This window comes from Dreissena polymorpha, chromosome 4 (assembly GCF_020536995.1).
Source record: "Dreissena polymorpha isolate Duluth1 chromosome 4, UMN_Dpol_1.0, whole genome shotgun sequence".
Lineage (NCBI taxonomy): Eukaryota > Metazoa > Mollusca > Bivalvia > Myida > Dreissenidae > Dreissena > Dreissena polymorpha.
In genome coordinates, this window is record NC_068358.1 from 3071702 (window position 1) to 3143790 (window position 72089).

The 72089-nt window shown below is 35.8% G+C and overlaps 2 protein-coding genes and 1 long non-coding RNA gene across 8 annotated transcripts; 2 read left to right on the top strand and 1 right to left on the bottom strand.

Moving 5' to 3' along the window:
• The first annotated feature begins 14609 nt into the window (after window positions 1-14609).
• Window positions 14610-23286, top strand: LOC127877293 (uncharacterized). Of its 4 annotated transcripts, none has more exons than XR_008048346.1 (5): window positions 14610-14651; window positions 17748-18057; window positions 18176-18953; window positions 19332-19580; window positions 23160-23274. It is a non-coding gene; the product is annotated as an uncharacterized LOC127877293 (long non-coding RNA). The 4 variants fall into 4 exon arrangements; XR_008048347.1 differs by having other exon boundaries at window positions 14612-14674; XR_008048348.1 differs by lacking the exon at window positions 14610-14651 and adding an exon at window positions 15471-16569.
• Window positions 23287-28098: 4812 nt separating this feature from the next.
• LOC127877294 (uncharacterized) lies at window positions 28099-37031 on the bottom strand. Of its 3 annotated transcripts, none has more exons than XM_052422982.1 (9): window positions 36520-37031; window positions 34619-34751; window positions 33196-33427; window positions 32398-32607; window positions 32074-32160; window positions 31536-31595; window positions 31219-31241; window positions 29153-29230; window positions 28599-28721 (listed from the first exon to the last, which is right to left on the bottom strand). In XM_052422982.1, the coding sequence occupies exons 1-8, from the start codon at window positions 36677-36679 to the stop codon at window positions 29173-29175; spliced, it is 963 nt and encodes a 320-aa protein (XP_052278942.1). In that variant the 5' UTR covers window positions 36680-37031; the 3' UTR covers window positions 28599-28721; window positions 29153-29172. The 3 variants fall into 3 exon arrangements, 1 of the variants encoding a protein (XP_052278942.1); XR_008048350.1 differs by lacking the exon at window positions 31219-31241 and adding an exon at window positions 29659-29746 and having other exon boundaries at window positions 28651-28721; XR_008048351.1 differs by lacking the exons at window positions 28599-28721; window positions 29153-29230; window positions 31219-31241 and adding exons at window positions 28099-28202; window positions 29659-29746.
• A 9158-nt stretch (window positions 37032-46189) lies between these two features.
• LOC127880311 (uncharacterized) lies at window positions 46190-48091 on the top strand. The gene is made up of 2 exons (XM_052427674.1): window positions 46190-46291; window positions 46847-48091. Exon 2 carries the CDS (start codon window positions 46864-46866, stop codon window positions 47770-47772), a length of 909 nt encoding a protein of 302 aa, XP_052283634.1. The 5' UTR covers window positions 46190-46291; window positions 46847-46863; the 3' UTR covers window positions 47773-48091.
• Window positions 48092-72089: the final 23998 nt, after the last annotated feature.

Genomic DNA, 72089 nt, shown 5'->3' on the forward strand with positions numbered 1-72089 from the left:
TTAATTGTATCCACTTGTAGCAGAATTGTCATTGTTATGGTGTGTAACAGAAAACTTACCAATAACACTAATAATTTATGAATAATGAATGAATATTAGTTCAAATTTATTATGTCAATTCTTATGTTTTAGTGAACATATACATATAAGCATGTAGCATCAGCAGGATTCAAAGCAGGGTGATTCCAAAAACTTGATACTTGAAATTATTTTCAACCAGACAAACCCTTTATAAAGTACTGTTCCTGAATTACAACCATTACAATATAACTCACGACAGATCATTAACTCCCAGTTGACGTTCAACAGGTATGATTGTTGTCTAGAGTGATAGAGGTATTATGTTGTCTAGAGTAATAGAGGTATGATATTTATAAAGTTTTAGAGGTATGATTGTTGTCTAGATTGATATAGGTATGTCTAGAGTAAAAGAGATATGATTGTTGCATGTGATGATATAGGTATGATTGTTGTCTAGAGTTATAGTGGTATGATTGTTGTCTAGAGTGATCTAGGTATGATATTTTCTAGATTGATAGAGGTTTCATTTTTTTCTAAAGTGATCGAAGTATGATTGTTGTCTAGAGTGATCGAGGTATGATTGTTATCTAGAGTGATAGAGGTATGATTGTTAGTTTAAACCTATTTATTTTAGCTCGATTGCATCGAAAGCCGTAGGCTTATATAAACGCTCTCGAGTCCGTTTCCTGGGACTATAACCAGTACTTGGTGTCTTTGAGGGAGATCAGAGGAACGCTCCCAGTGGGGTTCGAACCCATGACCTCCTGATCGCTAGGCGGACACCATATCCACTACGCCATGGCGATCTTAAGGTATGATTGTTGTCTAGAGTGAGTGATCGAAGTATGATTGTTGGCTAGAGTGATAGATGTATGATTGTTCTATTGCGTGATCAAGATATGATTGTTGTCTAGAGTAAAACAGGAATGATTGTTCTCTTGAGTTATCAAGGTATGATTGTTTCGAGAGTAATAGAGGTATGATTGTTGTTTAGAGTGATAGATGTATTATGTTGTCTATATTTATAGTGGTATTATATTGCCTAGAGTGATAGAGGTATGATTGTTGTCTAGAGTGATAGATGTATGATATTGTCTAGAGTGATAGAGGTATGATAGTCTAGAGTGATCTAGGCATGAGTGTTGTATAAAGTGAGAGAGGTATGATTTTTGTCTAGAGTGAAAGAGGTATGATTGTTGTCTAGAGCGATACAGGTATTATATTGTCTAGAGTTATAGAGGTATGATATTGTCCAGAGTGCTAGAGGTATGATATTGTCTATAGTGATAGAGGTATGATTGATGTCTAGAGTTATCGAGGTATAATTGTTTTCTAGAGTGATTTAGGTATGTTTGTTGTTTACATAAACATTAAGGTAAATGGTATTATATTGATAAGATGGTTGTTGATCGCAGGCATGATGGTTATGATACTAAAGATTGGTGATGATAATAATGACATAAAGGCTTATATGATTGTGTTGGTTATAAGATGATGATGGTTTTAATTAAATGTGACTGATAACTGTGATGATAACTATTATGATAATAAAAAGCTGGTGGTAGGGTAATGGTGATAATGACGATAATGATTACGACGACGACGATGATGATGATGATGATGATAATGATGATGACGATATTGCTGCTGCTGGTGATGATGATGATGATGACTTCGACGACGACGAGGACGATGACGACGACAACGATGATGACGGTTATGATGACGATGATGGTTAAATGATGGTGATGATAGGGTTGATGGTGAGTATAATGATGATCTGTTATTGACAGCTGACGTTGGAAAACAAGAAGCTCAGAGCGAAAACTAGTAGACTGATAAGTAACAAGGACAGCATCCTTGACGATGACAGTGTACTAGAGAGCCTAGAGGCAAGCTTTTAACAGTTCCATGAGTTCTTGAATCTGCTCTGAGATGTTGATTAAGTTAACTGGGGCACATGCACTTTAAAAGATATGGCAGACACAGTGGTAGAATAATGGGCATACGTCTAATGTTCAGCATTAGGAGACTGCGTGTTGCATGTAACACGTGTCTCCCTACCTCAAAGGTTACGGTCACACTTAGAGGTCAAAGATTTAATAAGGGCATAACACGGCTTGTCCGGACTATAACTTTTTCATTCATCATGCAAAGTTTAATGATTTAATAAAATAACTTATCAGAAATGTTCTCCATGTGTGGACAGTGTGTGCCGCATAACACCTGTCATTTTAGATCGAAGGTCAAAGTCTCACGTAAGAGGTTAAAGGTCAGATGTAGCCATAATACAGTCTGTCTGGACTGTAAATTAATCACGCAATTGTGAAATAATTTACCAAAAATGTCCACCGTATGCAGAAGGCATGTCACATGCAAGTCATGTGGGACAATTCAAATGTCAAGGTCATACTTAGAGGTTAAAGGACAAACATGCGCATGGTACAGCTGATGATTACAGGTATTCTTGACAATGGGCACCACATGTTACCGAAAGGCATTAATGAATACCACATTTCCTTCTGAAAATTGATTTTGAGATACAGACAAGTTTTATTTTAAATCTCTGTACGATCTCAGATTTTTTCGAAAATAAAAAAGTTCATCAAGGAAGCATGTTCATAGAGATGGTCGCTCCCCCCTTGGAGCATGTTCATAGAGCCTCAGTTACACCAGGGATAATGTTTATTGAGAATGTCAGGTCCGACAGGGAACATATTCATATATATTGCTGGTTCGATCAGGGATCATATTCATAGATAATGCTAGTTCCATTAGGGAGCAGGTAAATAGAGAATGTCTGTTCCACCAGGAAGCATGTAAATAGAGAATGTCAGTTCCATCAGGGAGCATGTTCATAGAGAATGTCAGTTCCATCAGGGAGCATGTTCAAAGAGAATGTCTGTTCCACCAGGGAGCATATTCATAGAGAATGTCTGATCCATGGGGGAGCATGTAAATAGAGAATGTCTGTTTCCCCAGGGAGCTTGTTCATAGAAAATGTCTGTTCCATCAGGAAGCATGTTCATATAGAATGTTTGTTCCACTAGGGAGCATGTAAATCGAAAATATCTGTTCCACCAGGGAGCATGTAAATAGAGAATGCCTTTTACACCGGGGAGCATGTTCATAGAGAATGTATGTTCCATCAGGGAGCATGTTCATAGAGAATGTCAGTTCCATTAGGGAGCATGTTCAAAGAGAATGTCAGTTTCACCAGTGAGCATGTTCATAGAGAATGTATGTTCCACCAGGCAGCATGTAAATAGAGAATGTAAGTACCATCAGGGAGCATGTTCAAAGAGAATGTCAGCTCGACCAAGGAGCATGTTCATAGATAATGCGGGTTCCATCAGGGTGCATGTAAATAGAGAATGTCTGTTCCACCAGGGTGCATGTACATAGAGAATGTCTGTTCCACCAGGGAGCATGTTCATAGAGAATGTCAGTTCCGTCAGGGAGCAATTTCCTACAGAATTTCAGTTTAACCAGGGAGCATTTTCCTAGAGAATATCTGTTCCATCAGGGAGCATGTAAATAGAGAACGTTGGTTCCACCAGGGAGCATGTTCATAGATAATGCTGGTTCCATCAGGGTGCATGTTAATAGAGAATGTCTGTTCCACCAGAAAGCATGTTCATAGAGAATGTCTGTTCCACCAGGGAGCATGTTCATAGAGAAGGTCAATTCCACCAGGGAGCATGTTCATCAAGAATGTCAGTTCCATCAGGGAGCATGTAAATAGAGAATGTCAGTCCCACCAGGGAGCATTTTCATAGAGAATATATGTTCCACTAGGGAGCATGTTCATCGAGAATGTCTGTTCCACCAGGGAGCATGTTCATATAGAATGTTGGTTACGTCAGGGATCATGCTCATAGAGAATGTCGGTTCCAACAAGGAGCATGTTTATAGAGATTGTCAGTTCCATCAGGGAACACGTTCATAGAGAATGTCAGATCCATCATGGAGCATGTAAACAGAGAATGTCAGTTCCACATAAGAGCATGTTCATATAGATTGTTTGTTCCACCAGGGAGCATTATCATAGAGATTGTTGGGTCCACCCGGGAGCATGTTCATATAGAATGTTTGTTCCACCAAGGAGCATGTTCATAAAGTTTGTCGGTTCCACCACGAAACATGTTTATGAAGCTTGGTGATGACGTTTGTGTGCACCATATCTCAGCAAAGCAGCTTTATCGCATGAAAACTTCTACAAAATGACATTTGAATTAAAACTAAATGCAAATTTACCTTCTCTGCTCTTTAACACAAATAGTTTAAGTTGGATCATAATGTTACTTAGAGGTAATGTTGGTTTTTTAAATATCACAAACATCATGCTTAACATGTCACGGTCTAAACTTGGTCACATAAGGGGAGAGATTGTGTGGCGGCCCGGTTAGCTCAGTCGAGAGAGCACTCTCCCTTACAGCGAGGTGTCCCGGGTTCAAGCCCCGGACTGGCCGCACAATGTTCTCGCCCTGTGCATTTGGCGCCCAACGGTCGACCGTGACGTAACCTGGATATGCTTTCAGGGGCACAAGGTATATTATGCAACACCCCGAATCCATGTGTTCGAGGACGAAAACATATATTCGAGTGGGGGCGTATGTCACGGTATGGACTTGGTCACGAAAGGGGAGAGGGTATGTGACGGCCCGATTAGCTCAGTCGGGAGAGCACTCGCCCTGACAGCGAGGTGTCCCGGATTCGGATCCCGGACTTGCCGCACAATTTTCTCACCCTGTGACAATAGTATGAAATTTGCTAATTTAAAGTTGTCCATTCTCTCACTCAAATAGTTTAAATCTTAAAATCATCAAACTTAATCAGCGTTATCCAGACCTTTAATCAGGCGTATTGTATGACAATATTGTATCAATATTCAAAACGTGTTCAAAGTCCGTACAACCGAATGTCGCGCACGCTTTTCCCGCCTGTTCAGGGCCTGTCTGAGTGTGAAGAGTGGTCTTGAGTTGTCTTGAGTTGTCTTGAGTGTTTGAATACTGTACACAGGCTGTCCACAGACTGTCTAGAGTGTTCACAGTCCGTTCACAGACTGTCCGTCAATATTCAAAACGTATTCAAAGTCCGTACAACCGACTGTTGCGCACGCTTTTTCCGCGTGTTCAGGGCCTGTCTGAATGAAAAAGAGTGGTCTTGAGTGGTCTTGAGTGTTTAACTGTTCACATGCTGTCCACAGACTGTCTGGAGTGTTCACAGACCATTCACAGACTTTCCGTCAATATTCAAAACGTGTTCAAAGTCCGTACAACCGACTGTCGCGCACGCTTTGTCCGCGTATTCAGGGCCTGTCTGAGTGTGAAAAAAGTGGTATTGAGTGTTCTTGAGTGATCTTGATTGTTTGAATACTGTTCACAGACTGTCCACAGACTGTCTGGAGTGTTCACAGACCGTTCACAGACTTTCCGTCAATACTCAAAACGTATTCAAAGTCCGTTCAACCGACTATTGCGCACGCTTTTTCAGCGTGTTCAGTGCCTGTCTGAGTGTCAAACGAGTGGTCGTGAGTGATTGAATACTGTTCACAGACTTTCTACAGACTGTCTGGAGTGTTCACAGATCGTTCACAAACTGTCCGTCAATATTCAAAACGTGTTCAAAGTCCGTACAACCGACTGTCGCGCACGCTATTTTTCGCGTGTTCAGGGCCTGTCTGAGTGTGAAAAGAGTGGTCATGAGTGTATGAATACTGTTCACAGGCTATTCACAGACTGTCTGGAGTGTTTACAGACCGTTCACAGACTGTCCGTCAATATTCAAAACGTGTTCAAAGTCTGTACAACCGACTGTCGCGCACGCTTTTCCCGCGTGTTCAGGGTCTGTCTTGTGTGTAAAAAGAGTGGTCTTGAGTGTTTGAATACTGTTCACAGGCTGTCCACAGACTGTCTGGAGTGTTCACAGACCGTTCACAGACTACCCGTCAATATTCAAAACGTGTCCGGATAAACGCGGGGTCACTGTACTCTGAATTACTCTCAGTATTTTTCATTTTTTTTTTGAAATGCTTCTTTGGGATAATACGTCATGACCATTGACAACATCACATATTTGATTGCTACAGAGTTGTTTCCCTTTGTCTTTCAGCAACAAATAGTAAGGCGTCGACCTCAATTGTTATCATTGTTTTATGTATTGTGTTTATGCATCGCTCTGCCTTAAATAAATGACTTCTGATGTATTATAAGCCCTACTGGGGCGACACTTCACACATATAAATTTTGACCAGTGTTCTCACACCGAGGCTTATAAGTCAGTTTTCTCCAATTATGCTTACTGTATAAAGTGTTAGACATCTTGATCTTTATGAATACAATAAATCTCACTCAAAGATAATGTCTGTTTAAGAAAAACTGTATCAATGCTTGGTTGTCGTTAAAGCATGACAAATCAAAGGCGCTTACTCGCAAAACATTGACGCAAGGACGAGACATCTATGTATCGTGTTATCGTTCGAGCGGGTACAAACTTTTCGTCGTGGCGCTTTAAATTTGTGGTTCTGGCGTACTAGTGGGTTTGATAGTCGCAAACGACAAGTGCATTAATCTGTCGTATCGGCGCGTCAATGTAGATGTCGCCCTGGCGTGTTTTCGTGTTGGCGCCCTTCAAACCGATATGGCAAAAATTTGCCACCATGCAAATAACGCTGTTGCGCCTTACATTTTAAGGATTGCGGCTTTAAAAGCTATGTGGGAAATGTGATCCTGTCTACATGTATGCATGTATGTATGTATGTATGTATGTATGTATGTATGTATGTATGTATGTATGTATGTATGTATGTATGTATGTATGTATGTATGTATGTATGTATGTATGTATGTATGTATGTATGTATGTATGTATGTATGTATGTATGTATGTATGTATGTATGTATGTATGTATGTATGTATGTATGTATGTATGTATGTATGTATGTATGTATGTATGTATGTATGTATGTATGTATGTATGTATGTATGTATGTATGTATGTATGTATGTATGTATGTATGTATGTATGTATGGATGGATGGATGGATGGATGGATGGATGGATGGATGGATGGATGGATGGATGGATGGATGGATGGATGGATGGATGGATGGATGGATGGATGGATGGATGGATGGATGGATGGATGGATGGATGGATGGATGGATGGATGGATGGATGGATGGATGGATGGATGGATGGATGGATGGATGGATGGATGGATGGATGGATGGATGGATGGATGGATGGATGGATGGATGGATGGATGGATGGATGGATGGATGGATGGATGGATGGATGGATGGATGGATGGATGGATGGATGCATGCATGGATGCATGCATGGATGCATGCATGGATGCATGCATGGATGCATGCATGTATGTATGTATGTATACACTATAAAAAAACATTATGGATCAGCTGCGCGTTAATAGATGCAACTCTATCCCCAATATCATTACCTCCGGTATGGTTTTAGCCAGAATACAAAAAGAGTCGGTGTAGGAGGGCATAAAAGCGGCACGGTGACCTCTTTTTTAAAAAAATCATCGGGTGGTCAATTGTTTTATACATAAAGTGACTTAACTTTGTTGTTTCGACGTAAAAACTTACACCCAATTATCCATTCAGCATATTTCATGAGGTATATAATGTATTAAATATATTCATATAAATATATAGACATCAAGTGTTACTGTATGCTACTATTAAAAATTGTCAATGGCAAATAAAACACATTAGATGTTGACAAATAAAACAAGAAAAAGAGGTGAGATCTATTTTAGAAAGTGTTGTGCCTACAAATGGAAGGGGCTTCATATTTTGAAATGGTAAGGCACATTAAATGAAAGCCGCCCCCCCCCCCCTCTTCTCTCTCTTCCCCAGCTCAACCCATACGGTCGTCATTTCAAACAAGTCATGAAAATTACCTCGTCATGAAAAACTGCTCTTTGCCAAGAAAACTGCATAAAGTGCGCAGAACACGCAGAATACGTGCCTGCTTGAAATCAGCTGTCATTAACTCATTGGCATACCCAGTGTGTTTGCACTGCAGAGACACGAGGCTCATAAAAAGAAAACAAATAGAAGCAAACATAAATATTTAATGCGATGGGGTTCTGAACACGATTGTTTATGTGATCTTGGATATCTTGCTGACTGTGCCTTTAATATAAATAATGATAAATTTGGATAGCAGCGGGTGCAAAAACGCGAATGATTAAAATTTATTTAAATTGGCATGCAACATTATTGCATTTAAGTTCATAATGAGTTCGACATTTTTGGTTTGGTTTCTTGGGAAGAACCTGTAGTTGGTAAATTTGGGCGAAGATCTTAAAAACTCTCCCATTGTGGAGATCGACCCTGTGACCTCCCGGTCGATTGGTTTTGAACTCATTTGCTCTTCAAGCCTTATGTTCCAGGGTAACTCTTGTTAAGTGTTCTAAAAAGGTTCATACCCAGAGCTTAAAATAATGTTCTTCTATCATCCTTTGAAAAAATGATCTTGGATGCAGCGTTGTATCGGAATATAGTGCAGAGTGGCGGATATAGCTGGCCCTGACTATCACTTTGGCCATGATTTTTGGACTTTAAAGTAATGGCAGAAGTGCCAAGCGTGTTAAAACTGCGTGGGCGCTCGAAATACACAGGTCCCTCGGTATAACCTCAATGTAATACGGCTATACGGTGAAATCTGGAGATAAAATCTATCTTGAGCACTTTTTACGGACCATTACTATGTCTTGCATGGCTTCTTTTAGCTTGCGGGTGACTATATCGAGATCAAGGTCAAGGTTAAAACACTAAATATTTAAACTGTGTATGCAGCATTAATGGTATATCCAATAAGTGGAGAGTATTCAAAATCACGGTCTGCAATAAAACAAGGTCAAAAGGGCAATTGTCCATGTCTGAATTCACGGTTTAATACGCCTTGTATTTTAGTTCTGAGCAGTCTAGCCTCTGTCTACCCTGGTCGTTTTTCCAAACTTCTTGGCAGAAGCTATGACCATTGGGAGCCAGAGTTCCGTGAAACATCATGCCCATTGGATCCGAGGTCAAGGTCACTAGTTTAAGTCAAACATGTAATGCACGTCAATAATCAAGGATTGTTCATCAATTCGTAAGACGGAGGATATCTTCGAATGCGTTTTCATACATATGAGCCTCGTTACGGGAAAACTGGGTTTGATGCATGTGCGTATAGTGTCGTCCCAGATTAGCCTATGCAGTTCGCAGAGGCTGACCATAACACTTCCCACCTAAACTGGATTTCGCTAAGAAAAAACTTATTTTAACGAAAAATTCCATAAAAGCGGAAAGTGTCGCCATAATTAGCCTGTGCGGGTTGCACCTGCTAATATGGAAAGACATTTAACGCAGATGCAGTCAGCCCAGTTTTCCCAGAACGAGGTTCAAATGCAGATTATGATAAAGCAGCTGATTTATAAGATAAATATGCATACCATTTTGCTGACGATTATTTGCATGCTGTTTTTGTTGCTGCTGCTGTTGCTTCAGATGATGATGATGATAGTGGTGGTGAATAAAGCTGTTGATAAAGATGATGATGATGGTGGTGGTGATTGATGATAACACAATGAAAAAAATACAAAATATTTCGCAAACATTGAAAAACGTAGAAGTGAACAAAAAACTGTACACAAATTAGTAGTCAATGACAAAGATATAACAAACAGAACTCAAATACTAGAAGAACAACGTTTATTTTTCGAAACCCTCTATAAACGAAAAAAAAGTTGAAAATAACACCCTTTTTAAAAATACACATTACGCTTTAAACCAGGAGGAAAAACAACTGTGCGACGGATTGCTTAATGAATATGAATGTGGATTAGCCCTAAAAGAAATGCAAAATAACAAAAGCCCAGGATCTGATGGCATCACAATCGAATTTTATAAAATATTCTGGAATGATATAAAAACACATCTAATTAATTCACTTAACTATTCATTTAACAACGAAAACTTAACTACGCTACAAAAACAAGGTATTATATCACTTATTCCAAAACCTGGAAAAAACTTAGAATCCTTATCAAACTGGCGCCCGATTAGTTTACTAAACAATGCTTATAAAATTGCAACTAAAAGTATAGCAAACAGAATTAAAAAAATATTACCATCAATCATATCAAAATCTCAATCTGGTTTCATAAAAGGACGTTACATTGGTGAAAACGTTCGTCTTATCCAAGAATGCATAAACTATTTCAACAATTCAAATAATCCTGGTCTAATATTCTTTGCAGACTTTGAAAAGGCATTCGATTCGCTTATCATTCATTTATGTTCTCTTGCTTAGAAAATATGAACTTTGGTGAAAGTCTCATTCAATGGGTCAAACTATTCTATACCGATATTAACAGTATAATCATCAACAATGGCTTCTTTTCAAACAGTTTTAACATCGAACGAGGGGTTCGACAAGGATGTCCACTCTCATCATCGCTATTTATTATTTGCATCGAGTATCTATCACATCACATCCAATCAAATAAACACATAAAAGGCATATCACTAGAACCTGACGAAAAAATCAAACAATCCCTATTTGCTGACGATGCAACTTATTTTTTTTAAATAACAATTACGATTCTTTCCATAACCTAATAGAGTCGCTAACCCTTTACGGAATGACATCGGGTCTTAAACTAAACAAAAGTAAATGTACTGTGCTACGAGTAGGTAAATTAAAACAAAGTAATGTTCAATATAAAAAAGAAATGAAATTTAATTGGACATCCGATGAAGCCACAACGTTAGGAATTACATTCACAAATAATGAAAAGGATACAGTTCTTAAAAACATACTACCTAAATTACAGAATTTTAAAAGCTGCTTAAAATCATGGCATCATCGTAAACTTACACTAATCGAAAAAAACACAGTATTGAAAACGTTTGCACTTCCTAAATTAATATATGTATTAACAAATCTCCCAAATCCAATAAATGATGTTATTAACGATATAAAATCAGCAATATTTAATTTCATATGGGACGGTGAGCCTGATAAAAAAAAAGAACTCAGTAAATTCAATCTGTAGAAAATGGAGGTATCCAATTAACGAAAATTGACTCATTCTTGAATGTAGTCAAATGCAGCTGGGTTAAACGATACCTAGATAATACCAATACGAGTAAATGGAAATTATTCTACCAGAAAATCCTAAAAAAATATGGTGACTCCGTACTCTTTGAATGTAACATCAGCAATACTATCTTACATGAAATTGCAAACGAAAACATATTTCTGTCTGATGTTCTATCAGCGTGGAGTGATGTCACTCATAACTTAGATACCCAAACCAGCAGTTAAACAATTTTATGGAATGATAAAGACATAACTTCAAACAATAAGACGTTTTTCTATAAAGACTGGTTTGAACGAAGCATTAAATATGTCGACCAATTATATGACTACAGAATTAAGGATTTCTACTCTTTTGATAATATATGCTACATATACGGAATACCTTCAAATAATTTTCTGAAGTACTACACACTAATCAAAAGCATACCCATACATATTAAATCTGAAATCAATACAAATAATACACCATGTACTCAAACACCATTTGTAGAAAACATACTTGGAAGAAAAAACAAAACAACTAAAATATTTTACACACTAAAAATTAAAAACCCTACAGAAAACTCCAAAATCCAAAATAAATGGCAAGTCCTTTTTGGAGAAAATGAACTTAATTGGAAACACATATTCACCATGCCATATAAAGCAACTATTGAAAGCACACTGAGAAATTTTCAATATAAATACATCTATAGAATTATAGCTACAAATAAATATCTCTTTCAATGCAAATTATCTAACTCAAATCTGTGTGACTTCTGCAGTGAAAACATTGAAACTATAGAACATCTTTTTGGGAGTGCAAACACATCCAGCCTATTTGGAATCAGTTAATATCTTTTCTTGAACAACATCAACTAAACGTTAAACTATCTTTCTTAAATGTAAGTTTTGGAATTAACTCATTGAAATCAATAGACTGTAATAATATTGTGAATTTTATGGTTATATTAATGAAATATTTTATCTTAAACATGAAGTACAAAAAACAAGTACCAAATTTTAATTGTTTTGTCCATAGTCTTAAACTAAAAATCCAGATTGAAATAGCCCTCAGTAATGACACATTGCAAATCTTTGAACAAAAATGGAATCGGATTAAATTCTCATAGTGTTTTGTCCACTTATATATATTTCACTCTAATGTTAGTTTATCTCTCTAAAATGGTTTTGTTTATTTTTATTTTTATTTTTCAATCTTGTGAATATACAACAAAACACACAAGTCCAGTATGCTTTCTTCCGACTTTATACAACTCATCATTTTTCATAACTATTCCTCTGTTGTTCTTTTCTTTTCTCTCCAAAATAACATATATATATATATATATGTATATATATATATATATATATATATATATATATATATATATATATATATATATATATATATATTAGCATACCTTGTATAACCTGTCTGAACTTTATTGCCTTGTACAATCACTATGTTGTATAATCATATACATGTTTACATTATATGTATGATATTGAATAAAAAAAAATCTTCGGGTGGTCAACGTTTTTCATATAAGGCGACTTAATTATACTGTTTCCACTTAAGTACGTAAATCCAATTAACTCTTCAGCAAACATTCAAGTAATATATTCAAGTAATATATTCTTTATCAAATATTATTTTCTTGAAATATAAATAAATACTGTATGATATTCTGGAAAAAAATGCCAATAGCCAATACAAACACATTGGTTGTTTATGTAATTAACAGAGTATTAGCGAATAATGAGACCTGTTTTAGAAAAAGTTGAATATAAAACATTGAAGGGTTGGGTCTCATATTGTAACACGGTGGGGCATAAAAATGGAAGCCCCCTCTTCTGCTATTCGGCTTTGGCTCAATTCATACTTCCTGTCAGTCAATACATACAAGTAAAAAATACCTGCAACGCGAGTGCGTGTTATCATTGTCTGCACTTCCAGGACAAACAGGTCTTCGCCGGGGAAAATGCACAAAACGCCCGTCTGTTCGAAATCATGTCATTCAATCATTGGCAAACCCATTTTGTTGGTACTGCAGAAACCCGAAGTTCATAAAAAGACAAAGAAATATTCTTTGTTAAAAATCATTAATAGTCCCATGAATGCGATAAGTTTACATTTAATCATACGATCTATGGTTATGATTTCTTGTAACGCAAGCCTGGAGAAAATATTCTACCGAAGAACGTATTTTGATTCGGTATTTTGGTACACATGTTTGAATTGATGTGAGAACTATATTGCACATGTTTGAGACTTCCATTTGCGCAATTCATGTGTACTTTAACAACAATATTTAAACATATTAATTGTTGATGAAAACTATGTTCATCAGAGATGATATCACAAAATCTTAGATATGTTCAATAATGATCAATCAAATAGTCTTTGCAGTTGTTTTAATGACACATAGACACACATTTGGTTTCGCCAATAAATTAAACGTGTCTTAATCTGCGCAGCAATTGCAATACATGTGATCTTTAATCATAATGTCTACCAGGTCAATACTTCTGATCTTGTTTGAGTGTGATACCAATACCATATTGCGACGATGGGAAATATTAAAAACTAACTGTAATTAAAAAGAACAGGGAATAAGCAATACAGTCCGTTCGTATTATACCTAAGACGTTAAGGCGCATTTTGTTCATGAACAAGACCACTGTTATGATATTAAAAGTCGATAAAAAAAATTAATATAAATGTCAAAACTTGATTTGATTTGAACGATTTTGCGTGCGATAATCGTTAAATTGTTTCCCTTCACTGATGTTCAGCGCAACGATGTGCACTGCTAAAATATCCAGTATAATGTCTAACAATCGAGATGTTTCCTTGGTTTGTTCAACCACACATTTTATTAATCTGCCATTACCTTTGTGTATAATTCATGTACGGGAAAATATCCATGATATTTTAACGAGAGTCCTTATTCCATGCAAAGTTGAGTTACCTATTTTGATTAGAATTGCCGTTTTCCCCGTCAATAGATGCAACAGATAATAATAAGCTCAGTCTTGTGACACGGGTAATGATACTGGTATATCAGTTTCTCAGAGCGTAAATCTTTACATTGAAATCATCAACTGCTTTTTATACAGTAATTAATTGGCAAACACAATGATACACGGTCATCTGGTTTGATTGGTAATTACATTGTATTTACAGACAATTATGGCTATTAAAGTTTGACGAAATATTTAATATCGTACAACGTATTTAATATAAATAAGATATTCAACATAAATATGTAATCACATGCTATTTCAGATATTTTGAGAAAAATAATTAATATTAATTTTGGACTTAATGTTAAAGAAATTGTTTTAATATAATTGATAAAAAAATGTAATTGGTAATGACATGCTCATATGGACGATGGTCCACCGTCGCCCAACTAAAAATAGCATGTAAAACCAAGTATGCGCATGCTCAGTGGCGGGCGCAGTAAATGGTTAAAGCGAAAGTAGATGTCGCCGCCATTTTGTGTGGTTGGTAAACTGTGGTTTGTGTCCAAATAATTAGACGGTATCTTTTGTATAATGACCCCATACTTATGTTGTCATTGCATATATTTTTATTTATGGGTTTCGGCCCGTAGCCTTGTGTTCGCCCTATATCATGTTCGCCTTGGGTACTGTTAACCCTTCGATTCAGTGAAAGTAATGAACGGAGAAAAAACACATTTTTTTTTTAAATTGTATAATGTATTATTCATAACAGTAACACAATTGTATTGGTTGTGTCTTGTCTATATTTGATATCTGATACGCAACATATTCTTGAAGTGTCAGAAATATTTTGCCAGCAATAGTTCTTCCCCATAGTAAATACTGGAAACCATACACTATTGCATACATGCATCTAGTCCAAATTTTTTACGCTCTTAAATATTAATTTAAGCTGTCCTACCGTAACCCAAATTCGACGACACCTAAATTCGACGATGTTCTATTTGTATTGATTAAATGGATGATTATTGTATTGGAATCATTTCAAAGTAATACATCGGAGTCTAAAATTATTATTTTGTGCTATTAAACATTTCATTATTTCTTTAATTATTTGCTAAATATTGCTTCATGTAATCGTTACATTGTCGAATTTGGGTCACAGTTTGCAAATAGATGCCCCTAATGTTATTGTAAGCCAATAATAAGTTTCATTAACACCTCGTTGTAGGTATACCACCTCTATAAAAACCAATTTACCGAAACCTCCACGGCAACCTTGGACCACTTCTCTTTCTTATATATATAAACCAACTCCCTTCTTCCGTCACTAAATCCAAGGTTCGTCTTTTTGCAGACGATACAGCTATTTACCTCACTGTAAACTCTCTCTCAGGTTGTGCATCTCTGCAACAAGACCTAGACAAGCTTCAGGAATGGGAACAAGAGTGGGACATGGAATTTAACCCATCCAAATGCCAGGTCCTACACATCACAAGGAACCGCAACGTCATTGAACACGGTTACTTTCTCCATGGCCAAGCTCTTGAGTCCGTCTCTGATGCTAAATATCTTGGACTCGATCTCTCTTCTGACCTCAGCTATAATACACACATTGACAGAATCACCAACAATACAAACAAATCACTAGGCTTCATTAAAAGGAACATCACAACACATAATTAAAAGGTACGAGAACTCGCATACAAGTCTCTGGTCTGACTACAAGTTGAATACGCTTCCACTGTCTGGAGCCCATAGACCAAAACTGCCATCAATAAAGTGGAAAGAGTGCAGAACCGGGCTGCACGCTGGGTGCAGCGAGATTACTCTCCCTTTTCCAGTGTCTCGGCCATGGTACAAGATCTAGGCTGGAGATCGCTCGCAGATCGTAGAAATGACAGCAAACTCATCATGTTCTACAAAATCTATCACAACCTTGTTGCCATACCTCTCCCTCAATATATAAAAGCAACAATCCGCTTCACTAGACACATGCACCCACTGTATCTACAAAAGATACAGACAGGATCACTCTACCACTATTACTCCTTTTTCCCACACAGCATCACACTATGGGACAAGCTCTCAGCTGATATCGCTACCCTATCCGATCTTGAAAAGTTCAAGAGGGCAGTGGTAAATGTGCGGTACTAGTCTGTTAAATGATGTTTTTAACCCTCACTTGTATCTTTCACCTTCACTAGACTCTTTTAACCACTTGACTTCTCTCCATTCTCCTGGAGATTTCAAGCTTTTAGTCTCACTACCCAACAATATCCTTTGCTGGGTCCTTTTTACCTTTCACACTCACTAATGTTCCTGACGTGCACCTTTTCCCTGCCTATAATACTCGAAAGAGCGGTTTGCAGTATACAGAGGTAGATAGATAGCATTTACTATATAAATCAATTTACGGAACTTGTCATTTACCGAAACCTCCATAACCCCACTGGGATACTTTTTATATAGGTAAAGTATCTCTAAATTCTTTGCGCGTCTTATAAATAAGACTAACATGCATCATGCAGAGATCTCCCTCTGGTTTAGTTCAAACCTGTATATTTTAGTTTGATTGCATAGGGCTTATTTGAAAAAGCTGTAAATTTTGTTTCCTGTGCCTAGAACCAGTACTTAGTGTCTATAGGGAAGATCTAAAGAACGCTTCCACAGTGGGGATCGAACCCGTGACCTCCTGGTCGCTAGGCGGACACCATATCCTTTACGCCACGGCTACCTCAGGGTTTGTGGTAACGGTACAGTTTGTCAAGGTATTCCGAATCATTAAGCATTCTGAATCAACATTTTCATTTAAACATCTTAACGTTTGGTATGCAATTCGAAAGGTTATTGTTGTTTCTAAAAATTTATTACCCCAGCCTGTAAAGAATGAAGAATCATTGTTTTTTATGAAAATGTTGATTCAGAATGCCTTATGATACCTGTATCCTGAGGCGGGGGAAATAGGGCATCATTAAAAAAAAAATTTGGACTTTTGAACCAAACATAAGAAACAATATAATATGTTTTTTTAATCACTTGATAAGTCTATATTACCGCCAAATTAAATACATAACAATTGTATTTAGTTTTAAACATTTTAAACTTGACAATTCTGGGTCTAGGGCAATCAATTTGCTTGAGTGTCGGGGTGAATTTTTATCTGGGGAAAAAATTAAAAAAAATTGTTGAGGGAATGGGGCCTTATTTTGGCCAAGTCTTGAATCGTTATAAGACGGTATAATATTATATTTACCTGTCAATAATATCTGCAAGGGGAGTAAGACAGTATAGATTGATATATACATGTACATGGTCACTGTTAATGTCACTCAAATAGATAAAGTAATCAGTATTGGTATTTAATGGTATGTTTTTTCATGAGAATAAACTTAAGGTTAATAGTGATTACATTGTATAATAAAACAAAGCATGTGCAAATATTGCAATAAAATATTCATTTTTAACACCATTGAAAAAAAGTTAACAATATCTATACACATTTCTTGCTATTTTACCATACCATAACTGCTTCAATCACATAATCATTATTTCAATCAATTAACTAGGTCCGTTATCTCATCATCTCTAAATAAATCATATATATTGATAGCCACCTGTTTCGTACACATTTCAAACTAATATTTCAGACACCAAACGCAAAGCCTATCCCAAGGCAATGCCCCATTTGCGTGGTAAAGAGCAAGACGACTATGTACCTCCAGGTAGCAGACCACGTTCGCTGGGTGCAAGCACTGACGGCAGACCCAATGAAGCCGTTAATGTCCGAGGCACGTGCTAAGACCGGGCGGAAAGTGAAGAAGACAAAGCCGAGGAATTACTACTCTTGCTGGCTGTGCGACCGGTCGGTGATTGACCGGCTGCGTCATCTAGAACAGGAGCACAAAATGGAGGCTGGGACATTCAATTTCGTTTACACAAGAGGGCCGTTTCCGGAAGGTAAGTGTTGAATTGTGTTTGTGTGTTTTTTGTATTTAATTTCTCATATTTCTATCAATGTCTAATACAAAACCATACCAAACGATTTGTAACTTTTACATTTAAACGTCATTTACAGGTCACAAAAACTTAAGGAAAGGTGACCAGCAGACTCGCCACTCATGATGACTCGGCATAGGAGGATGAGAAGGTGGTGGATGAGGAGGAGGAGGAAGAGGACTTTTCGTTCCTAACGCGGAAATACTGCCTGAGCCTGGAACCCAATGCAAGGGTGATGCATGGTCGGAGAAGCTGCAAGTAACAATATGGATTGCTTATATAGTGTAAAGTCTCGAGTCCGTTTACGGGGTAGAACCAGTACTTGGTGCATTAAGCCCTGTTTTCCCAGATTTTTTTAAATTATATACATTTCAATTGATAGTCATTATTATTGCAACATGTATATATCTTAAAAACCGTGAGGAAATATATATAAGTACATTAAAATTTAAGATAAATATTATTTATTTATAATACTTTGGAATTACTGGTTGTGAGTTAATTATATGCGATTTCACCATCTAGCATAGAATATCATCCAATAATACTTGTTGCAGTTTCAATCGTTGACTCATATGTAGGCTACATGTTCCTGCTGAGCAGGCCAGGTGGGTTGACAAACGAGTCGAAAACACAAGAGGTCAACATGAAGATCAACCGGTTCCTGGCCCTGTCTGGCTACTTGGAAGGAGTGGTGTTGAGTGACGTGCTGTTGTGGAAGGGCCATATGGAGGTCCACGACAGTTCCTTAACACCACTCACCAGCTGAAGACGGTGCAGACTGCACTAACGGCAATCAAGAACTTCCTGAAGTGGTGCGAGGGAACGGTCTAGCGGACGCCCGCGCATTGAACAATGTAAGCGTAAACATAGGATTTGATTTATGTAAATTATTCATTCTTCTTGGACATCTACTTATTAATGTTTTGGCGTTGTCTGTCTTTCTGTCTGTTCTTCCGTCCATCTTTCCGTCCGTCCAGCACTTTTGTGTCCAGAGCCATATCTTGGAAGTGCTTTGGCCGATTTCATTGAAACTTGGTATGAGTATATATATGGATAAGAGGATGATGCACGCCAAATGGCATTGTACACAGTTTGTTAATAACGGAGTTTTGGCCCTTTGTATCTTGAAAAAATGCTTTTTTGAGTGTCAAATATAACACTTTTGTGTCCAAAAGCATATTGGCGGGGATATCAATTCAACAAATTTGCTTGTTTAGCTTTATTTTTTTCAGTCCGATCTCCTTCTCACAGGCTGCCTGACCTCAACCCGCCTGGATATGAGCCGTCGCGAGGTTATTCGGAGGGTAGAGGAGAGTGCGGCCATCCTGACGGACGCAAACCTGGAGCGCCACTTCACTGAGAGTGAGCATGTAGTGAAAACGATCAAGGTGATCCAGGAGCCCCCAGCTGGCACACCTGACAGATATTCGGGGAATAATCATTAAACTGATAGCGCTCTATAACGCCTCCTGAACTGGCAAGTATACAAACCTGAGGGTATGTAATATAAATAAGCCTAGTATTGATTCGAAAAGATAACCCTAAATTACTTTTCAGACCAGAGTTGTTTTTAGTAGCAATTGCATAGAATTGAATGAAACTTGAAGTTAATAGGCGTTAAAATTGGGTTTATTTAAGTATACAACAAAGCTGTTCGCCTGTTAATTGACCGACTTGTCTTATGTATAATATTTTTACCAGATTGTTACCTTGAAGACAGATAAACTATAATGCAAAAGTTCGTTTTGACATTCCAAATTGGGGAAAGGCCTTGAAGCCATTGTAAAATTAAACTGTTATGGCCCCTTAATTGATTGAAAATGTCAAATTTCTGTCTGCATATGTTGGTGTATGAATTTAGTGAAATTCAAATTGAATCAAATTTGTTATCATTTTTCAGTGGTTCTTGCTTAAATGTCATCAGGATGATTTGGTCATTTCAGAGATGTACCCTTTATAGCTCAACTTGAGTTATTGTTGCTGGTCTTTGTCTGTTTTGCGATGTGTGTCTATATGTCAACATTTTTACTTTAACAATATCTCCTACTTAACCTTTGGGCAAAGCTTGATGAAACTGGCAGGAATATTCCTGGCATGAAGCTCCTTCAATGTTGCTCCAAGAATTGTATTCCATGAAATCCTTGTTGCCGTGGAAACCAAAAGGAAAAACTTTAAAAATCTACTCTGAAACTGCAAGGCCTTGGGCTGAGATATTTAGCATGAAACATTGTGTGGTGGACCTTTACCCGTGGGCAAGTCGATTTTTTGTCGAGCCCACTTATGGAGAACTCGACATATTTGTCACAGTTGGCGGTTTGGTGTATGTGGATCAGTCCGTCAGTATGAAAGTCCGGGTTAGGCTTGTCTGGAGCGTAAGTCTTTTATTGAATGGAGAAATTTCAAATAACTTACAATAAATGTTCACAATCATGACACCGCCGATCACTGCTCAAGAAAACGTCAATTTCTCAAAGGTCAAGGTCACACTTTGAGTTTAAATGTCAAAAATGGCCATAAATGACCTTGTCTGGGCCATTATTAAGTCATTCATTGTCAGAATTAAATTCAATTGAAAATCATGTGTTCACCATAATTTGACGGTGTTGCATGGGAAGGAATAATGTCGAAATCTCGAAGGTCAAGGTCACACTTTTAGTTCAAAGGTAAAAATGGCCATAAATGAGCATGTCCGGGCCATAAATGTGTCATTCATTGTAAGATTTTAAAATCATTAAGCACATTTGTTCACCATCACTCGACGGTGTGTCATAAGAAAGAATTACGTCAAAATCTCCAAACTCAAGATTACACTTAAGAGTTCAAAGGTTAATTGGTAGGACTTGTACCATGATTGTTCAAACTATGTTCCTGGGGTCAAAATTGCCCTACTGGGGAGGGAAATGTAATTTCCTTATTAGTATATTGTAAAAACTTCAAAAACAAAAATCTTCTCATAAACCACAAGGCCTAGAGCAAAGATATTTGGCATGAAACTTCATCTTGTGGACCTTCACCAAGATTGTTCAAGTATCATTGGATCATATTTGCCCCACCCTCGGATCAAATTTGTTTTCCTTATATAATATATATTATAATGAACACTTTAAAATATTCTTCTCAAAAACTGCAGTGCGAACATACATATTTTGCATAAAACATCATATGGTGAACTTCTATACAGATTTTTAAAATTATCGGCTGGGGGTACCAATGATAAATTCATTGAATTTACCTGCTAAGATTCATTTGCTTTGTGGATATGCAATAACTTGCAATGTTTTTAAAGTGATTGAATGGTTCAACATTAACATAAAATTAAAAAGAAAAAAACTATTTCATACATCATATTATGCTTATAAAAAGCCATAATTGTAATGCTTTCATGGAAAAAATGAATGTTTGCTTAATTTTCAAAAATATTAATAAATCTTTAATGTTAAGGATTCCTCATAAAGGTTTTACGTGTGCACAGAATGTTATGGTAATCTCCAAAGCATTCACATTACAAAATACATCAGATGTCTATGGATAAGTTATTTTTATGCCCCCTTTCGAAGAAAAGGGGGTATATAGTTTTCGCACTGTCCGTCTGTCTGTCAGTCTGTCACACTTTTCGTGTCCGCTTTCTAATTCAAATAATTTTCATTCGATCTTTACCAAACTTGGTTAGAAGTTGTGTCTAGACAATATCTAGGTCAAGTTCGAATATGGGTCATGCCGGGTCAAAAACTAGGTCACGGGGTCACTTAGTGCATTTCAAGGATTTAGCATGGTGTCTGCTCTCTAATTGAAGTAGTTTGCATCAACATTCATGCGCCTGTCAAGTATCGGGCATTTACGCAGCAAAACACCCTCTCACACATCCAAATCTCATGCTCTCCTTTTTTTATACGCCCGTTTTTAAAAACGGGACGTATTATAGTTTCACCCTTGGCGGGCGGCGTTCACAGCAGTGTCCGCTCTCTAATTCAAATAGTTTTCATCCGATCTTCACCAAACTTGGTCAGAAGTTGTGTCTAGACATTATCTAGGTCAAGTTCGAATATGGGTCATGCCGGGTCAAAAACTAGGTCACGAGGTCACGTAGTGCATTTCAAGGATTTAGCATGGTGTCTGCTTTCTAATTGAAGTAGATTTCACCCGATCTTCACCAAATTTGGTCAGAAGTTGTGTATAGATGATATGTAGGTCAAGTTCAAATATGGGTCATGCCGGATCAAAAACTAGGTCATGTGGTCACTTAGTGCATTTCAAGCATTGAGCATGGTGTCCGCTCTCTAATTGAAGTAGTTTTCATCTGATCTTCACCTAATTTGGCCAGAAGTTGTGTCTAGATGATATGTAGGTCAAGTTGGAATATGGGTCATTCAGGGTCAAAAACGAGGTCACAAGGTCACATAGTGCATTTCAAGTATTTAGCATGGTGTCCGCTCTCTTATTGAAGTAGTTTTTATATGATCTTCACCAAATTTAGTCAGATGTTATACTAAATGATATCTAGGTCAAGTTTAAATATGGGTCATGCCGGGTCATCAACTAGGTCTCGAGGTCACTTAGTGCATTTCAAGCATTGAGCATGGTGTTCAAAACCTTCGAACGGGCGTATCTTGTGACAGTTTGGCACTCTTGTTTAAAACTGACGATGCATGAAACTATTTTCACTTATATTTTTTATGTAATTTAAATGCCAAAATTTAGAAAATGCATATGAATGGGAAACGAAACTGTAAGTAAGTAAATAGTGTAACAGTTACTGTACAAACAACCCATTTTTCAAAAGAAGCGTTTTTTTTGTAAACTGTACTGATGGTTTTGCTAGTTATTCCATAGGTTGTTGATAACTCGCGTTTGTTCAGCTAATTTCATTATTTCTTTTATAGCCATTATTGTGTTATCATGGTCATTGATGTGAACAAAAGCAAACTGTTATTTTTACAGCATCCAGTAAAAATACCCATATTGTAAATCTCACGGGTACTACTGCTCTAATGTTTGATCAAGAATGCATCTAATGGATTATCAAACTAGTGGTGTCACTCAATTGATTTTTGCATGTATAGGTAGGAGTACCTAAAGATTGAGCTGGAGACAGTGAAGGTGCTGACCTCTGTGTGGAACACTTAGCAGCTGGCAAGTTTTCATATTGAAGGGCATGGTTCCCAACCGCCCATCACACACAGAATGCAGCTTGTCGTCTTCTGCAGTAAAAACTGGTTAGTGCTCCACAATGCGATATGTTCATATGTATGTTGCTGGAGTATTAATTATTATTATCAAGATTATCTTGTTTTATATTTCTTGATTATTTGCTATTATATCCCCAAAAACGAAGTATAGTGGGGTATATAGGAGTGACCTTGTCTGTCTGTCCATGGCTCTGTATTAAGTGTCCCCTCTCTAATTCAAGGTGTTTATCGGATCTTCACCAAACTTGGTCAGAAGTTGTATGTAGATGATGTCTAGGTCAAGTTTGAATATGGGTCATGCCGGGTCAAAAACTAGGTCACGGGGTCACTTAGTGCGTTTAAAACATTCATCATGCTGTCCGCTCTCTAATTTAAGTAGTTTTCATCCAATCTTCACCAAACTTGGTCAGATTTTTATCTAGATGATCTCTAGGCCAAGTTTTAACATGGGCAATGCCGGGCCAAAAACTAGGTCACAGGGTCACTTTGTGCGTTTTTTAGCATTCAGTATGGTATCTGCTCTCTAATTCAAGTAGTTTTCATCCGATCTTCTCCAAACTTGGTCAGAAGTTTAATCTAGATGATCTCTAGGCCAACTTCAAACGTGGGCCATGCCGGGCCGAAAATTAAGTCACATGGATTTTGACTTTAGGTCCTATAACACTGGCTTTGGACACCTGTCGACAGGCTTTCAACACAAATTTTTGGAATAAATAGTGGACTGAATATCTATCTAAGTTTGGTTGTGAGCTTATCTGGGCCATAACTATGTCATTCATTGTGAGATTAAACAAAAAAATTGCACATTTGTTTACCATCATTGGACGGTGTGTCATGCCAAAGAATTGTCGATATCTCTGAGGTCAAGGTCACAATTGCATAACAACTCTTAAAATCGCCAAACATGTAAATATGTTTTTCTTATTTTGTGAAGACAGCATGCAAAATATTCTGTGTCAATGTGGTATGTGGGGTTATTCCTGGTATATTGGAGTCTGTATGTTGGTTGGTCTGTTGTGGCTTTGTCTTTTCATTCAAACTTGTAAATATGTGATCAGCATGAAAAGAAGATTTTCAAAACACAATTTTTATTTGCATTGATTTCACATCCAAGAGTAATGGTCTTGATTCCTTGATCCTCGCTCATAAACATTCACAGGGACAGCAGGGGTATTTTATTATTGTTTATGACCAAGTTTGTATTATATTTGTTTTGAAAGTGTGAACTTTTTAATGGATAAATTGATAGATTGAACAAAATTAATTTATTTTGCCCTCCTTCGAAGAAGAGGGGGTTTATTGTTTTGCACATGTCGGTTAGACCGTCCATCAAATGGTTTCCGGATGATAACTCAAGAACGCATAGGTACATTAATCATGACTGGCAAATGACCCCTTCAATTTTCAGTTCACTAGGTCAAAGGTCAAGGTCACAGTGACTCGAAACGGTAAAATGGTTTGCAGATGATAACTCAAGAAAGTTTAAGCCTAGGATCATGAAACTTCATAGGTATATTGATCATGACTGGTAGAAGACCCCTTTTGATTTCCAGGTCTCTAGGTCAAAGGTCAAGGTCACAGTGACCTGAAGCAGTAAAATGGTTTTCGGATGATATATATATATAATTAGCTATAAAGTGAGAGTGATTACATGAGTATTCACACAATGGCTGCCACTACAACTGACAGCCCATTTGGGGGGTGGGGGCATGCATGTTTTACAAACAGTCCTTGTTAACATTAAGTTATCTGTATCCAGTACCATTTTAAAACGGAGGGGATGGTGTTGGAGATGCTACGGAGACTAAAGGGCAACATGGAAAATAAGTTAACATAATCCTTTTTCAAAAAGAGCTGAATCGTTTTGTTTCTTAATGATGTACCCAAAGAAATGTTGCCTGATTCAACAAAATTAGATTCATAACGTGCTGATTTAACAAATAAATCTGGCTTTGCTTTGATGTTTCCAGACAAGCAATTCAAAACAAATGACTGATGTAGGAGAGTACCATTCACAACTGCTGGTACTGTTATTATATCTTTTGAACAACGACTTTTGGTCACAAGTTGATTTATTTTAAAGTCATAAACTAGTTTCAGTAAACTTTCATGCAAATCCTGCGGTTTCATTTTAAAAAACATCTTTTCAGGCTTGTCTACAGATGCTTTTGATTTGAATGGCGAAAAAAGTACTACGTAAGACAGTAGTTGAACACTATCACAATTTTCATTGTCATTCAGTTCATTTACATATGATGGCAAAATTTTATCAACACAATGACTAAATATTTTATCTGGGCGATTCCTTTTTATATTATGTTTATTTTCATCGATTTTCATTTGATTTATATCTTCCAATGTAATAACTTGATGCAACAAAACATTATCATCTGCAACATTAAAATGCTCCTTAAGGAAATATAAGTACTTCTGTTCCATGAATCCACTGTAAACTCCAGATTCAACATACCTTACATAATAAAATTCATTGTCTTCAATTTTATTTTTAAAAACTGAACATACAAAGGTTCCAGTTGTACAGTTGTTATGTGCAGATAATCTACAAGCTTCTTGTTCTAATTTAAAAAAAGATTGCTTCTTTGATGTAACAAAACCCTTTTCTGCTAAAGTTTTTAATACAAGATTTTGCAATTTTAAAGCATTTGAACAGTTTGTTAAATTTTCAATCAATATATCTGACCACAATTTATTGTCAACATTAAATTGAACATTCTCATTTGATTTTCTTCTTTTCCGCATTCCTTTGTTTAAAGTTGTTCCTGAGAAGTATGTATTGCACAACTCTGGTCTAGATGTAGAGACAAACACATTATTTTCATTATAACTAGCTACAGTATATATATCTTTAGGAGTAGGACTATAGTCAGCAGCAGTATTAAACTGTACAGTTGGACACTTTCCCTCATCATTTTCCCAGTTTTCACCTAAATATTTTCTTTTAAGTAAGAAGTTATTTTTAATTTTTTCATAATCAGAAGGAAGACGTATACTTAGCAATTCCAGGTATTTGTAGTGTTCCTCTATTGTGTAATAACCCGTTGGAATGGAGAAATCTTCATCAAATAAGAGCAGCATCAGTTTGGACCTCTGAAATTTTTAATTCAATAATGACAAATAATTTTGTCTTTTTCAAATAAGGCATATAAGTGATTTTCATATACGATCTTTAAAAGTATTCAACTGAATCCTCTTATCTTCAAATGAGCGGGATCGCCAGACAAACTTCAAAATTGCGACATATTTGAAACCAATTGAGAAACAATTTCATGGCCATATCTTGATTTGTTCATTTAGTATCAGCAGTATGTTCTAATCGAACAAAAGTGTTGACACTTAGAGATAAACAAACAATTGAACATCTGTAATAATGGTAGGAAATGAAAAACACATTGACTTGTTAGATATTAAATAAAATTTCGAGATAAATGAAAATGCTTTATATAACATGAACAAGACAATTTACCAGATGAAGTGGACACATATGCAGATCTGTTGTCTGTTCATTGATCTTCCCATCAGTTAGCGTGTTTTTCCATTCATCGATTGTTTTGAATATCTCGCTGTTCTGTGGGCACAAATATGTGAGCAGTGCAATCAAAAGTACTAAAACCTTAAAGGAATATCTCTTTGGAATGAATATGTTTTACATAAAAATGCATTTAAAAATGTACAATCGACAACTTTACAACACATTGCCAATTCTTTTCTCGTAACAGTTAAAAAAACACCAATTAACAATGATTAACACATCTGTACAGTTTATACTGAAAATATACAAATGATTACCTACATCATACAAATGTCTCAAAAGATGCAGCTCAAATCTTCTTACAGCTGAAAAACATTCATGGCAGTCTTCCCATTGGCATCTATTTGTTCCCTCTATGTGACATACTATATGGGCACTAAGTTCACCATAATTAATAAATTTCTTGAAGCATGATGTCCACTTGCAACTGAAAGTCTGTGGAAGTAAACATTTGTATTGTTATTAAATTGCTTAGTGAATATATAAGATATATACGAGTATAAAAACAAGCAATCATATGTTTTTTATTTTTAAATATACTACTATGGTAGTAGTATTTGAGAAAATGAAAACAACTATCAAAATGGATTAACATCATTTTTTTACATTAATTGACTTCCTAAATTACAGAGGAAACAGAATGGATTAACATCATTTTTTACATTAATTGACTACCTAAATTACAGAGGAAACAAGAGATGTGTTTGTGAAACCCAATGCCCCCTACTGCGCTTTTATGCCGCACAGCAGCTATTTTAGAAAAAAAGACCTTTGACCTTGAAGGATGACCCTGACCTTTCAAAACTCAAAATGTGCAGCTCCATGAGATACACATACATGCCAAATATCAAGTGGCTATCTTCACTATTACAAAAGTTATGACCAAGGTTTAAGTTTTGGGACAGACAGACACACACAATGCCAACCAGACAGGCCAAAAACAATATACTTCGATCATTTGATCTTTGGGCATACAAATAGAAAATGGTCAATATATGAGATAATAATTTCAAACAAGCACCTTCCTCAAATTACCCTAACCACACATATAATATATATATATATATATATATAGAACATTAACAAGGTTAAAATTCCTCTGCTTAAGGAACTTGCCCACTAATATTGTTTATTATAAGGCAGGAATATCTCACCGGTCCAGGGTTAAGTTCAACGTCATTTGAAAGAATAAGAAGAAGCTGTGAAGTGTCTACATCTTGTTGGGGCGTCTCGTCAGTGTCTCGTTGGAAAAAGAAGTGGGATGGCACATTGACTTGATCTTCATTTGCGGCATTGTCATCTTGTTGGGGCGTCTCTTCAGTGTCTCGGTGGCAATGGATGTTGGATGGCACGTTGATTTCATCTTCCTATAATAGAATAACCCTTCCTTTAATACAATACTTACTAGAAAAACAAGACTATTGCTAAGCAATGTATGTCCCCTACAGGCTCCACCATTATCAGATTTTTTTTCATTATATATATTTGTTGCCATAGCAACCAGAAATTTTGACGTAGGAACAAAATGAAATGACGTACATAATGTCCATATTGCCATATATCCATGTTTCAAGAAAAAATATGAAGAACTTTTAAAGCTATCGCAGGATCCAGAAAAAGTGACAGACTCACAGAGCGCAAACCATAAGTTCCCTCAGGTTAAACTGTTAGGGGAGAAAAAGTATTATATTTTTTCATTCAAAAACATAGAGTATATTTACATAACATAAAGCTATACAACAATATGTGTTCCATTTAAAAACCTGATTGTAAAGTGTGTCAGGCCTATCAACTTTCCACGATGAATGCTTCCTTATAAAATGGTCGAGCATGGCATCTTCCGATGAACAGCACACCCTGCAGTTTGGGCAATTGTAGCAAGGGACCTAAAAAATACCACTCAGCCTGAGGATTCTAAAATCGCATCTAAGTAATATTTGTGAAAAACTCATGGAAATTGAAACAAAACAAAAACATGTACCACAATTGGTTCATACTTTAGAACATCTTTACATTATAATGAATTCAATACAGGCCCAGGACTGGTCCTGAAAAGCTTGCACATGGAAGACTTAAATACACCAAAACCCCGCTTAACAGGTTATTGGTGATAATCAATTATACCTGAATTGTAAGAATACCAACTATTTAGACTAATTTTATAAGGTCCTTTGTGTCGTCTTTAAAGCTTGGTTTTACTGTATTTGTAGAACATCTAAATGACCATACATGAAAGGATGAATGTGTGTTTTAAAGGATCTTCTTGAACAAGTTTTGTTTATCTGACAAGAAAGAATACTTTCTGTCATTGATTTACCTGTTTGTTCTTCTTTTTCGTCATGGTAGGTTTCTCCCTTTTAACCTTACCAGTCTTGACTTCCATCTTCTTGCGTTTCTGAAAAGTTATTATGCTATCAGTCCATATTACCAGTACAAATGCTACAAATTACTACCGGTTATATAATTTGAAAAGCGTATACCTTTGGAGATGATTTGAAATAATGTGAATACATCCCTTTCATTAAATTCATTCTTTTAATGAAAACATAAAATTTGTTTATAGCATTGTGCCATGCTATCAGATCAATTGGCATGCTACATATATATAGTGTCATATAAGCAGGGCAATCATTGTCTTTCATGCTTGAACCAATTATTACTATATTATGATACATAAAAATAGGACACAGATGAATCAAACACACATTCTGCTGATTTATATTAAAATCAAGTAATGAAAATACCTATGAAAGAAATATTTATGTCACTTGTCAAGATGGAAAGTGTTAAAAAGTATGGAGCATATTGTCATAAAATTAGTACCAAGCATAAGCCATTCAACTTGTATGCAGGCAGGAAAACAGCCACATCTTCAGTAATGTCAAGGTAAACAAATCCACTGCAGCATGACCTTTAATGCATGACAAAAAACAGGATCATTAATGCAGTGTCTGTGAATGCACAATCATGTAAAATTAATATTCATTCAGGCTAAAAATTGCCATCCAGTAAAAAAGGGAAACTATGTCTAAACTATATTTTTGTTGTCCCGGACAATATTGGACGACCACTAATTCCAATGACCGTCAATATAAAACTAACAAAACGATTAAACCTATTTGACATGAAACTAACAAGAGAGTTACTGCAGTAATAGCATTCATGCAGCAAGTTTTAATATAAAACAAGAGCATCGCATAACGGGTGCTACGCTTGGCTGCGAAAGCTTGTCAGATTTTTTTTTAAAGGTCACAGTGACCTTGACCTTTGACCTAGTGACCCAAAATGGGTGTGGTGTGTAGAACTCATCAAGGTGCATATACATATGAAGTTTCAAAGTTGAAGGTGGAAGCACTTTGATTTTAGAGCCAATGATAAGGTTTTAGCATGACGCCGGCGGACGACGAGCAGGCTATGACAATACCTAGGGTTTTCTCCGAAAACAGCCTCGCTAATAAATATTGTTCGGGTGTCTAAAAATAAAGCAACAATGAGTGCCTTATGTTGGCATATGTTTATGTTGTATGTAATTTCATTAAGAACGGTGATTTTTATGTAACTAGTTAAGAATGCATTACATTTATGTATATATAGATTAACAACAGCTGTCACCATAGGATGACTTATGCCCCCTATAAACGCTTGATAGAAGTTGAGCTTTTTTCGAAACCTAAACGCAGACCCTAAGTTCAAGGTCAAGGTCACAGGGGTAAAAATTTGTGTGCGCATGGTAAGGCTTTGTCCATATACACATGCATGCCAAATATGAAGTTGCTATCTGAAGCGACATAGAAGTTATGAGCATTTTTCGAAACCTAAACGTAAAGTGTCACAGACAGACAGTCCGATCACTATATGCCCTCCTTCGGCGGCATAAAAAGATGTGCCAGAAATTAATGACTTAAAGGATATAATACATGTAAATGTTAACAAATAGATTTTTTCAACGAAAGCAAAAAAAAACAAAACAAAATGCACCAAACAAGCTTCCTATTCCTTGATAACATGTATAAATCTGCATTTATTTACTGTGCTTTCCCTATCGGTATTTTATGGCTATTTATTTCACACAGATTTCACTACCAGTAACATGATGATGAATAAAAACAAGAGCACCGCATAGCAGGTGCCAACGCTCGGCTGCAGGTGCAGTTTATTATTTTTAAGAGTTCACAGTGATCTTGACCTTTGACCTAGTGACACAAAAAAGGGTGTGGCATGTATAACTCATCAAGGTGCAGCTACATATGAAGTTTCAAAGTTATAGGTGGAAGCACATAAAACATTGTGGCATTTCTTTTCCAACTGAAACAATTAACAAATGCATGTACATGCAAACAAAAAAGTCAACAATAACAAATGCACCAATCAAGCTTTATATACCTTGTGTGGCATTTCTTTGCCAACTGAAACAATTTACACATGCATGTACAGACATGGCATAAGTGCAAAACCTCATCCACCAAAGTTGACCATTTTGAAAAATAACAACAATTATATAATAATATGCAGAATACAACAGAAAGGAAATATGTCCTCAAAATAATAACACTAATATGGTCTTTACTTATATTTTACTTTCAAAATAAGTTTGGTTGTTGTTGTTTTTTTTCAACAAAAAAAACCCTAGTTTTAAGAACCAGTAGGACATTTCCACAATGAAACAGTGAGGGTTATCTGAAATTAACGGTATTTTTTACCTTCTTTCCATATCTTTTGGTATTTCTGGTTGCAGACCTCTTAGCTCTGGCTGTGACAACCTGAGAATGAATTGTGTGTGTGAAAATATGGAAAACAAAATTATATAAACTAACTAGTTTATCTTTTATACAATTACAGAATGTTATGTTCTGATATAACTGAATGGTTATGACATCAACTCTGTGGTCTGGCTTTCACACAAAGACATCTGTTGAACTTTTTATGTTTACCACTTAATGACAAACAATGCCTTAGATGATTAAAGGCATTGCTTTAGAAGTATATGACCTGCAGTCCAACTATTGCCTTACAGCTACCAATAATGAAGGGCATTTATTATTATGGTGCTGATCAGGGGCAAAAAGGCGAGGCTAAAAAGAGACATGACAGGGTGCCCAGCTTAACGGCTCTAGACATAACATTAATTTATAGGCTGTAACAAGCCATATGAGCAATCAATACTGGATTGCAATCACTTTATAAATGTTCATTAAAAATGATGAAATATCTGTACGATTAAATGCATAGAAAAGTTACCGTTATTTTATGTGTCTGAGACTTAATGTCCCTGGGAACTGGTACTTCACTTGCATCCACCTTGTCTTGAATCTCTGGTTGAGCTCCCTACAATTTATTTAACCATAATACAGGTATTATACATTTTTTTAAACGGCTTATTTTATTCAAAAATATAAACATTACAGCAAAATCAAACTGTTATGAATATTTGTAGGTGGAAGCGCTTTGATTTTAGAGCCAATGTTAAGGTTTTAGCCTGATGCGGAATTGCAGTTTTGTGCATAAATCACATTTGCTTATGGCTCATAAATGCAGTCCACTTTGTTGTAGCACTAAACTCACAGTCTGCACAATATCCGAAAAGAGTGCTATGGTGCTGTCATGCTCCTGAACCGGTACTTCCGTGGCTGAGAGAGCTGGCCATTCTGTAGGATCTTGAACAGCAGCCTCCACACACAGTTGGTTTGGCAGGTCGTCCTGTATGGATGCTAAACACCTCCTAGCCCCTTCAGCACTCAGATGTAGTCCATCATGGGTCAAGTACAGGGACTTCTTAAAATTAAATTTTGATTATAGATAGTTACCGTACCAATTTGTTTTAAACATAACTAAGATATTAAAGCAGCAAATTCAATGAACTGGTTTCCCTCAACGAATGAAAAAATATTTTAGTTTCAATCAATTAGAGTGTACAACTCTGAACTGACCAAAATGATCATCCTGACGAAACTTATGCAAGAACTACTAAAGAAATGATAATACATGTTTATTTTTTAATTTCATTAACTTCCAGATTACAGCACAAACATATATCTTTAATTATGGGGCTTTACGTCTAGAGCTGAAACCAACAAAACGTGCAAGTGTACCACCTCAAAGTAATACATCTATTTTAAAATTCATGATATTTCATGTAAAAGTTATTAAGAAACCAGTAATTGCAACAAAACTGCTCAATGAGTCAATTTTCACTAATTAAGGGGGCATATCTCTTGAGCAAAGAAGGATGTCTGAACAGAATTTGGGATTGGTCCACCGCAGTATAATGATGCATATATTTATTTAAAGTTTCATGATGATGAAATTCCATGCAACAGTTGCTGAGAAACTTCCTATTTCACTCTAGATCTTTCCCTATACCTGTTTAGTTGCTCCATAGTCCATGTATCTCACAGAAGGCACATGGTGACTCAGTTCCCACAGCATGCTGTTTGCGCTCCTTATCCACTGGCAGTAGTTCCTCAACTGTGCCCCTGAGAGTGGCCATCGGGGAAACATTCTCACATCAAAATCGCGTGGAAGAATCTCGCAAAGCACCACGTGTATTTCAGTGCACACACTGAATACAACATCAAGGATCTCTGTCACACAACTAAAAATAACAAGCAAATTCATTGAATTGATATACCCTGCCAATATGCTTCTGGACACAAAAGTGTTATATTTGACACTAAAGAAGCATTTTTCAAGAAACAAAGGGCCATAACTCTGCTATTAACAGATGGTGTACGATGCCATTGGGCGTGCATCATACTCTTATCCATATATATACTCATACCAAGCTTCAATGAAATTCGCCAAAGCACTTCCAAGATATGGCTCCGGACACAAAAGTTCTGGACGGACAGATGGAAAGACGGACGGACAGACAACCCCAAAACAATATCCCTCCTCCTATGGCGAGGGATAATAAGTAAATAAGTATTAGTTGCTCATTGTATTATCTTCCCATCACAAACAATTATTAACAAGAGATGTGTTCGTCAGAAACACAATGCCCCCTATTGCGCCGCTTTGTGTTTTTTTTTTACCTTTGACCTTGAAGGATGACCTTGAACTTCCACCACTCAAAATGTGCAGCTTCATGAGATACACGTGCACACCAAATATCAAGTTGCTATCTTCAATATTGAAAAAGTTATGGCCAATGTTAAAGTTTTCGGACGGACAGACGTCATATATTTGACATTTGACCTTGAAGGATGACCTTGACCTTTCACCACTCAAAATGTTCAGCTCCATGAGGTACACACGCATGCCAAATATCAAGTTTCTATCTTCAATATTGCAAAAGTTATGGCCAACGTTGAAGGTTTTTTTTCCCGACGGACGGACAGACTGAGACACATACTGACTTCTATGTGCCACCCTACTGGGGGCATAAAAAGTTACAAACAACTACAAAAATATTTGAGAAACTAACTTAACTAATTTATTTCATTAAAATGCCAATCCAAAAAAATCTAATAAGAAAGTTGATCAAGCTCATTTTTATTCATGCTGCTAAGCTGTTCAGTGGCGGATCCAGGGTTTCTAGTTAGGGGGTTGGTGTGGACATTCAATAATACAGGCCAATGTAAAAGCATAATGGTGTAGAGAATGTGGTGTCCGCCTAGTGATAGGGAGTTAGGAGGTTCTCATTATCTTCTCCATAAACACCAAGTTCTGGTTCTTCCCAGGAACAGACTCGAGTGTCTCAATAAGCATAGTGCGTTCGCTGCAATAAAGCTAAGGTAAATAGGTTAAATAAAAACTAAAACTGAAAAATTACTGTTCAACATACCGGTAGAAATCGCTATCCTTGCAGCAAACATCGTTAGAGCCAAGATGCAGGTACAGTATGTCGTAACAACCTGAAATCAGCTCTTGACGCAGCAGCTTTCTAAAGCCCTTCCGGTCAGACACATACTTTGCACCTGCATAGTAAAATAAGATCTTCCATTTGGAATTGGTTTTCATTTGCAATAATTTTTCTTGAGTTGTCATTTGTTATTGAATATTATGTAAAATAGTCATCATTGCTATGTTCGAGACAAGCAAGCTTATCTTTGTTAATATTTATCTAACTTGTTCTATGTTGCGTCAAATTTCAGGATTTGCAATCTTTTTTCCCATTTTGGTTACAGCAGAAAGGGTATTTTTCTTGATTACATAATACATGTTTTATCAGTGTAATAATATACATGACGTGTACATGTAAATACCATGAAACTGTCAGGGTAAAATATCTTTTTGGGTATTAAAGCAGTATTCAGTGGAGTTTTAAGCATTTCTTAAAAAACAAGAGATGCGTTTGTTGGAAACACAATGCCCCCTATTGCACCGCTTTGAAGCCATCTACATGTATTCAAACTTTGACCTTGAAGGATGACCTTGACCTTTCACCACTCAAAAATGTGCAGCTCCATGAGATACACATGCATGCCAAATATCTAGTTGCTATCAAGGATGACCTTGACCTTTCATCACTCAAGATGTGCAGCTCCATGAGATATATATGCATGCCAAATATCAAGTTGCTATCTTCAATATTTAAAAAGTTATGGCCAATGTTAAAATTTTCAGACAGATGGAATATTTGACATTTGACCTTGAAGAATGACGTTGATTTTCACCTTTGACCACTCAAAATATTCAGCTCCAAGAGATACACATGCATAATTTTTTTTCAAGTTGCTATCTTCAATATTTAAAAAGTTATGGCCAATGTTAAAGTTTTCGGACAGACGGAATATTTGACATTTGACCTTGACCTTTCATCACTCAAAATGTTCAGCTCCAGGAGATACCCATGCATGCCAAATATCAAGTTGCTATCATCAATAGTGAACAAGTTATGGCCAATGTTAAAGTTTTCGGATGGACGGACAGATGCCATATATTAGACATTTGACCTTCACCTTTCACCACTCAAAATGTTCAGCTCCAGGAGATACACATACATGCCAAATATCAAATTGATATCATCAATAGTGAAAAAGTTATGGCCAATGTTAAAGTTTTCGGACGGATGGACAGATGCCATATATAAGACATTTGACCTTGAAGGATGACCTTGACCTTCACCTTTCACCACTCAAAATGTGCAGCTCAATGAGATGCACATGCATGCCAAATATCACGGTGCTATGTTAAATATTGAAAAAGTTATGACCATTAAAGTGTTCGGACGGATGGACAGACAGACTGACAGTTCAACTGCTATATGCCATCTTACCGGGGGCATAAAAACAATTATTTGGTACACAAAGCTTCAAATAAATATTAAAATTAGCAACCTTTTTTCCAAAGGCAGCAACAAACACAGCAGGGCTAGATTGAACTTTACCGGTACGCAGTTGTTTACAACCATCGACAAAGCGGGGGTTTGGGGGCGACAGCCCCCGATACTAAAGAAATATATAGGATAATAAGGCGTTGCGTAAGTTGTTATTTGTTAGGTGTTAAGGGTTAGAGTACGCTGTTTGATGTTAAGTGTTGCGTATTGGTAAAGTTCAATCGTCCCCACTGCAGTATAAGACAGTAGCTAAAATAATTATGCCAACGCAAAAATCATCAAAAGACTATGGCGGCAATTTATATCGACTATATATTATAAGACAGTAAAAGGGATAATATAAAGCAGCATGCCACAGAAACATGTTGGGTCTCACACTCAACTATAAACAGTTAAAAATTATTCACCAGATACGGGCAGAAAGTCAATCCTTGCATTTGGAGGACACGCAGACTTCAAACGATGGACATTGGAATCCCCGGCAATAAGAACACGAACATCGCTGCTGCACCAGACATGTTCTTCACCTGAAACAGAATAAACAAAAGGCTTCCCGGCAAAGGACATCGTTCCGCGAACCCTGTGGAAGTTTAAAAACTCAAAATACAACACGACAACAAACAAACGCCCGAATTCAAATACAATCCGAACCTGGATTTTCCAAACAAGTTTAAGTTAACAACGTTCAGTTTTTAAATAGGTAACGTCGCGAAATCAAATTACAAATTCTAAACGAGCACTTTCAAACGATTAAATGTCACGCAACGCGGTTCTCTTAAACTGCAACGTAGTCTCTGGTCAACAACAGCTGTTTTATAGTATGTAAGCTTTGGTCAGTATAAAATACTGTCGAGAATAAAATTCTCTGGACTCTCTGAAAACCCTTGTTAAACAAGTTCAAATCAGAAAGGGAGATCACCACCACTTACTATAGCCTATCCTCTCCCCTGATTCAAGATCAGTGTTCTGATTGGCCAAAATGATTTGGGCGACCGTGGACCAACAGGCCTCTGTGCTTAAAATCAAAAACATATACCGATATGTTGTCATATCTAAATTTATACGTTATCACTTTGATGAGTACCTTCAAAGATGCATTATTATGATAATATATAATTTGGTTTTTGTGTTCAAAATAAAAAATGTCAATAAAGTATGTGACATGCAATAACAGTTCTTTGATAAAGTAGCTCTTTCATATAAAGATGCGCCAAAATTCAGCTTCGTTCGCTATAGGGAACAATGTCTCATTAACAAATAATACGTCTTGTATGCATTGAAATGCGATCTTCAACAGAGATGCGCACGCTTTGTTTGGAATTTCGATCAATAGTATATGATTTTTATTTTTGCTTCGCATTGGGGGGAGGGTGTACAAACTTGACAGAGCGCGAAAATACTTCAAATTCTAGCTGGATAGAACAAGTATACGTTTTAATACGCACTACTTAAGATTGTGATAATATATACCAGTGTAATGCACTTAAATAAACGGTGTCATTTCCATATACTGTATATAGAAACAACTATGAAAGCCATCGATGTCTTGCATATGTCATATTGTCGCTTTAAAATGTAAGGTTAAAGCAGTTCAACGTCAGCACTTCTTAAAATTTTTAGCGCATTGCATCGTTCAAAGTTCTTATAACAGCCATCGGGAATGTTATTGGGAACAAAATAAACGATTTAAAGACAGTTACTCTATATTTTTTAATGATCTCAACGAATTATTGATGAAAATCATAGCCAAATTGTAATGATTTAATCAACATAAAATGTTAATATAAAATGATGTAAGATAAAAATGTAATTCGATGTTTTGCCATAACAAATAGCTTCAATAAAATAAGTAACTAGAAGTTGGTTTGATTGACACTCAATGGCAAACGGACATGTATTTACGCCATGCACTTGTCAGTTGAAAACTTCAAAATAACTTCACCTTCTCAAACAATGCAAGCAAATAAACAAGAAGGAATCACAGTGATGCATGTTTTCAAATACCCTGAAATTATGCGAGATGGATTTTAACGCGTAATTGTAACTGGGCCACCATTTGTGTCGTTTGAACACACAGAAAGTAATCCGGAATTCCTTACACTGAACAGTGCTACACTGTGATGCAGCAAAATTCAGAGGTTTTATCTCGAATCAGCCTATGAAATATTCGAATTTATTCATGTGTGTCTGCTGGCGTTATGTAAAAGTCATTAAAGGTGACAGCTGGGAAAAACAGCTACGCCAAAAAAGCGCATTAGTGCTCTATACCCATGTTTAGGTCAGAGTTGTTGACACCGTGTGAACTGCTAGGGTAACAAGTTTTGCATAAACAACAAAGTACGGGTCAACAGGGCTGTCTTTTTGACTACCTAATTCGTGAGTAAAAAGTTCTGCTCGCACATTTATTTTTAGCTCATCTATTTTTTGGGAAAAAATATATGAGCTATTGTCATCACCTGAGCGTCGGCGTCGGCGTCCGGTAAAGTTTTGTGTTTAGGTTACGTTTTGTGTTTAGGTCCACTTTTCTTATAAAGTATCAAAGCTTTTGCATTCAAACTTGGTACACTACTTACTTTCATGAGGGGACTGGGCAGGCAAAGTTAGATAACTCTGGCTGGTATTTTGACAGAATTATGTGCCCTTTTTATACTTAGAAAATTGAAAATTTGGTTAAGTTTTGTGTTTAGGTCCACTTTATTCTTAAAGTATTAAAGCTATTGCTTTCATACTTGCAACACTTACTAACTATCACAGGGGACTGTGCAGGCAAAGTTATGTAACTCTGACTGGTATTTTGACAGAATTATGCGCCCTTTTTATACTTAGAAAATTGAACATTTGGTTATGTTTTGTGTTTAGGTCCACTTTTTTCATAAAGTGTCAAAGCTATTGCTTTCATACTTGCAACACTTACTAATTATCATAAGGGGACTATGCAGGCAAAGTTATGTAACTCTTACTGGCATTTTGACAGAATTATGGCCCCTTTTATACTAAGAAAATTGAAAATTTGGTTAAGTTTTGTGTTTAGGTCCACTTTATTGTCAAAGTATCAAAGCTATTGCTTTCATACTTGCAACACTTACTAACTATCACAGGGGACTGTGCAGGCAAAGTTATGTAACTCTGACTGGCATTTTGACAGAATTATGGCCCCTTTTAAACTTAGAAAATTGAACAATTTGTAAAGTTTTGTGTTTAGGTCCACTTTGTTCCTAAAGTATCAAAGCGATTGCTTTCATACTTGCAACACTTACTAACTATCATAAGGGGACTGTGCAGGCAAAAATATATAACTCTTACTGGCAGCTAGACAGAATTATGGCCCCTTTTATACTGATAATTTGGTTAGGTTTTGTGTTTTGGTCCACTTTGTTCCAATAGTGTCATAGCAATTTCTTTCAGATTTGGAACACTCGCTAACTATCATAAGGGGACTGTACAGGACAAGTTGCATAACTATGGTTGGCATTGTGACGGAATTATGGCTCTTTTTTGACTTTGAATATTGTGTTAAATTCTGTGTTTATATCCACTTTACTTCCAAAGTATCAAGGCTATTGCTGTTAAACTTTAAATTCTTTCTTACTATCATGAGGGTGATGTTCCTGGTAAGTTGATTTTGATCTAGACCTTTAAATGACATTGACTCTTAAGGTCAAATTATTAAATTTTGCTAAAATTGTCATAATTTCTTTATTTATGATCAGATTTTATTCATACTTTAACAACATAACAACACTTACATGACATACCACTTACAATACATACTTTGTTCCATCCGGGTCGTTCCAAAACCTCGAAGGCATGGACGGGAAGGGATTGAAGCACACCAGCTCACCGTCATCATCCAGTACACACTTGCCTTAAACTATATAGGATAGTTATCTTAACTAACTCAATAATCACACGCTTGCCTCTAACCATATATGATAGTTATCTTAACTAACTCAACAAACACATGCTTGCCTGAAACCATATAGGATAGTTATCTTAACTAACTCCATATTTATACGTCTGCCTAAAACCATATAGGATAGTTATCTTAACTAACTCAACAATCATACGCTTGCCTTAAATCATATAAAATAGTTATCTAACTAACTCAACAAACACATGCTTGCCTAAAACCATAAAATATAAACTCAAACAATCACACTCTTGTCTCAAACCATATAGGCTAGTTATCTTAACTAACTCCATTTTCGCACGTTTGCATAAAACCATATAGGATAGTTATCTTAACTAACTCAACAATCACACGCTTGCCTTAAACCATAAAGGATATTAATCTTAAAAATCACACGCTTGCCACAAACCATATAGGATACTTATCTTAATTAACTTAACAAACACACACACACGCTTGCCTAAAACCATATAGGAAAGTTTTCTTAACTAACTCACCAATCACACGCTTGCCTAAAACCATATAGGATCGTTATCTTAACTAACTCAACAATCGCATGCTTGTCTCAAACCATTTACGATAGTTATCTTAAATCACTCAATAATTAAACGCTTGCCTCAAACCATATAGGATAGTTAACTTAACTAAATTAGCAATCACACGCTTGCCAAAAACCATATAGGATAGTTATCTGAACTAACTCAACAATCACACGCATGTGTCAAACCATATAGGCTAGTTATCTTAAATAACTCCATATTCACACGTTTGCCTCAAATTATATAAGATAGTTATCTTAACTAACTCATCAATCACACGCTTGCCTCAAACCATATATGATTCTTATCTTAACTAATTCAACAAACACACGCTTGCCTAAAACCATATAAGATAGTTATCTGAACTAACTCAACAATCACACGCTTGTCTCAAACCATAAATGCTAGTTATCTTAAATAACTCCATATTCACACGTTTGCATCAAATCATATAAGATAGTTATTTTAACTAACTCAATAATCACACGCTTGCCTCAAATGACATCAAACCATATAGGATAGTTATCTTAACTAACTCAGCAAACACACGCTGGCCTCAAACCATATAGGAAAGGTTTCTTAACTTACTCAACATTCATACGCTTGCCTCAAACTATATAAGATAGTTATCTTAACTAACTCAACATGCTTGCCTCAAATAATGTAGGATAGCTATCTTTACTAACTCAATAATCAAAATACTCACTTTTTAATCGAACTGAAAGTAATTTAATAATGTGTAAGACTCCATTGCTCTATGGGCAAAACATAGAAACAAAAAATGTGATATAGTGCTTATACTTGTTTTAAATTCTGCTACCTGTCTGTACAAGATTTGTTGGTTTAATGACATTAACTCTATCTTGTATTGTTGGATTGCTACTTTATGGTTCAATATTCCTTTTAAGGTTATAGTAAAACTTTACTTACACATCAGAAGTAACATTTATAATACAATCTTTATAAAACCACAGAGCCGATGGTAACAAAAGTATTTTTCCAGGTAACATTTCTGTAATGTGTGTCCCGAATGTACTTAATACTTTACATAACAAGCCTTGAGTTAACATTTATATCGAGGTGTTCTCATGTCTGATATACAATATATATAGAATGTTCTCATGGCTGATATACCATTTATATCTAGTGTTCCTATGTCTGACATACCATTTACATCCATTGTTCCCATGTCTGACATACCATATATATATATCGAGTGTTCCCAGGTCTGACATACCATTTATATCCAGTGTTACCAGGTCTGACATACCATTTATATCCAATCAACCCATGTCTGACGTACCATTTATAACCAGTGCTCCCATGACTGACATCCCATATACATATTTTGTTCCCATCACTGATATACCATATATCGAGTGTTCCCGTGTTCCCATGTCTGACATACCATACATATATATTGTTCCCATGTCTGATAAACCATATATGGAGTGTTCCCATGTCTGACATTCCATTCATATTAAGTGTTCCCATGTCTGACATTCCAAATAAATCGAGTGTTCCCATGTCTGATATACCATTTATATCGCGTGTATACATGTATGACAAACCATTTATATCCAGTGTTCCCGTGTCTGACATATCATTTATATCCAGTGTTCCCATGTCTGACATACCATATATGTATGGTACCATACCATATTACTGCTTAATACGTCCCCCCCCCCCAAAAAAAAAAGAGAAGACATGGTGGTATCATCAATTCTGTTTAATGACCAGACTGTCATCTGCCACCCAGTGTGGTTTATGACACCATCTTGTAAGTAAAGTCTGCACAATATTTGATCAAAACGAGAAACTCGGTTTGTGCTGAATAAAGGGGCAATTAAACACCGGAATACAAAGGCTTACACGATTTTAAGATTGTTGCAAACAATCAAATCAAAACAAAGTTTATTAATGTGTGTTTAATGGATCAACGTGTTAGTTTACCCAGACAAATACCACTATGGTTAAATTGTATATGTTGTATATATGGAATTGATCTATTTATTTATTGTTTTGAATCTTATTTGTTTCAGTAGGGCCTATAGTTTAACAACTTGTTGGCACGTTTTATCAAAGTACTGACAGTACTGGTGTGACGATGCTTTTGAAGAGGATTGATATAAAAGCATCTATTTAAGTTTATCTACATCACCACAATTGTGTATGTGGGTACGAAAATTTTGGGTAGGAAAAAAATGAGTACGAAAATTTTTGGTACAAAAATTATGCCAAAAAAAAAATTAAGTACGTAAAATGATTTGGTTACGAAAAAAATTTGGGTAGGAAAAAAATGGGTACGTAAAAAATTTGGTTACGAGCAAAAATTTGGGTACGAATAACATATTGGGTACGAAAAAAATTGGGTACGAAAAATGTAGGGTACGAAAAAAAAATTGGGGGTACGGGGAAGTAGTACCCGTGGGGAACTTGATTCTTTCAGCGAAACTGGGAGGCGGATTACATTCTCGATCAAATAAAACAAGAAATATCTTTGAAAAAGGTATTCGACGTGTAGTTTCTGTACCACTTATCTTAAAAAACTGTCTGTTACAGTAAAACGTTTGTGGGTTATAACATTACGTTTCAGCATATAAATTCAAAACTTAACATGCTCTTTAATTACACCATGCTCTTTAATTTCACATGTATATCATACCAAACTTTATATTTCGTTGTTTCCTTTCTTAAGTTAATGATGCTATGTGTACGGACGTGATTTCAAAATCCCATGTGCATGAACATATACTTTTTCTCTTTTGATTATCGTTCTTTTTCTCTAATTCAATAAGCTTAGGCATGTTTGTTCGTTAAGTACGGCAATAATTTAATGACGATTCCCGATCGAAAGTGGGTATGAGCACATAGTCGTTAGAGCACTTGAATACGTGAGTTCGCCCATGAACACATGGTAAGGTTAACTAAATCTCCGCGATATGACCTTATATGTGTTTAAAACAGCAAACAATATCCAACAAACGAATGAATTGTCAAACATAGTATGTGCATTGATGTGGCTCTGTAATTTATGTTTGAAAAGTTTATAAAATATGCAAAATGAAAAAACACGCAGAAGAGCGAGTATCACAGAAATAACACGGCTATTATGCTGTTTATATACCATAGTCGCTACAACGTTTACATATTGCAGGTTCGAAATAATTCGTTTTCTTTACACTCATGATCGCGTTAAAAGTTAATTAAACATGTTTTAATTCGCAATTTATTTAATGGATTGAATATAACTGCTTTAAAATTAACGTTTTCAAACTATTATTAAATCTTTTCCCAGAATATGCTGTCCTATTTATAGCTGAGCTTCCTATACCTTTATCAATGATAATCAGCGAGGTATGCCGATTAGAAAAATCGAGCTATCTCAATCGGACTGGCTCGGTCTTTTACATAGGTTGCCATTGTGAAGAATTTTTTCATGATGTGATAACTTAGACGATGCTTCGCAGCATCGTCAAAAATAAAATCTAAATATAATCGTTTAAAAATAAACTATCACGCTCTATTTCTCGCCTTTTATTACATCTCTTTTGTCTACCAGTGTAGTCCGGATGTAACCACGCAGGTGCGTGTGACGTCACGCGTGAACTGGTCTATTATGAAATGTAGAACACAAGAGGCAAATAAGATATTTCCAAAATATTTACAGAGTTAATGCCCTGTAATTGTCCTGTGTGAATCAAAACTACATCGGTATTGAAGGGATCCACATTAAACGTGAATTAATGAATCCACATTGGCATATTGAGTCACGAGGAGGTTTCTTCTTCGACATATACATGTTAAAGATGATAAATTTGAGACTCCTGTATCAAAACAAAGTTCGTTTGCAAAATCTTCTGTCACGATAGGTAAAACGTTTCTCTTGAATATGGACTTATATAGAATGCATTATGTACTTGTATACAATGCATGTATTAAATAACTAGATTATTCGCCAATTAATGAATAAATTAAACTTATGATGACCAAAGCACATTTTCAATATCATTCATTTTTTACAGCTCCGTTTTATTAGCATACCCATGAAATTGAACAAATGTAATTGCGTTATCAAAGAGATATATCCGGTAAATAGACAATGTCGTATATGCATAGCATGCTTCCAAAATAATTGTTGCAGGATATTACATAAGAAACAAAGTGCATTCAAGTTGGTATCGAATTTATATAGTTAGGATAAAATGATGTATTTTAAAACTGGATTTGAAATGTTATTTCTTTATTGAAGGACAAAACTAAAGCGCCCGTGCCGTCTGATGCAATAACAACATATGTTACTCATATATATTTGTCTGATGTTTTATGTTATGAATATGAACATGTACATACCATCGATCAGTTTGAAAAACAACGTTTGTCGATACATTTCAAAGCCATATCATTAGATCTAGTAGTCAATTGTATGTATCAGCTACATCTGGGACTCCAATGCTGAGGGTTGAGAATTTACGATAAAGCAGTGAATGAATTTTAAAATGTGATACGACTGGACTGCAAGTGTCCAAAACAAAGTGTGTTTCGTTTGGTTTGCTAAATGATACCAATTGGTATATTGAGGTAGTGTGTATGTATCAATATTATCCGGGTCAATCAAGTTTTTTGTAGGCAGCAAAAACACAATTGTATATCCGCGCACGATGGCATTTATTTACAAAATAGGAAATACATCTACATTGTTTGTCAAAAATTACCAAAATTCGCAAGAAGTACACAACGACGTTAAAAGTAAATATAAGCTCCAAGTAATTTGCTATTTCTAATTCGCCTTTTTGTAAAAAATACAGAAATTTACCTCATCAAATTGTTTACAAAGTTTGGCAATTAACTATTGATGTATACTGGCAGCAATCGTTTTACCTTCGCTCAGATCCTTGACTGGTTTCGAGAACAGCTCTTTCATATGTGCAGTAAATACCAAAACTTTAGCAGTAAGCATCGTCTATGGTATTCGTGCTGAGGTTACATAGGCGAAATAAACGTGTTTTACATTCTACGTACATAAAATTCTGATTTCAAAATAGACTGTGGACGATTGTTAAACATTATATTCAGACCTTGATTGTAAGTAATAGATATAATTTGTACTTTATTTTAATGATAAATCTTAAACATTGTGTAGATTCTTATCAATGCTGATAACACGCCTTGAAAATATTTTCATAATGGACATGAATATAATATATCTAGAGAACACGCTCTGTTCTGAAGCGATTGCATGAAATACAAAGCAAATTGATCTATGTTTGTTTACGTACGACGTGGCCCAAATAAGATTTACATAACGGCGTTGTGAATCAGTATATCAAGGTGATGATAGGTCGATTGGAACGAAATTGTAACCTTAAACCTTCAAATTGCTGAACAATAATGCTGGAATGATCTTATTTCAAATGGAAAATAAATATGATGTGTAGGCTTATTTGTTTCTATCATAGTCATAGTTAAGCACAAGTCGTGACCGTTTGATGCCAAACTAAACGAAAAAAGTCTTAATATGGTCGTGTTTGCTGGTGTTATTGTTTCAATACGCGGGCTCCAATCGACGACACTATGTAGGGAGATAAGGGCGTTATTATAAGACTACGTGTCTGCAGCACAAGTAAGTATTAAACACCGTGAACATAGGTGTGTAAAAATAGTTTTACAAGTGTTAAAGACACAAAGCTCAAACGTGCCAATAATTGATTTAAGGCCCTGTTAGAGAAGGTAAAACTCTTTCGTTTATTCCACCGCTTGATTATTTTGTCAGTGCCTAGTAATGATCCATTATTTCTAACAAGTTAATGCTACAATGTTTGTTGATGTTCAAAATAATATTTACAACATGTGTATACATCGTTCGCAAATATAAACGCGTGTATTTTGCGATATGTTGACACTCGTCTTTACGTGCCACCTTATTGAGCAGTGAGCTTACAGCCGATGATCATTAACCTTCACATTCTGGGTGCCATATAGTAGTCCTAGTATATGCCCGTTGATTGCAGCGTGAGGAAATATGAGTCATGGAATACGTCCGCCCGTGTGATTTAAGCGATTCAGGCTGAAATTTCCGTCAAAAAAGATGTAACAGCAGTAATCGCGATGCATGCCGGTCTCTAACGATTTTACATCTGTGTGCAGTCAATAAAAAAGTAAATATTGAATTTTATCGGAAATAGCATGACGAGTTTTAACATTGCCAAGCACACTCTTAGCAAAATAGTTGTAACATGAGGTCCTGTGGGAATAAAATGTATATACTAATCGCATTTGTTGCAGGAGCATTTACAGCCTGGATGCTTTTCGCCTTTGGAGTCGCATCTATGCAATCGAGGATAATTAAATCGTCGCCAAACAACATTAACGTTCATAGGTTAGCATGTGGAAGTGATTCTTGCATCCATCGAATGTCTTCAAGTCTGAAAAACACAACAGTCGAACCAGTTAATCTATGCGTTGGTCTGAAGGTTCCGGGCTTTAAGGAAACTCCAATCTGCATTTACGATCCGAAAATTGATGCTCATATGTCGGCGTTGTTGGCGGCAAGTGGACTTTGGGAAGGTCATCTGGTAACAGTTGTACACAATATTCTATCACGAGAACCGGATATGGAGTTTATGGACATCGGCTGCAATGTCGGACCCTATACGATCACCGTCGCTCAGAGGGGGCGAAAGGTAGTCGCCATCGATGCAAACAAACGTAATCTAGAACTGCTTATGACGTCGTTGCAAATGGGTAATCTAACGCAAAACGTTACGCTGTTGTGGAACGCTTTGTCAGACAAGGTGGAAACAATGACTCTAAGATTAGACTTAGCAAAAGCTGCAAAGAATATTGGGGGTACACATGTTGAGAGTGGTGGAAATTTCTCCGAAATCGGTACTACGGTACAATCGGTGATGCTCGATGATCTTATTGGACATTTTGGAAAGCATTCACTGTTCATAAAAATCGACATTGAAGCCAGTGAATGGAAAGCGCTCATGGGTGGCAAACAGTTCTTTGAATCTGTGCATATCAAGTACATACTCATGGAATGGGGGCATTACAAAAACGACAAATTATCTTCCGGCGATTACATTATCAATTTCCTCTCTGACAGATCATTCCGTGCCTACGATCCTCAAAATATGAACAGAGAGCTTAAAATCAAAGACAGGTACTCGTGGCCGTTTGATATACTGTGGATGAAGACAGCATAAGCTTTTCACATTACACAAGATGATCAATTCGTGAGCATCACATAGCTTCAACGCGTTCTGGCTCGCTTACACATATCAAAGGGTTTGTTTGATTTCTTGGAAAACATATTTTATTATTTTTAGAACTTGACTGACTTGTAACAAATATTGTCATTTATGACGTTACGTAAAACATGGATGATAATGAAAGGATGGACTAGTAGAAGTTGTGTACTGTTGTAGTGACTTATCAATACTATATATTGGCTTTTAACACGATAATTATATCGATTTTGATATCATTGAATGCTTTTTCATAGAAATTGTTAATATTTAATTGGCAAGTGTAAGCCGATTTTTTTTGTTATAATAAATAATACCAACTGCGATATAGAGATAATATCACCCTAAAACATATTTTAACTCGGAAATGTATACAATGGATAAGGTCGCCGTGGTGTTATGGATATGGTGTCCGCCTTGCGACCGGGAGGTCACGGGTTCGATCCCCGCTGGGGGAGCGTTCTTTCGATCTCCCATATAGACACCAAGTACTGGTTCTAGGCCCAGGAAACGGACTCGAGAGCATTTCAAATAAGTAGGAATTACTTTCTATGCAATCGAGCTAAAATAAATAGGTTTAAACTAAACTAAATGGATAAGGGAATATTATTCGATTCAAAGTCGGCAAAGTAAAATGGATGCTGGAGCGGATCTAAAACTTGTGTACATATATTTGACATGTCCACAGACTACTAAAAGGCAAGTCAAATTCATTGTTTCATAAGATGGCCCCACAAATCCAAAAAGCAATATATTGATTTCGTATACGATATCAGTTGCAACATAACGTCGCCAAGGTACGGCTGTTAACGATACCTGCAAAATCTTGGAGAGGCTCGTGACTCCGCCGCAGATGTGAACCTGACTTAGACTTAACTCCGTTTCGGAACGCTCTGTCCCATAAACCGGAGGCGGTAAACCTTAAGGAAGGCAACCGAAATGTGGGCGGCATGTAGGTTGTGAGCGGCCAAGAACTGGCCCTTATGTCGCAAATAGCTTAGCTTAACAAATTTTCCTCGCGGGACCTTAAATTGTGTGATCCCTCTTAGAATTTTCGTAGCGAGTTAAAACGAGATAAAGAGCGAATGTTAATACAAAATAAACGCTAATCACGTTTTTGCTGATATGGCTGGAAAGTGAGCGGCTTTAAAAAAAATGATGCAAGTGAAAAAATATATAAAACGGCGAATAGTACATGTCGAGGCATGAACGTCACCACCTTGTCTAGCACGTGATTACCCCTCTGATAAAGATACCATGTGTGGTATGAAACCAATATTTTTTTCGGATGTAGCACATGTTTTCTATGAGTGTCACAAACTAAAATGTTCGTTTAATCTTATACTGTTAAGAACATATAGAGTAGATATGTACAATTATAAAACAGATTCCAACGATTACTAGATCTGTTCGGAAAGCATTTCTCTTCATGGGAAATTTAAAAAAAACGCTGAAATTGAAAATGCCCCATTGCATTAAGAAGTAAACAAGATTAAAATCGAATTTCCAAGGCAGATATACAACTAAAGGGAAACAAATGTTTTCGAAGTTTGATCTTCAGTTTTACCGTTAATTTTCCACTAAGATTCATGGAACTGTACTCGACGCCTCGTCTGCTGATGGAGACGAATAACCCTGAATAATCTTAGATGAACATGCTCACGTATTAAATATAAAACAAGAGCGCCGCATGACGGAGCAATATACGCCCGATTCGTGTGCCATTGGAGATGATACACTGATGATTGATGTATTTGTTTTGGAAATAAGCAAAAAAATATTGCATGTGTTAATCGGTTGCATGTCTCCAATCAGACCTGACTGATATATAATCTATATACTACCTCTGACCAAGTTTGGTGAATTCAACTTGAACTAGAGCTTTGTCAATGAATGTGACTTATACCCCCATACCACTTTGACGCAGGATAAAAAGTTGTTTAAAAGTTTCGGATGAATACAATTTGAATTAGAGTCCGGACAAAGTGGCGCCGTTGAAAATGCACTAATTGACCCTATGACCTAGTTCTTGACCCGACATGACCAATATTCGAACTTGACCTAGATATCAACTAGATGCAACTACTGACCAAGTTTGGTAAAGATCGGATGAATACAATTTGAATAAGAGTCCGGACAAAGTGGCGCTGTTGAAAATGGACTAATTGACCCTATGACCTAGTTTTTTACCTGGCATGACCCATATTCGAACTTGGCCTAGATATCAACTAGATGCAACTACTGACCAAGTTTGGTGAAGATAAGATTTATACAATTTGAATTAGAGTCCGGACAAAGTAAAATGCACTAATTGACCCTTTGACCTAGTTTTTGACCCAGCATGACCCATATTCGGACTTGGCCTAGATATCAACTAGATGCAACTGCTGACCAAGTTTGGTGAAGATCGGATGAATACAATTTGAATTAGAGTCCGGACAAAGTGATGCCTTCCGCCCGCCGCCCGCCGCCCGCCCGCCGCCCGCCCGCCCGCCAAGGGGTTTCACATAATACGTCCCGTATTTTATACGGGCGTATAAAAAGAAAAAAACACACGGACGGACGTATTCCATGCCTCATATTTCCTCACCCTGCAATCAACGGGCGTATACTAGGACTACTATATGGCACCCAGAATGTGGTGGTTACATGATCATCGGCGGTAAGCTCACTGATAAATAAGGTTGCACGTAAAGACGAGTGTCAACTTATCGCAAAATACACCCGTTTATATTTGCGAACGATGTATACACATGCTGTAAATATTATTTTGAAAATCCACAAACATTGCAACATTCACTTCAGAATGCAATACTGCTCCAGCTGCTGGAGTTTCCGTTCTTTATATTGTGTATTAAACACTTGTGTAACTATTTAAACGCACCTATATTTACGGTGTTTAATACTTACTAAAGTGCTTCAGACACGTAGTCTTATACTAAGTCCAGGATAGTATATGTGTGGCCCAGCGCAAGGGAGACAACTCTGACGAGAGGGTTGTGCTCTTCCTCAAGATGGCGCCCCGCTCACAGTTCAACGAGGATCTCGTGACACAAGTGAAGACATGCATTCGGAAATACCTGACTGTGAGACACGTGCCCAGTGTCATACTTCCTTGTACTGACATTCCAGTAAGAATCTGAACGTTGAAATGTGTTTGTTTAAATATAATGAGTTCATTTACTTATGTTACATGAACTTATGATTATTGTGTTCAACTACTTTATGAGGAAGCATCTGCATTTAAATATGCATTTTCAAAAGTATTTTGCATATATAAAACATTTTATTTAAAATTATTTCAAAAAGTACAGCATATAATCGCCGCTTCGTCCGTCCGTCCGTCCGTCCGTCTGACCGTCCATTAGAAAATAAGTAAGTAATTACTTTCATTTTGGAATCGATGCGTGAATACATGTTCCGATATGTAGCACCAGTACAAATATAATCCTAAATTTAACTCCCGAATTCCAGAGTTTTTCGCACGGTTCCATCTGTGTAACTTAAACAAGTTTTTTAGCTCCACTGGCCAAAGGCAAGCGGGGCTTATGCCATGGTTCTGTGTCCGTTGTACGTGCGTGCGTGCGTGCGTGCGTCCGTGCGTGCGTTAACTTTTCCTTAAAACACCTTCTCCTCATAAACTACTGGTCCAATTCTGATCAAATTTCACAGGAATGTTCCTGGGATGAACCTCTTTCAATGTTTTTCAAATTATGCCCCTTTTATTTGCTTTTATTAGGCCTATTTTGTGAAAACTTTCACAATCTTCTCGTCCATAACCATTGGGCCTAGGGCTATCAAATTTGGTATGTGGAGACATCTAATAGTTCAAATTTTGCCCCTGGGGTCAAATTAGACCCTGCCCCGGGGGTCACAAAATTGAACATATGCTTATATAAGGCCCATTGTGGGAAAACTTTCAAAAATCATCTTGTCCATAACCATTGGGCATAGGGCTATCAAATTTGGTATGTAGAGACATCTAATGGTCCTCTACCAAATTTCTTCAAATTATGCCCCTGGGGTCAAATTTGACCCTGACCCAGGGGTCACAAAATTGAACATATGCTTATATAAGGCCTATTTTGTGAAAACTTTTAAAATCTTCTCGTTCATAACCATTGGGCCTAGGGCTATCAAATTTGGTATGTAGAGACATCTAATAGTCCTCTACCAAATTTCTTCAAATTATGCCCCTGGGATCAAATTTGACCCTGCCCCGAGGGTCACAAAATTGAACATATGCTTATATAAGGTCTATTTTGTAAAAACTTTCAAAATTTTCTCGTCTATACCATTGGGCCTAGGTCTATCAAATTTGGTATGTAGAGATATCTAATAGTCTCCTACCAAATTTCTTCATATTATGATCCTGGTGTCAAATTTACCCCTGCCCCATGGGTAACAAAATTGAACATATGCTTATATAAGGCCTATTTTGTGAAAACTTTCAAAATCTTCTCGTTCATAACCATTGGGCCTAGGGCTATCAAATTTGGTATGTAGAGACATCTAATAGTCCTCTACCTAATTTCTTCAAATTATGCCCCTGAGGTCAAATTTGACCCTGCCCCGAGGGTCACAAAATTGAACATATGCTTATATAAGTCCTATTTTGTAAAAACTTTCAAAATTTTCTCGTCCATAACCATTGGGTCTAGGTCTATCAAATTTGGTATGTAGAGACATCTAATAGTCCTCTACCAAATTGCTTCAAATTATGCCCCTGGAGTCAAATTTGACCCTGCCCCGGGGGTCACAAAATTGAACATATGCTTATATTTATATTTTTTATAACGCTGATGCTATTGGGCGAAACTATTGTTGAATACCGGTTTACAATGTTATTTACCCAATAACGCAAATTTAATGGTCCTGTTCCCTCAGGCATGCCCCTGCCATGTTTTATGATGTTAATCTGGTGGTAAAACCCCATGATCGAAGTGTCATTAGATATCGAAAACAGGACCTAATTTGGTAAAATAGCGCTGTAAAATATACTGTTTGAAAACTTATAGACATTAATTATGGACGAAAACTCGTGTGTCCGAAAATTAAGAGTCATGAAAAATAATAATTTTTGCTAAAAAAAGGGGTGTCCGAAAACTTAGAGTATCCTTCGTTCCTATTGTTTCATCCATTCCTTATAGATTCATCCACCCCCTTATTTTGGTAATTATGACATATTTCTGATAAAACTTAAGTAAGATATGCTTATTTAAAAAATCTATAACATAAATCTTGTGTTTTGGTTTAAAACATGTGAATGTTGATTTTTTTAGGACAAAAATTAAATTCAGGTGAAAATTAGGTAAAATCGGCTACCCATGCTGTGTAAATACCAATAATTCTGCAAACATTCACGTTTTAACAGTATTTTTGTGTTTATTAGTCTATAAGGATATTTATTTAGTGATTTATATCCAAATTTCTTAAAAAGTTTTATGTTTTCCTATAAAAATGATGACTGAACAGATTGATAGGAAAGATACCAACAAATCAGGGTTGCTAGGGTGCCCACCTAGAATGTGCCTGTTACTAAGGAAATACCTGCGTTAATAAATTATTTTGCCATACTTTTGTAGGTAAGATATAAAATGTTTAATTAAATGTCTCACTTGTGCTGAAAATCTTTTCATTTAGTAGAAAAAGTCAATTTTACTCTTAAGTGGCTGAATATACAGGAAAAGAGGCTAATTACGGTATCATTGGATCTGGGGGCATAAAAGGAGAGTTGTTAGTATATTTTATTGTATTATATATGTCATTTCCTAAATTACGCAATTGAGTTAAAAAAAACCGGAGGTGAAAAACCAAATAAACCTAAAGTAGGGGTGACAGGAAGTGGCTAGAGGTACGGATCCGTACCTCTAGAATCTGGTTCTAGAGGTACGAATCCGTACCTCTAGCCAAACCACTGCGGTTTTGCTACAGGTACGGACCTCCCGTTTTCACATATTGTGTAAACTTTTTCATAGTAAAATTGTTCCACACTTATGTAAGATCAATATCAACAAAGTATGTACCTTAATTTAAAATCAAATGCACTTTATCCACTCGCCGGGACTCGTTTGTATAATCTATTACTGCTACTGTATTGAAAGCGTTGTCGTCTCACGGATGGGAGAGCGTTCAGGTATAGTCTGACATACATGTAGTGACCATATGAGGTGCAACATAATAATTATTACAAGTATATTTTTTAAATAAATTATTGCACTTATATCATATAATCGTCGCCATCGTCATGTCATATCATGTCATATCATATCATAACATATCATCGTCATGTTATATCATTGTCATGCCATATGTAACCCAATCAAAAATTACAATTTCATAAAATAATGTTTTATCTCATTTTTATCTTTAACTTATTAAATAATTTTAATTAATCCATATTAACATAGTTTAAATTAATTTCAATTAACAAAATGTTAAAAAGTTATTGTATAATATTAGAAACGCATATTTTTATGTAAGGAATTGTACAGTTTATTTTCTGATTACAATACACTGTATATCAAATTGATAACAGTTTTACGCATTTGCGTTAAGCCCCGTTTTCGGTTTTCCCAGAGCACTTATCATTTTTGTAAGCACATTTTCCATTTGAAGTTCACATCATGCATTTAATTTATGCATATATATGAATATTAAATACATAAACGGATAATAAATATTTATGTTATTTTGCTATATTATACATTGCTGTTCTGATATTGTTTCAGATAATATTATAAAATGGGCTGTTTTACACCGACTAAGTTATTTACGTCTCTCATGCATCAGAGAGTTAGCGCTCACTGAACTAGAAAAATGGTAGAAATAATATTTGTAATTTAAGGAATATGATGTTAAGACAGACAATCGAAGAACGGATAGAACTAGTAATTATTAAGAATTTAATAATTTGTCATATATATTACACAACGCGATGAAATTATAATTGAATAAAATGGAAAATCTAATTGCGCACGAAAATATAGGAAAATAATGTATGACATATATCATTGTCATATCACAGCATAACATATCATAAAACAATAGTATCGTCAGTCATTTTAAATCATCATGTCAATTTACACGCTAAGTGCATGCACGTGCAAACGAACAAAGTTGTAAGGCCTTACCGCGTGTGATGTTTGCCTTTGTTCATTTTAATATCTTGAAGTTCTAAAGAATCAGCAATTTATACAAATAATTAAAGTTATTACAACGCTTTCACTACAGTAGCAGTAATAGATTATACTATATACCATAACAGGTGTTCCTTGGTTATTATCGCTGACCTGAACAATGTAAACAAACGAGTCCCGGCGAGTGGATAAAGTGCATTTGATTTAAAATCAAGGTACATACTTTGTTGTTATTGATCTTACATAAGTGTGGAACTATTTAACTATGAAAAAGTGCACACGATATGTGAAAACGGGAGGTCCGTACCTGTAGCAAAACCCCAGTGGTTTGGCTAGAGATACGGATCCGTACCTGTAGAACCAGATTATAGAGGTACGGATCCGTACCTGTAGCCACTTCCTTTGCCAAAACTAGTCTATTGAATTTACAAAAACCCTGTTGTCAAAAACAGGGTGTGATTTCCCATTATACCCAAAAGTTATCTAAAGCCCTGATGTATAATCAGAAACAACTAACAGCCCCATTCTTTCGCTGTGCTGATTGCGTTGGCAGACACTTCTTCCAGGGTTTGTTTTGTCTGCGGTGATATCAAATCGTCGTTCTCTGCTTCTTCACCAGCGTCTTTTGTTGTCGTTTCTGATGGTTCGTCGTCTGACTTTTTCGGCTTATCTACCGGGTTTTCATCGCCTTCTGCGTTGACAGCTAGAGTGTCATCTTCAACCGTATTGTCCACAACACCCAACCACTTTGTCACATTAGAGAACATCGTCTCTGTTAGAAAGAATTATCAAATTACGTCGTAACAAAATGTAAACATCGATGAAAATTCAAACCGGAAGTTGACATTACTACGTTTTATTTTTTCTAAATAATGTAAAATAAACCATTTATTATCCGTTTGGCGTGTTATTACATTAAATTATAAAATAATTACCAAACTTGGTGCCAAATCAAAATAATTATATTTTCTTAAGGTTGATAATTTGTGAAGAGCTGACAGCTATGTCAAAACGGTCGCAAACCAATAAGTTTTTGTGAGAATCAAGGTAACAACATAGTAGCTGAAAAATGACCGCTTTACATTTTGTTAATATGTTAATAAAATTGACTCTAGGAAATTATCAATATATTATGTAAAACGATTATCCTAAAGTGGAGTACACCAGGCAGAGCAAGTGGTGGAAATTACAAGGCAAAATCAAAACAGGCATAGCAAACAACAACGTAAGAACCAAGCCCTATAATGCGGTATTAAAACCAACAATGTCCTAAACAAATTGTTATAACATAAGCAATATTTATTATGGAAACTCATCTATTTCTTTATAAACAGGTTACATTAGCTCAGATACATTTTCTTCTATGGCATTCAGCCAAATCAAAGACCTACAGAATAGGTATTTGGCCAAATACAAAGTTTTGTAAAAACCTCAACGATAACAACTAGTATTCAATCACTCTTCCTTTATTTTTTACATATAAAAGAAGTTTGGTGGACAGTTTTTGTTGTGATTTGTCAGGAATCCATTTACGATTCTATTAGCTAATTTGCTGTGATTTGAATACTATACCAAACATAAAACGACTGCTATAGTCGGTTTGTTACTTGTCGACTATTCGATTGGAACGTGTCTTTCTTGGTTTAAGAATTTTTTAAATGCATTCCTTTTCATTAATACATTGATAAATTAAAGCTTATATCAAAATCCTAGTTCAATTTCTTTCCCATTTTTAGACTTTAGCTATTTGAAAAAGATATGAATCTTTTTTTTATTACAGCTACTCAGGCGATACTCGTCCTCCTCTTCCTTCCCCATCTCCTGCTGCTACTGCTACTGCTACTGTTACTGCTTCTACTTCTACTACTACTACTTCTACTACTACTACTACTACTACTACTACTACTACTACTACTACTACTACTACTACTACTACTACTACTACTTCTACTACTGCTACTACTTCTACTACTACTAATACTACTTCTACTACTACTACTTCTACTACTACTACTACTACTACTACTACTACTTCTACTGCTACTACTTCTACTACTACTACTACTTCTACTACTACTACTTCTACTACTACTTCTACTACTACCACTGCTACTACTTCTACTACTACTACTACCACTTCTACTACTACTACTTCTACTACTACTACTACTACTACTACTTCTACTACTACTACTACTACTACTACTACTACTACTACTACTACTACTACTACTACTACTACTACTACTACTACTTCTACTACTACTACTACTACTACTACTACTACTACTACTACTACTACTACTTCTACTACTACAACTACTTCTACTACTACTACTACTACTACTACTACTACTACTACTACTACTACTACTACTACTACTACTACTACTACTACTTACTACTACTACCCTACTACTACTACTACTACTACTACTAACTACTATCCACTACTTCTACTACTACTACTACTACTACTACTACTACTACTACTACTACTACTGCTACTACTACTACTACTAATACTACTACTACTACTACTTACTACTACTACTGCTACTACTACTACTACTACTACTACTACTACTACTACTACTACTACTACTACTACTACTACTACTACGACTACTACTATACTTCTTCTACTGCTGTTGCTGCTGCTACTTATACCACCACCACTACTACTACTACTACTACTACTACTACTATCTACTACTACTACTACTACTACTACTACTACTACTACTACTACTACTACTACCACTACTACTACTACCTACTACTACGTACTACTACTACTACTACTACTATACTACTACTACTAACTACTACTTACTACTACTACTACTACTACTACTTCTACTACTACTACTACTACTACTACTACTACTACTACTACTACTACTACTACTACTACTTCTTCTACTGCTGTTGCTGCTGCTACTTATACCACCACCACTACTACTACTACTACTACTACTACTACTACTACTACTACTACTACTACTACTACTACTACTACTACTACTACTACTACTACTACTACCACTACTACTACTACTACTACTACTACTACTACTACTACTACTACTACTACTACTACTACTACTACTACTACTACTACTTCTTCTACTGCTGTTGCTGCTGCTACTTATACCACCACCACTACTACTACTACTACTACTACTACTACTACTACTACTACTACTACTACTACTACTACTACTACTACTACTACTACTACTACTACTACTACTACTACCACTACTACTACTACTACTACTACTACTACTACTACTACTACTACTACTACTACTACTACTACTACTACTACTACTGCTACTACTACTACTACTACTACTACTACTACTACTACTACTACTACTACTACTACTACTACTACTACTACTACTACTACTACTACTACTACTACTACTACTGCTACTACTACTACTTCTACTACTACTACTTCTACTTATACTACTACTTATACTACTACTTATACTACTACTTCTACTACTTATACTACTACACTACTACTGATGATGATGATGAGCAGGATGAAAATGTTGTTGTTGATGTTGACGCATGACCCAGTTGACAGTGATCATGTATTCTTTATGAATGAAATCTCCAGTTGTAAAGACACACCTCCGCATTGGACCAATGAAATCACTCGTATGTTTAAAATGTCAGTTAGTTGAAATGTATGTAAACAAAGGTTTCAAACGGCGCTGGACAGTTAGTCTTGATGCAGAATGTAACGACAATAACGGTAATAATGTTTTTTCATACGTTTTATTGAATTATGGTATCGAACTACATGAACTTTGTAGGGAAGTTGCCCTTTACTCCGTGAAGATTTCAGTCTTAAAGACAGCATGATCACTGTCAACTGGGTCATGCGTGTTGTGTATCGTGTTATTTCTTAAAAGTTGACCCAGCATTTGTAAAAATATTGCAAGACATATACATTTCCAGAAAGGAAATTCATTTCTGCGTTGAATAAGACCGAGATCGTGAAAATCGCTGCAAAATTGATGAAGATATGGCTGTTCAAAGCGATGCACCCCGTTTTGGGCTGATTTTGAGTTGCATACCTTGTTATATATATATTTGATAGTGAAATATTTTTTTTCAGAAAAGTTAATTTTTCGTTATAATATGATTATTTATCATTCAAAATGATGTTTTCACTAATTAATATCATAGCCACACGCTAACCACCTGTGCATGCTACCATCATTTTAATGATCAGGTTTATTAAAAAACATTGAATGATAAATAAATGGGACGTTAAAGGGACCGTAAACCGCGATTGACGAAAAAAGAAAAGTTCCCAAATACCGTATTTTTTTTTTACAATTATTAGTTTATATTGATTTAAATATCACCACTGGTATATTACAATACTTGAAAGAAGTTCATATTTTCATTATATTCGGTAATAAAATTTCGCGATGTGAAATCGAAAGTACATCGCGAAAATAGGTTACATAACGATATACACACTATAAAAAACGCAAGAAGATTGATCATCTTATATATACAACATATACAATTCACTACGCATGCACAATTTGCATTCCTGGGTTTACCACGTGACGATGATGATCAAGTTAGTTATAGTATATAAATCTAGGAAAACCCAACATTGATAACACTGTTGTTCATTGAAAATATATTTCAATGCTGCGTTGTTACGTTATATACGTTTACAGCCTATTTTGTGTAACTTGATTGTATAGGAATGGAAGATATACAGTTTGAAACATTGAACGGTGTCAAACAAAACGTGACTTTTCTGCTTAACGCAATGAAGGAATTGGGAACTTGAGTTCACAAGTACATGAGAAACGAGATGAATGAACGTGTCAAGAAACAGTTTTTAATGGCTTCTCTTGTGTCTACCACTGAACTTTTTGACATGGATTTTTCCTTATTAAGAGACTTTCAACAACACTTGGAAACATTACGAACTGATCAGCAGCGACGTCAGATAACCTCTACGCGTCTTATTCGACATAAAAGAACCATCTTTATTTTAAATATATTTTCAGACAACAAGTACACTCACGGAGAGTCAAGACTGTTAGATCCAACTGGAGATATTCGACGTAAGATGAACATATGTTCAGAACACACAGATATGTCTGGTAAAGATGTCGATTTATACTTGGAGAAGATGCGTCGCGAATTTTATTTCATGTATCCGGCACATTTCAAACCAAGCCTGGTTATGTACTCCTACTATGTTCCTTGTACATGCGCCGAACACAATTGTGCATTGGCTGTTAGCGAATTTAGTAAACAAGCTAAGGAGAATGTATATGTGGGGTATTCCGATGTATTTAGAGCAACGGACGAAGACCTGTCCGTAAAGTTGTTAAAATCAGCTGGCGTACAAGTGATTCGAGCGGATGAAATCAGAATGAATGCACACAAAGAAGATTTGCGTCTGGAAACCTTCCCTTTGCTCGAAAATCAACGTCTCACAAGCATGAGACAACAAGCATGTAGTACAATGGACGAATTGTTCTTTGTTAAACAAATAAAATTGAATGGAGTACCTGTTATACAGCCGAGCAATGTATATTGGAGTGACGTAGGCCTTTATACACGCGAAGGGAATTTTTTTCAGGAAGCTTTTCCCGCATTCGAAGGTGGATGTCCTGCACGAAGGAAACATGTTAAAGCAGTAAGCGCTATGAGAAGTCATTCGAAAAAGGACAACAGTGACAAGGTGCCTGTTACGTTAATATCGCCTATACTATTAAGCCAGAAGAAGATCATCAAACGTTTAAAGAGAAAACAAAGTAAACATCAACAAGCAGCAACGGCTATAAGAGGCCATTCGAATAAGGACAACAATGACAAGCTGTCTGTTAAGTTTATATCGTCGATAAGATTAAGAGAGCCTAAAATCATAAAACGTTTAAAGAGGAAACAAAGGAAAAAAAGGTCAAAGCGCCTTATGACGCATATGAATATCGTTTAATAGCACCACTTGTGTTGTTTAAGACCAACAACCGCGCAGAGGTATGAGAGATTATGAATATAGGTCTTTCATATCCCTGCCGATATTATTGTTATTTTATATGATTTTAATTCAACATTTCATTCTATAGTTTTGATTGTAAATTATATATTAACAAATCAGTGTGTAAACAAAACACGATTTGCATAAAAATAAGAAACAAATAAGAAATAAAACTCCTTGCAGATCTGGTAGTATTTTACTTATGGATGCTATGAATACCGTTAAACCTAAAATGGGATGTACATTTTTGTAACCTTGCGAGGAGTTTAGTTAAATCCATGTTTTGTGTTAGTGTATTGCATGGCCTTAGAACCGCACGTACTAATTGTATCGTTCACTTGCATGAAATAAAGAATCGCTTGGTTTTAAATAAGAAAGTCATCTGTAAAGATGAGTTTTGTGTTGTGTGCATTTAAATGCATGTTTACTAACTATCTATCATACACCAATCGTTTCATTATTGTTTTCCTTGTTCAAATACCATTATAAAAATATGTATCAAATAATTCTTTTATTATTCTCTAATCAGAAATGCATGGAAAATTATATGTAAAAATACCCTAGTCATTACTTACATAGAGCCAAGCCTGATTTTCACCTGTCCAATATGTCAATATGAACGACAACAATTACACATCAGTAACATGTTACATATTTTATTTTTGATTGATTCAGCGATTAATAACAGAAGTCAAATATTTACCATGCATTTAAAACGAACGGTTTCCTAATAGACAACATTTGAATTGTTAATGAAGAAAACATTTTTTTTATTAATAAAAAACACACTATACAAAGGAATAGTTTTTTTTAATTACATATACATTAACACACACGTTATAAAAATGATATATTTACAACAGCAGATATTGTTTTAGTTTTTGAACATCATTGCATTTTGTAAATAAGATACAAATTGTGTACATTAGGTAAACATTTACATAATATATATATTGAGAAATGCATTTTACAAGTGTTCAACGTCTATATTAACAAATACTTTTTACAATTATCATTACTGTACATAAGTTCAGAAAATAAAATATGAACATTCTGTCAAAACTTGCAATAGACATAATAGTTATCGATGATTTCGCTGCCAGGAATTAGACGTGTTTGTACAGAAGACTCGTGAAATGGATTATGTTCACTTTCCTGCCAATAATAATATTGTAGTGCAAATTGCTGCCTCCATTGGTCCAACTCACATTCGACTCTTGAGTTGAACCAGTTGTTACGTTTCGCATTGTATTGCATATGAAAGCTCGCCCATGTATTAATGGTGGCAACGAATCGTAGGCGCAAACCTATGTGCCTGAAGTCCGTTGAAAGCCGACACATATCTGGTTGTTTTCGCAAGGATATGAACCGAACCTCAGTTCCAGTGTCGTTTAGCGTCTTAGATCGAGCACGGTCCCGATCGGACGTACGGAACACCTCGATATATCCGACCGTTACGGTACGACCCGTCTTATCAACATACTCTGTCAGTAGATCGGCACAATTATGGGAGTCGAGCGTGCAGAGGTAGATAGTGACTGTACATCAATAAATGTGGTGTAGTCGAGTAGCCAAATTCTTATTGGAAGGACAGTTTCATGTCCGATACAAATGTATTCTGATCTGTGTTAATTTCGTTCAGCTCATTACCGATTTTCCGCCGAATACTTCCATCGGGATCAAGCAGCTTTCCTTCGCAATCACGTACAAGGTCGTGCTACACGCAACGTGAACTTTTGGCACTGATCTCAGAAGTGTTCAATTATTTTTTGTGTAATCTTAAGATATCGGCACAAACTGCAAAAACTGTCTTTTTCAACGCTTAAGTTTTTTTTGCAAACGTATTTCAATAACTTGAGCTATTTGTAAAAATAAAGTTCTTAACGATGCGTTAAACTTCTTTCTAGCCCGTGTGTTAACCCCTGTGAACCCCGTCGATCCTGCACCCTGATAAAAATGCATTAAATTTAAAATCCCACTATTATTATTGGTTTCAATTAATTGAAGCAAAGTGGTATCCCAAATAGTAGCGTTCTGTATTTATCTAAGGAGTTTCAAGTTCTATTTTAATATACACTGGCAAACAAATGTGCTAAACCATTTACGGACGTTATTTATTTAAATTAAACTCGTAAATAATTTAAAAGAACTGTATAAGAGTATTGTTTAATATAAGTTTTCGTGGATAGACATTGTTACGATTCACTTCTACAATACATTCCGACCATTCGTCAGCTTTTGTATACAGCTTTTTGACAAACCATGACTAGAATTGTAATTTCGCCTACAAGATAACAATAACGTAAACTATCTAGTTTTTGCGGATGCATGTTATCCCTAAAATTGTTATAAGCGTAACTCTGCAATATCGAACAGCATTAATTTTATAATATAGTACATAGACATGACCCAAACGTTAACAATTGGCTCTTTATAACTTCGACGAAAAATACATAACTTCATAATTAATCGTCAAGCGAACATAACATGAAAACAGGCCAAGAGCAACACAACATCTTTCATAATACGATAAAGATATGAAATACGTGCAGTCTACATTTAGGTTAAATGCTATTTCCATAAATAGTTTATATATCTTTACTCAACAGACAAATCAACCAGTTTACCATATTTAGGCTCGACATACACCAAACATTTTTAAATTCTGCAGATGGTTCAAATTGACTAATGTGATTAATGATTGTCGTTTTACATCATGCTTATTAATTGTATTAATCTATGGACACTTTGATTTATTTTAACTTCGCCATTCTTTTTTTCCTGAAAAACAGTACATATTAATCATCTAACTAATGCAACATGAGTCATTAAATGGGATCACTTGATCAGAAAACAAACAAAAATGAGTGTGTTGATAAGATAAGAATATACATAGATGTATCGTTGAATGTATACCGAAAACACAACACTTTAAAGAGAAGGTTTGACATATTCTGTTTTATTAACTATTAAACGAATATACGTTTTTAAGCTAAATTATTTTGTTCGTATCATTATTCGTAGTTATCTTAATGTCAGGTAACTGCACAAATATGTAACCTATACTCTAATTTATAATATGTATTTACAAATGTCTTAACATATTCCCATGTTTGTTTGCGTAAGTAAATTTAATTACAAATGATGGAGTTACTATTTAAAACTATAAGGAAGAACGAATATATGAAGTAAACGATGAAACATATCTCACAGCAGAGTTCATGGTTCCCACTATTATGCTATGATCTATCTATTCAAAGGGGCTAAGTCAGTTAAATCAATTTCGAACTTGGGACAACGTCGTATGCCTTCTATCGACGAACGAACTCAAACACCTATGTTATCCGTAGTTATATAATCTGAGTCAGAGACCGGTTTACATATAATGCATACATGTACATGTGTGATAGATATGGAAAAAAGAGGAATGTCGTTTTCAAAAAACCGGTTAACCCCAAAACAACATTGATAAGTAAATCAATATATATTTTAGAAGATATCACAGTCACTGAATGAGTTCATATTCGTTATCTGTTAATATAAAATACATACGTTTTAAATTAATATTTTTTTCAATTTATATTGTGTCTGTGTTTCTACAAGTGAAGGATATCATGTTTCAATCGTGTTATGAGGTAAAGGGAAGTGTGTGTTAACTTCTTCGAGAACTTCAAGAGATGGGTACGGAAGTGCATAGAAAGATGAGAAACGAGCTCAATGAATATAGAGGTTACAGAAAGCAGTTCTTGATGGCAACGATAACGTCCACGAAGGAACTAGAGGAGAGAGATTTTTCTGCCCTCCACAAATTTCAACAATTTTTGAGTACAATTCAGGACATGGTAGACAAACAGACGCTTACGTCAAAGAGCCTGATTCATCATGGAAGGTGTATCTTTATCCTGAATATGCCTACAGAAAAGGATAACACGCACGGGGAGGCCTGACTTCTAGATCCAACAGGCGAAATTAGACATAAGCTGAAAATAGGAAATCCGCTAAATGACAATGATAAACATGATGTCGAATTCTATTTGGACCAAATGCGAGGCGAGTTTTATAACCAGTATCCAGATAATTTTAGACCAAGTCTGGTAATATTCTCATACAATGCGCCTTGCACCTGCGCCAAAAACAACTGTGCTTTGGTTGTAAGTGAATTCGGCAAAGCAGCAAAGGAAAATGTCTATGTAGGGTATTCCCATGTCTTTAGTACAACCGACGAAGAGATGTCCGTAAGACTGATGGAATCAGCCGGCGTACATGTAGTTCAACTGGGCGAGTTACGTTGTTATGCAGTGAGCATGAATGCATGCGACAGATATATACACCAGGAAACCTATCAGGAAATGGAGCATCAATGCCTAGCAAGTATGACATATGACCAAGCACAAACCGTTATGAATAGCCCGATTGATAAGAATGAAAACAAACGAGATGTGCTATCGCCGTTGTCTCACTTTCGCCAGAAGAAAATCATCAAAAGGTTGAAAAGAAAACAAAGCAAGCAACAGTCCAAGCGCCTTATGAACAATTTGCATCGCAATTAACAAGTAACATCTAATTTTAGCATACACAGGCCTGTTACATTCATATTTTGTGTGTTTAGTACGCGATTTTGATCAGTTTGGACATATATGTCATACTACGTTACATGAAAGGAATGTCTTTCAAGAAAGGGGCATTATTTAAGGACAAACAAGGTCAACCTATAAATGCTGCAAATTTCCACTCTATACTTCGCTCATGCCTGCAACTTCAGTAATAAATGTCTTGCTAAATAATTGACACTTTGTTATTGGCATCACCGCTCTTCGTTTTCGTCTTTGACACAGGACATTGATAACCCGTTTAATTAGTTACCAAATATCGACAAATTATCAATAAGTGTAACACATGAATGAAATTTATGGTCTGTTCAGATCCAGAAATGCAGAACAACCACAAGTAGTATAGGAGGGACCGGTGTGGTTGGACTAGTATGACACATATAAAGACCCACGACGGATTATGCTGAATATGGGCATTTATTTATGCCAAAACTGGGACATCCTAAGTATGTCTAGTATAAAACATCATTTTCTTATATGTGATGTAAACATAAACCATAATATGTCAAATATGAAAAAAAACATATATTTAGATGTGACATATCTGGCTGGCAAAAATCGGCCAAGAGAATCGCCCAGAGGAAACCACACTAGTCCCCAAAGTATAGATATTTCAAAGCGGCTAAGTAGTTTCACGATTATCTAACTTACTTAAACAAAAGTAACATGGAAGCAAAATCTGAGTTAGTCTGCCTAAAACAGAACCAACTCAGACTTAGCATTTGGAAACATTTTTCAATTAATTTCTCATGAGATTGAATAAGAATGTGAATGAATGGAGTTTCCTTACTGACCAGAAACTCAATTAGCCATACACACTAAGATTTTTTGTATTGCTTTCTGTGGGCCCATGTTTGGTGTATCAGATATATGCGTAACACTATATAAGAACTATAAGGTAATCATAACAATTAATCCAAAGCAAAAACATAACTATTTACATAATACATGGTCTAAGCTCAGTCGAAAATAAATTATTAAAATAATCTAAAAACAATATCCTGAGCGAAATATACATAGGACAATTTGTTAGTGACTATCTGATATATCTGTCAAGTTTCAACTCTTATCGTGTTTAATTTGGTTGTTATTGTATCTATGAACTATGATGTACATAATAGCAATACTTAACTATCGGCTCTTCACAGTCAACATTTAAGTATGCCCTTTCGTTTACCAAATTTGCTTGCCGCTCCTCACAAGTAGTTATTTCCGTTGATATTGATTGTGACACCAAATTGTATGTGGTACTTACAGCAATATAATAAAAGTAGACCCAATCCGAAAATAGTGTGTATGCCCCGGCATTGACTGATTGAGAGGTATATAATGATTGACTCATCCTTCCATCTCTACAGGGTTACCACAAAATGACACATTCCATAGAATATCAATTATGTTTCCTACAAAGCTTTCATACTTGCATGGATGTTGTCCTTGAACACTATCAATACACCCACTCTAACCTTACCTCATGTTGCTGTTGACGCTGACCTACATTCGGCTCAGACTAATGCAGAATCCAATCTCTTGTTTAACCCTTTTCCACCTAGATACATATTTGTACACATTTGTAGCCTCTTACAAAATAATATTAAATTAAATTTCTATTTGACAAGATGCAAGTTGTAAAGGCCTCATTTTCAACCATTAGATACTGATTAGCAGCGAACAGCATAAAAACCTGAACAGTCTGCGAGTGAGAACGGCATTTAAGAACTTTTCTTTTTTCGTCAATATGGTTGACTGCCCCTTCAAGGCTAGTGACTAAGTACTGACTTTACAATACTGATCTATACATCGTATCTTAAAATCTGTTTCTTGTGCAAAGTATGCTGACTCATCATGTGTTTTTAAAAGTCCTTTTTTAGACAGAATTTCACTACCAACACCCTACCAGCTCACATGGAAATATGTATAATAGGTGCCCAATATACATAATTATGTATCTTTATCAAGACATGGCCGTGAGGAAAGATACGTGCTTTATAACATTCAACATGTATTTCTATGAAGTCAGTCAAGAGCCACTAATTCAGAAAACGGATGCAATTTTTATTAATTGCTATTCCCAGCCATCCACTATTTAAGTTCTCACAGTCATGTCACATGAACATGTACATAATGTACACCAGAGGATACAGAGGATTTGACCTAGATTCCTGTCCATACTTGTATGCAGCGAGAAAATTGATGGCAGATATAATTGCGCACATGTTCATGTGACATGCCTGTGAGTATATGTGAGTACATGGTTCAATACAGAGTCATGAATGCTTACTTCAACCACTAGTTAATAATTAGAAGTGTTCTCCTCAACAAGGGTGTGTGTTTTACTTGTTGTTTTACTGTAGCTGTCTTATCCAGAGGATTTGACCTAGATTCCTTTCCATACTTGTATGCAGCGAGAAAATTGATGGCAGATATAATTTCGCACATGTTCATGTTTTTTGTATGTTTATGCTATTTGCATCTTCCTCCCATGTCAACATAAGTAGATTTCACGCAAACAATCTGCCTTCCATGTAAACTTAAGTAGATTTTACGCAAACAATTGAATGCCACAATTTACTGTACATGAAATATTAATGCTAGACATTGTTTAATCTATAAAAAAAAAAAATTTTAGTTGGCAATTTTGTTATGCTCTCTTCCAAAAACACTTAATAATTTAACATTCAGACTGGAGGAGGACGAATGGTAGATTGTTCTCAAGTGGTTCAATACAGAGTCATGAATGCATACTTCAACCACTAGTTAATTACTAGAAGTGTCTTCCTCAACAAGGAAGATTTTATTCATAACGAGAAATGTTTAATTGAAACTTAAAGTGATTTTTGAAAGACACACTCAACTTAACAATACCATCATTGTGATTATATACTTGGAAAAAGTATTTTGAGTATGAAAACCCACAAATGGTTAAAAAGGTTTGTTTTTACAACATTCAGTTCGTACACTTATTATACAATTTTAAGCAAGCTCCACTAGATACTTTGCAAATTATATGTAATTGACTGACATGTATAATTTAATCATATAGAATACATACATGTGCTATGTTATCTCCTAAATCATCTATGGCAGTATAGTACTTGCATATTTCTGCATATATTTTTTTTATCATTTGTTTTCAATGGTTTTTATACCTCAATATAAGCAATAATTTCCTTTTGCCTTATTAAAATGTTATGAGCAAACATTTTGGTTCAAAAGTATAAAGTGGATTTTAACAAGTTTACAATTCCACTGCAATTTACAGAATCATTTTTAACTTTGCTTTAATTAATTATCATTCTTCGACCACCCTTACCCATTTTAGGTAGACCGAGTTTGAAATTAAAGGTTATTTTGCGACAAATCATGTGGTTATACAACTCACGGATATATAAATCGCCTTATTTAACGAGAAGTTTAATTCTCTACCGTCTCGTTCGAAACTGCACATGCGTATTGGTGTACTTCATTTAACATTTCATGATTTAAATATTTGTTCTTCTTTTACTGCGTCCGCGGGGACAATTTTTATAATAAGAAGACTCAATATTTTTATTTTTGTTCATAAATGATTGGTGGAAAAATGCAAATGGAACTTTCAATGTGCAACGTCACAGCAATATACGTTTTGAACTACTAGTATCTAAATATACTATGTTTTAACTCAAATTTGAACTTCTATTTTATGTGAACATAAAGTGTAGATTTTCTGTCATGTACCGGTAGAAAGATATTTGAATGCCACATCTTAATAATTACTAATGGCTCAAATAAATACATTCGATAATAAGAGCCGCTGAGACCTAAAAAAACTGATCAGATGTAGGAATCCGGAATACAACAACTTTTCTTTTAACTAAAATGTGATAAAATAGAAGCAACCATTTCTGTTTAAGGGGAAAAAAAAACAACAAAATATAAATAATTTGAGATTGACCATTTATTAAAATTATGATTTACAGCATTATAGTTTGAAGAGAGAGTGGAAAATCTTGTTTTTAAACATATATTTTTAATTAGTTAAACATTTTAACGTAATGTTTGTATAGTTATATCAATCAACCATATAAGCCTCGCAAAATATAACGTGCTCTTTACCCACGTAATATTCTCTTAAAATAACATATCTGATATCGAAACAAAGAAATTTAGAACAATTATCAGAATGAAAATTATTGTTACTAATTCTTAGTCTTTATTGAAAGGCAGGTAGCGATTCGCCTTTATACTATGAAAATCATACGTAATCAACACTTAGGTACCAGCCATGGAAATAGAAAATAGCTGTAGTTTGAACAGTGTGAAGGCTGGACAAACCTCACACTAGACCAAAGCTATATCCGAAAACTCTTACATGTAAGTTCATATTGACCTTACGGCATTGCTTTAAAAATTAATCATAAACGACTCATTTATAAGACAAGCGTTTAATTGGGAAATCAATAAGTTTGCCTTACATGTATATGTCTCTTTCAGCTGTCAAAATAATTGCATGTAGTTTCGTAACGATACATGCCTTGAATACACCAAATCATTCCTAAAGCTTTTTGTATACAGCTTTGTGACCAATCATGACTGTTATTGTAATTTTGTATGGTAGACAATTTAAATGCTACTAGTTTTAAATGATGTATGTATGTCGTTATAAAACTGTAATATGAGTTAATCTGCATTTTCAAATAACAGTAATTTCAGAACACCTATACACCCGACAAAACCATAACGCTATTAAATGCATTATGTCAATAGAACAACACCGATGACAGAAACAAAAACAACACAAGTAGCAAGAACAGAAACACATTGTATATTTTTGTTTATTTCTGCTATATACAAAACTGCAATTATTCACAATACATGTAAGTGAAATATGTTAAATACTCATTTGTGTTGTTATACTGTAAATTGGCTCAATACTACCAAATTATAAGCATACTATTCAAATACATCATATTATAGTAATGCAATAACAATAATAACGAGGTTACCCTCTTTTTTACTGTTTAATACATACATCCATTTCAATACATCGTATTAAATGAACTAACTGTTTCATTATTAATCAATTGACACATCACATATAAGATACTATTGTTTCTAACCTGAGTATGAATGTATACAGTAAACCTAATAACCGGGGTTGTAAATACATTTTATGATAAAAATAGTAAAATCTTGTAAAATTTTGATTAACAGTATCATAATCGACGTTTCTGCTACCAATAATTTAAATTGTAGAAGACATGGCGAAATGGTTTATGTTCATTCCTCTGCCAATAATACGGTTGAAGTTCAAAGGTCTGCCTCCATTGATGCATGTCCCTGTGTAATCTCGAGTCGTAACAGAGGTTCTGCTGCCTATATTCCAATGGATAGCCCGCCCATGCACCAATGGGCGCATCTAATCGCTGGCAAAAGTGAAGGTGACGTAAATCTGCTACTTGTTGCCAGGGTATGTGTCGAACCTCAATCCCAGAGTCTTTAAGCGTTTGTAGAGCATGTTCCCGATCGGACCTAACAAACACCTCGGCATATCCGACCGTAACGTTGCGACTTGTCTTTCTGACATACTCTCTCAGTAGCTCGGCACAGTGGTGCGAGTCTAGAGTACACGGTGAATAGTGAGTGTAAAACAATAACTTAGGCGGAGTCGAATCCCCGAATGTATGTCTAAAGCTTTGTTCCATGTCTGACAAAAATGTATTTTGATCAGTGTTTATTTCATTTGGCTTAGTTGCGATTGTCCGTCGGGTACTTCCATCTGGATCCAGCAACCTACCTTCACCATGAACACAATTGTTGCGAAGATATAATACTCTTCCTTTCCTTAAGTAACCGTCAGACATTTTAATTTGCGTTTGATCTTTTCGCTCTAAATTTGCAATGTAATTATTAAAGTCGTTCAATATTTTGGGATTAGTACTTTGTAGTTCTTGTTCTGAAACAAGACAAGCAATTATAAATTGTCTCTTATAATGTTTAACATCTTCATTAATTGTTCTAAATAAGAAATTAGCCCGTCTTCCAATATGATATAAACGTTTCATTAAAACGTAAACCGTGTCGTTTGAATCCATAATTGTAAATGTAATGAGATAAGAACGCCATCACTTAAGTACTCTTTGTAACCGAATACAAATTTCCATTAAAAATTCCGATTACTTAATGCAAAATCTAATCATAGTATCCCAAAATACAGCTTTGGTTCTATATTTATCGTGGGAGTTTCATATTCTATTTTTAAGTTCCAAAACAGGTTAGCACATTTGGGAAACCATTTACTGCAATTTATTGATTTGCTGCACGAATAATTCTTAGACATGACGATTGAACTATTGTTTAATAATGTTTTATGCCTACGTAGGTTCCAGATACAGCGAGCTACATACGCGTTTTGTTTGTAAAGAATGTTCCGTAAACGATATATCTTTTGCAGGAATAAACTTTGACGTCTAGTGGGCTATATTTACACCAAGGATTACTGTTATA

What these genes read in the sequence shown, in the direction of transcription:
- LOC127877294 (XM_052422982.1), bottom strand. Translation starts at nt 36,679, where the DNA reads ATGTCCTTTGCCGGGAAGCCTTTTGTTTATTCTGTTTCAGGTGAAGAA. An exon ending in AAGGATAGCGATTTCTACCG is followed by an intron (nt 33,428 to 34,618) that starts GTATGTTGAACA and finishes TGTTATTTTTAG; the next exon opens with TTGTGTGACAGAGATCCTTG. An exon ending in ACTATGGAGCAACTAAACAG is followed by an intron (nt 32,608 to 33,195) that starts GTATAGGGAAAG and finishes TTTAATTTTAAG; the next exon opens with AAGTCCCTGTACTTGACCCA.
- LOC127880311 (XM_052427674.1), top strand. Translation starts at nt 46,864, where the DNA reads ATGCTTTTCGCCTTTGGAGTCGCATCTATGCAATCGAGGATAATTAAA.